Source organism: Strongylocentrotus purpuratus, unplaced genomic scaffold, assembly GCF_000002235.5.
Source record: "Strongylocentrotus purpuratus isolate Spur 01 unplaced genomic scaffold, Spur_5.0 spur5_scaffold_21, whole genome shotgun sequence".
NCBI lineage: Eukaryota > Metazoa > Echinodermata > Echinoidea > Camarodonta > Strongylocentrotidae > Strongylocentrotus > Strongylocentrotus purpuratus.
Genome location: NW_022145607.1, coordinates 41806109 through 41878197, shown reverse-complemented (window position 1 = coordinate 41878197; position 72089 = coordinate 41806109). Strand labels below are relative to the sequence as shown.

At 38.2% G+C, this 72089-nt stretch overlaps 4 protein-coding genes and 1 long non-coding RNA gene across 6 annotated transcripts in view; 2 read left to right on the top strand and 3 right to left on the bottom strand.

Annotated features, from left to right (window-relative positions):
• Positions 1–3073, top strand: part of LOC753076 — a 16430-nt gene extending 13357 nt beyond the window's left edge. The window contains exon 6 of the mRNA XM_001181125.4: positions 1–3073. This exon is cut by the window's left edge and continues 948 nt beyond it. Within this exon, the coding sequence (XP_001181125.3) occupies positions 1–465 (465 nt within the window). The 3' untranslated portion in view covers positions 466–3073.
• Positions 3074–28603: 25530 nt separating this feature from the next.
• On the bottom strand, positions 28604–42230 carry LOC115918929 (28S ribosomal protein S15, mitochondrial-like). Its single transcript, XM_030994846.1, has 6 exons — positions 41875–42230; positions 38348–38423; positions 37797–37845; positions 32493–32577; positions 31010–31068; positions 28604–30218 (listed from the first exon to the last, which is right to left on the bottom strand). Exons 1-6 carry the CDS (start codon positions 42137–42139, stop codon positions 29868–29870), a joined length of 885 nt encoding a protein of 294 aa, XP_030850706.1. The 5' UTR covers positions 42140–42230; the 3' UTR covers positions 28604–29867.
• Positions 42231–42820: 590 nt separating this feature from the next.
• LOC579310 lies at positions 42821–53271 on the bottom strand. Of its 2 annotated transcripts, none has more exons than XM_779432.5 (6): positions 53187–53271; positions 48936–49020; positions 48204–48373; positions 47607–47756; positions 46515–46619; positions 42821–44470 (listed from the first exon to the last, which is right to left on the bottom strand). In XM_779432.5, the coding sequence occupies exons 2-6, from the start codon at positions 49012–49014 to the stop codon at positions 43889–43891; spliced, it is 1086 nt and encodes a 361-aa protein (XP_784525.3). In that variant the 5' UTR covers positions 49015–49020; positions 53187–53271; the 3' UTR covers positions 42821–43888. The 2 variants fall into 2 exon arrangements, with proteins under 2 accessions (XP_784525.3, XP_011679291.1); XM_011680989.2 differs by having other exon boundaries at positions 48936–49023; positions 53133–53201.
• A 60-nt stretch (positions 53272–53331) lies between these two features.
• LOC115928099 lies at positions 53332–56348 on the top strand. The gene is made up of 4 exons (XR_004065875.1): positions 53332–53610; positions 54807–54900; positions 55562–55702; positions 56261–56348. It is a non-coding gene; the product is annotated as an uncharacterized LOC115928099 (long non-coding RNA).
• Positions 56349–60450: 4102 nt separating this feature from the next.
• On the bottom strand, positions 60451–71720 carry LOC105436574. Its single transcript, XM_030994844.1, has 9 exons — positions 71158–71720; positions 70909–71031; positions 67238–67528; positions 66647–66766; positions 65688–65966; positions 62944–64634; positions 62016–62518; positions 61414–61534; positions 60451–60891 (listed from the first exon to the last, which is right to left on the bottom strand). The coding sequence occupies exons 3-9, from the start codon at positions 67512–67514 to the stop codon at positions 60847–60849; spliced, it is 3036 nt and encodes a 1011-aa protein (XP_030850704.1). The 5' UTR covers positions 67515–67528; positions 70909–71031; positions 71158–71720; the 3' UTR covers positions 60451–60846.
• Positions 71721–72089: the final 369 nt, after the last annotated feature.

Sequence of the window (72089 nt, the reverse complement as noted above, 5' to 3'; positions counted from 1 at the left end):
GGCGGCACCAACTACCTTGATCCCCCTGCAAGTGACCTGAAGACATCTGCTATGCAACTGGCATCCAACAATCACAGCATGGCAACACACACTCTAAACCATCCTTCAAGAACACAAGGTCTTTCTGGTGTCAATCATTCCTCTAACACTGCAGAATCTGATGCAACTAATACCCAGAGGGAACCCAGATCTCTACCCTCCAATACAAATTCTCCATCTGGAGGAGGTACCAAAGCCTATTTAGAACCATCAGGGAAATCCCCAAAGAGGACTTTAGGGGATTCCCCAAGTGTGATGTCGGGGAAGTACCCACAAGAGGCAAGGTACCTGATAGACCATGTGGTGTACCTTCCAGTCCACAAGAAGGTGCCCTTCCAGTACTTGGAACAGATCTGTGCAGTTTTAGAGGATGTGGCCAGTATGCTTGCCAAAGAAAAGCAGGTCAAAGTTCAGAGCAAGCTTTAATGGAACAGATATCAAATCAAGAAAGTCTCATTAGGTCAAAGGTCAAAGACCACACAGCCTTGCTATCATAAATTCTAAACATGGTGACGGTATTACTATAGGAAGATGATCCAGTTACATTTTGGTGCTAGTAGGTCAAGATCATAGTCGTCAGTTGACATTTGATTATAGACTATTTGTTTTCATCGTGATATGTCTTGAATGATTTCATCCATTTCCTATACTGAATTTAGGGCAGAGGGATATTTTGTATAGGAGACGTAGTCTTTTTGATAGTAAATTGAATGGGATATATGCATGATCTCTGTTGAATGTACAGTTGATTTTTATGAGCACCTGGTAATGAGTAAGATTGAAGATTAGGAAGTAACAGTTACCGGTAGGTGCCTTAGTTAGAGGATTCCTCGGATCTGAAACTGATGATATTTTGCAATAAGGTAGGTGCATAGTTTATAAGGGGAATTGTATGCAGAGACTAGTCCAGTTACCGTAACCAGTATGCAAATTGATACACCCAAAGTGCCATAAAAATATTTGTTGTTGCGCATTTAATGTTTTATGCAGTAGTGTTGGTTCTTTATTGTTTCTTTAACTTTTTTTTACTGAAATAATGTAGAGTTGTAGAGACAGCGTTAATCTAAGATTCATCATCATTAAGGCTGGCTTGTCTCACTTGTCTAACTTATTTATTTTCTAATTTTTGCTGTTTAAGTATTGTTAATTTGTTATCATAAAGTTCTATTTGTAAATTATACAGTAGTGATGTTCCATTTGATATGGGGACTGTGTAGTGTGAGGCTTCTATAGTTTCAATCTGTTTGCAAAGTTGTGAAAAAAGATAAACAAAGTAGCAGTAGAAATGCTATCTTGCTTAGGGATGGGGTGTAGGGTCTCAAAACTTGATCACATCCTCTCCCCCCAATCCCCCCAGTCCATTCACTATCCACATGGTCAGATAATCATTTAATCATAAATAATAATAATTATTGAATGATTATTATAGACCTTTTGGATGGTAGACAAAATGGACATTACACAAACTAGGAATTGGACTACCGGTAACTGATTAATTATTAGACTAAATGAACAACAGACCAAATTGGTTGTAGACTAATCGGAGATTAGACCAAATGACTTTTAGCATGAATGATCATTAGACCAAATGATAAGTTAGACAAAATGATTATTATATCATGTGGTTGGTAGACAGGCTTGGTGTAGACTATACGAGAATAGACTAATTGGGTAGTAGACGAACTGGTTGTAGACAGCAATTCACCGTATGCTAGAGCGTTAGGGACAAAAATGACTCTCAGCCCCTGTCTTGCAATAAAAAGAGGTTGTGTTTATTTAAATGTCTCTTTAAAAAAAGAGATACATGTATTCAAAATACAGGACTTGATAATGTTTCAAAAGGCTCTATGTTTGATATTTTGGAAATGCATTAGAATTTAGTTGGATTGGAAAAAGGAACTGTTTGAGCGATTAACTTTGTTTTAAAATTCTCCTGTCATGTTTTACTGCCTGTTTAAATACAGATGTCTTCCAGGGTTGAAAAGTATATGTTTGATTTGATTATGTATATAATTTAGTTTGAAAACTCCTCCATTCCAGTTTAATATCAAAATAATAGTTAAAACAGTTGAAATAAAAATCTCTCAGAGTTTTGATTCACAATTACAGGTTTCAATTTAATTTTGTAAGATGGTGACAAAATAAATCGAAACCAGTAATAGTGAATAGAAAATCTCAGGGATTTTATTTCAACTGTTTTAATTATCACATATATATTATATATATTGAATCACTTTATCAGTGATTATTGTCTATGAAGTAACTTTTGTCATTTTATCCGTAGAATTGATAATGGACTAACTTTTAAGTGCTCATGATATGCAGATGCTCAGTTAATGTGTGTGTTTTGTATGTGTGCGTGTGTGTGTGTGTGTTTGTTTGTTTTTGTTTTGTGTTTAGGGGGTATTTTTTTAATATTGTTTTTGTTTTGCTTTTTTCTTCTTTGTTTTTCGTCATTGTTTTAAGCCATTAACACGCTTATGAAAATTGATTGCCCATGTTGTCACTAAAGACCAAGTCCCAGTCCCAAGTATTGAGAGTAATGTATTCATGATTTCTCCTATGCCTGGTGCAGGTGCCCCATAACATTACTAGCAATAATGTTTCCTGTCTTTCTGCTTCCACAAATGTTTGGTTTTACCAAGACTGGATTTATTAGTATTCATGCAATAAAGGCCACACCAGTCGAAATAGAAGAAGAACAAACGTGTGGCATACATAAATACCTTGCTGTGTTAAAAGAGCTAACATATATGGTAGTGAAAGTGGTATTCATAATGATATTGGTGGAGCCCCCTCTGTTGGGCAGTTTTTATAGTGTCTTTCTTGCTGACCCTCTGTTTTCTTTGATACAAGTGATATAAGATTGAAAAGAAATAGTTTAAATTCTTGAACCATTTAAAAAAAATTATACTGCAAACTGTTGATTGGCCGAAATGTTTTTAAAAATCCTAATTGAAAACTTACCTAAAAGTATGGTGGCAAAAGAATCATTAGTAATGAAATTGAAGTCATTTTTCTGTTCAAATTTCAATTTTGCATCTTGCAGTGTAATTTTTTTCACCCCATTTGAGTCTTTTTATCTGAAATTTTGCACATTTTTTCATGAACCCATCTCGCTGCTGCAGATACATTTTTAAATGGGTTTTTGAGTTCTTGAATATAAGAAAACATCAATGTTGTGCAACTTATTAAACCTGAAATTATTTATTTCACGGGATTTAAACTTCAGTATATGTTGTATCTGATATTTATGTGCAATAAATATAATCGGTGTGATCGAGGGGTATTTATACATGATACAACTTACTCCTGATGCCCAGTCTTTATGTCTTCAAAGGTATAGGGTTAGGTTTAGGTTTCAGGTTTGAATCCGGTTATGGGTTAGGGTTAGGGTTAACTATAGTGTTGAATCCAAGGTTGAAGTTTGGAATTTGGTTAGTGCAGAGAAATAGACCATTGAGTAGTTGCCATTGGAGCAGCATGCATTGTAGAACCATTCATTATGATTAATATGTATAATTACTATATTCATATTAATTGGCAATTCAGTCCATCAGTACCTCAGGAGATTTGTTACATTTGTTTATTTCTTGAGCTAAAATTTGTGTTTTTTATCATTTCAAGCCCTCTATATAGCAAACAATGCCTAATCGGTGACCATTGGTCCCGTGATCCTCTTTTTATTGTGTTAATTGAGAGCTGATTTGTCAGTGACCATGCAGGGGGGGGGGGGGTCTAATCCCTCCTGGCCAAATTAGTGCAGTGGGGCTTTAAGTTGCTTTATGTAATTATATTTGTAAAGATATTTCATCAATTTAGCAAGATGAAATATTACAATTTTGTTATGTGTAACTGAATGTTTATTCTAACTTTGCAAGGTCAACACTGGTCTTTACTTTTATTCAATTTTGGTGTGAATCAGTCATACAATCAAATTAATGATTTTTTTTTTTATTCTGTACTTTTTTCATTTTCAACTTTAATAAACCCTAAACACAATCTCAAAGACTTTAACAAAATCAAACTAAAGAAATTTTGATAGCCCTGTGCTTTAACAATTGAAATGTGTGAACATGACGGTTGTTGTTGTTTTTATTTCCATATAATAAAATCAGATGAAAAACATACAAAATAATCATACAGAAAAAAAGAACAAAATACGGTTGGTAGCCTATTTTAATGTACGTTCTGATGAAAAAATAAATATGAAATGTGTGCCACAAGGTTCTTTACTGGGGCCCCTGTTCTTCATGATGATGTATGTCATAATCCAGACATGTTTTCTAGAGGCAATTCAATAGGATTTATTCCCTGATGTTGACCTCTTGAGAGTCTTTGAGGTCATATTCCTGGTTTTCTTACGGGAAGACCCTATAAACCAATTATGAATATCAGTGTACTGTGTTTATGTCTATATATTTCAACATGCACTAAGTTTTAAAGATAAAGACCAGTCATGGTCATGCGATTGCAATGCGAAAGAAATGTTGTGGAATCGATCAGAAAAGGTTGATCATCTAGCATATAAGTATTGGTGTGTACTGCAAAGTTCTGGAATCATCAAAATGATGAAATTTGGCCCAGTCTTGGTAAAGTTACAAGCACTGTACACAGAAAGATGTATATGGGACTAAGCGTCACATGTGTTATATCTATCAGGTCCAAATAGATATAATAATTTACCAAATATATCAATTAGTAGGCGGTCTCTCGGCAAAATTTGTATCACATATTATTCAAAACATATTCTTTCACATGATTGGTAATAAGAGCTTCCATTTCATTTTTTGAAAGGGGGGCATTTCCAAAACTGGTCTTTTATGATAATTGATTTAATATGATCGGTATTAATGCAAAAGTAATACTGCCAAACCTGTCATGACCACTTCTCTATAAAGGCCACCTCTCATTAGTGGTCACCCATATAGCCTTTCTCTGGAAGGAAATTTGTTTTGAAAAACCTGTCGGAATAGACCACCTGACTTCAGTGGCCACTTTTTTGTGTAACCCTTGAACAGTCTTAATAGACGAGTTTGACTGTATGTGGATGTGTATCAGGTCGAGCCATGAGAAGTAGTGTTTATTTTTATTAAGAGTTATTTTTATGTCATTTCATCAAATACGTTTCTCATATCACTATGAACATAACAGACAAAGAAAGCGGACAAAATATACAGTTCACTGCTATTATGTAAAAAGGTGAATATGCATGTGACACCTGTTCTACACATGTTTACAAAATAGCAGTGAAGGGATGTTCCTTTGTCTACCTGAGGAACTGTATATTTTGTCTGCTTTCTTTGTCAGTCATATTCATAGTGTATTGTGCTTTGAAATTGTAGTGAAATGTTTACTTTAAAGAGCAGAAAATCTGTATTAGTAGTCAGTCCAGAATACTCAATTTGTTAATGTATTCAAATTATTGTTAATGCATATGTCTTTGTGTATAGTCCGAATGCAAATTGCATACATTATATGTTATGTAGGGCAAGTCATGATGTTCGTCCTACCCCTAACGACAAACAACAACTATGCAATCCACATTCTGACTGTTGAAATACAATACAATAAATGTATAACAGGTGAATGTACTAGTTCGTTGGTAGTAAAAGTCGTATTACTTTGAATACATTACGAGAATGGCCTTTTTAATAATATATTTTGTTCATGACCACCTGTCATTCCAAAACAACGTATTGAGGCTAAAACGTTATGAATAATTCAACAAACTCGGGAGAATAAGCTTAATTCCATAATAACATGTGCAATGCCAAATGAAATTGTTGTGTTCTGAACTAATTGTTAATTTTTTGTGGCCTCAATTTGTCAAAATTGACAATCAATGACAATCAAAGTTTTGGCACATAAATTCTGCACTTGTCAACTTAATATCATTTTGATGCTACATGTAGATATATTTTTGGAGTCATTATCTGTCAATAGTGTAATTTTATTAACGTTAAATAGTACAACACAACCGCAACTACTTTATAATGATCAACTTCAGGCAATAGGCTATTTTTGTTATGTAATCAAAGTGCCTCAATACAAATTATTTCATTCACCTGAAGAATAATAGTATTTCAATAGTCAGAATGCAAACTGTATATATTAGGTGTTGCTAGGTAGGTCAAGCCATAATATTTGTCCTACCTGGCAACAACTAATGTATGCAGTTCGGATTCTGTCTGATGGGTGTTTGACCCAAACAAATTCCAAAAATTGCGCTGTTTTACTGTTTAATTTTTTTTCTTCTTTTTTACTTGGCCGCCCAAGGGGGGGGGGGGTGGGTTGAACCGCTGAAACCCCCCCCCCCCTAGAACTGCCCCTATGTAGTACCATATGTTTCTCTTTTAAGCAGTATTGTATGTTCTTCTCCTACCTTGGCTTTCAACAGGTGTTCTATAGGGTGCCTATTGATGATCATTATCATCACATTTTGTATTTATTTTTGTTGTTTTTTAATTCGGAAAATATCAATATGCATATTGGCTTTATATGGGTCATCTCATGTTTTTAAAAGATATGTGTATAAGATAGTAGAGTATAATATACATGGTATATTGGGTTCGCTTTTATCTTGGAGAATAAAGATTATTATTATTATGAAACAAAGCGATGTGATGGAATTGTTCTTATTTCCAAATATTTTGAAGTGTTTTTTTGTTAGTGTGTTTTTAATAGATATCTTGCCTTTTGAATAATGAGAATCACCTTTTTTAGGGGGGGGGGTCTTCACCTCCCAGCTCTAGGCCTATCTGCTTCCTAACCTGTCTCTTTCTCTATCGCACACTTTCTACTTATTTCCAACTCTCTCTTTCTTTCTCTCTCTCTCTCTCTTTTTCTTTCTCGCTCTCTCTGTCTGTCTGTCTCTCTCCCCCTTCCCCTCCCTCTCCTCCCCCTCTCCCCCTCTCTCTCTCTCCTTCCCTCCCTCCCCCTCTCTCTCTCTTTCTCTCCCCCTTCCTCTTCCTCCCTCTCTCTCTCTCTCTCTCTCCCCCTCCTTTATTTGACTTTTTGACCCCCAGTTTACCAATAAAAACATTTTGCACGTACCCGGCTGGCGACTGATGTACTCAGATCTGATTCAGTACATTCAGGTCGGGTTCATTTATGGCTTAAAGTACTAATAAAAAACAATATACCACTTGAAAATATAGAATTATTATGATGCTCATTGAGGCACAAGTACGTGATGTTTATGAAGAACAGCATATCAAAATTACTGAACTGTGAATTTGAAGGTTAAAGACCCTCTTTTGACATGATAACAGCACAGGTGTTTCTTGAATGAATTAGTGATCGCTGGAGAGGAGATGAAAAGTGCTGGAATAAAAGATTTATGACGAGAAAACCTAAGCCCCGCTGTAATAGACCTAACTACAAGTTCAACGTAGAAACCACCACATGCCAGTATGACGTAGGTAAGCAAACTTGCTTCCCCACGAAGAATTTTTTCATTTGTGTCATTCAATTAGAAATGTTATCTGGCTTCGTGTTGAACAGAGTTTCTTGGTTCGATGCGCATGTATGCGACACGTTCTTTTTTTTAATTGAAAAATATTAGCATGTTAATCATTTAGTTTGTGGCTAGGGGCACGTAGTGTGAATGATATAGATCGTCGTGATTTATTTCTTGCTCTGAAGCTTAATTTGAACCTATGTAGTAACTCGTCTTATTGTGGCCGCTATCATAGCTACATTGACATTCGGATTTGAACGAGGTCGAGGTGCATGTCTACCAGAGTGAGTAGTAAACTCCGGGGAGAGTGATCTGAGGTAAGTAAGTCATTATTTGAATCACTATCTATCCTATCGATCGTCCGCCTCTCTCTGTATGTATATATATATATACCCCCCCCCCTCTGTATCTCTCTCTCCTCCTCCTCCTCCTCTTCCTCCTCCCCCTCCTCCTTCTCGCCTCCCCCCCCCCCCCCCCGACATTATTGTCTCTGCTGTCATCCGTACAACTCTTGCCCCTTTTTTGTTTTTTGTTCTGTCTGCTTGTTCTGCTCCGTTAAATCACCACATCTACAGACAGTTAGTTATCTGAGTCCCCCCCCCCCCACCGGCCCACCCGGTTCCTTTTCTCTGTCCCCCGCTCCCCGCTCCGCCCCCCCCCCCCCCCCCTCTCTCTCTCTCTCTCTCTCTCTCTCTCTCTCTCTCTCTCTCTCTCTCCTATATCTCCCCTCTCATTCCCTCTCTCTTTCCCCTCCACCATCTCATCTAATATAAGACAGAAATACTCTCGGTTTTCGCACTTTTGGATCACCCCCTCCCCCATCCCCTCTCGATCGCTTCAATATTTAACAACCCCCCCCCCCCCCTCTCCCCCCCCCCCCTTCTCCACCCCCTCTCCCCCTCCCCCTCTCTCTCTCTCTCTCTCTCTCTCTCTCTCTCTCTCTCTCTCCCCCCCCCCCCCCCCCCCCATTTTTCTATTTCTTTCCTAAATTACCTTCTGCCGTCTCGGTCTCATATTATTTCCTCCTTCACTGTCTACCTTAAGTGCGTCCTTCATTTTGCTCTCAACCCTTATAGATTGTTCTTCTCGAAATCAAAATGTTGAAGTAATCCTTCAATTTGAACAAGATTAAAATCTGCTCGCATCATCTCTTGGAGAAAGAATTGTGTACAAAGTCATCATTAAGCATTTTCTAAAAATAAGGAAAAGGAAATTAAATTACACTCGTGAAACTTGGAAAGAACCCCGAACAAGACTTTTAGCCTAAAGGTTATTGGATTCGGGTTATTTCGCTAGACCTTCCCATCATTAAAAAGTCTTAATGAAGCTTAGCAAACGAAATATCGTTTGTCTCTCTCCCATCCATGCGACTATTCATTTCAGAGCTAATCCAAAATTGATAATTCAGAGCCACGAGTCCATTAACGCCCCCTCAAATCTTCATTTTTTTTTATACATTTCATAAGATTGATAGCTCTGAAAAAATACGTTTTGCTACTCGTAGATATTCAGCCTGAATTATTGTATCAAGAAAAATCGGCACGAAATCCGGAGGCAATTGTATAAAATTTAGATCTAGATTTAATAAAAATAATAATAATAATAATAATAATAATAATAATAATAATAAAAACGGTCCTTTTAAAGCGCTCACCACCGAAGTCTCTAAGCGCTATATACAGGTATATCCCTTGAATTATTTTGTGGATATATTTGTTAGGGTTTTTTTCACTCAGAACTCGAATTCTCACACCGTTTTCGAGTATAGTAAATCCCTTTAAAATCCATTCCTCATCTTTCTGCATGAATGCGCCAAATGACACGCAGCCGGAAAGTATTAGTCGCCATGTTGAACACGAGGCGTTGATCGTTTACTACCGTAGCACTGCGTCAGTGATTAGGGACTTTTAGATTCTGCACGACGAGAACACGTGGACTACCCTTTCAAGGCAATGTGATGTCCTTTTAAGGCACTGGCGGTGACGTCACATTGCCTTAAAAGGGCGATCCACGTTCTCGTCGTGCAGAATCTAAAAGTCCCTATTGATGCTGTCTTTGACCATGGTTCTTTGACGCATTATTTGGGCGTGGTGATTCATGCTGTCTTTGACCATGGTTCTTTGACGTATCATTTGGGCGTGGTGATTCATGCTGTCTTTGACCATGGTTCTTTGACGCATTATTTGGGCGTGGTGATTCATGCTGTCTTTGACCATGGTTCTTTGACGTATCATTTGGGCGTGACTGAATACAAAGTGAGTGTAAAATGAACAATGCAAACTTTGAATTATATGTATAAAGTAGGAACATAATAATCATCATGACTGTGAGAGCGAGAAACACATATCCAATAAGACAGAGTTAACATCCTTGTGGCTCTCAACAGACGATATGAAACAGTTTCAAGCTAGAGGAAGGTCTTATCTGCATTCAAACTAAAATCAGGTGCGGGGCGTTTCACAAAACTTGTCATCAGTGACAAATGACAGTTTGTGTTATAAGCTACTGAAATACCTGCTTCTGATTGGTTAACAGCAGATTTATCACTGATTTTTGTCATTTGTCATTGAAAAAAGGCTTTGTGAAACGCCCCCTTGTCATTGTAAAAGGCAAATGAGAAGCTACACATTGATAAACCTTTTTATTGGAGGGCTGATATAGGACCTTTATTAAATACAGGGGCGGATCTAGGATATTGTATGTGGGTAACATTACAATTTTTTTGGCTGGCAAGCAAGCAAGCAGAAAAATGTAAATAGGCTAACTAACATAATTAAATAAAACATTAACAAAATCATGTGACAAACGAAAACTACCTGAAAAGGTGACTTATTTAATAACTGCATAACATTTTGTTTTAGTTTAATAGACGAAACGATAACCCCTCCCCCCTCCCTCCCCCCCCCCCCCCCCTCCCCGTAATAAACAAAGTCTCAGCCTGGACGAAAGGTCAAAAGAGCAATATCGAAATGACATTAGCTAATCTTTTTCAATAAACGATATACGGCCAAACAGTATGAATAGAAACAGCTTCACGAATACATTTTTGATAAGGGAAGACAGTGTGTCGGGTCTAAATCACAGAAAGGGAAACAAAATGATTTGATGGCGAAATTTCTCCACCCAAAGCCACCTGCTCATGCAGTCGTATAATTGAAAGGTTCATTATACTTGGCTGATGGATATGGGATTATCTGAACGAGGGGGTGGGGCAACGTAAAATTAAAGAAACTGTGACATCATTCTGTGACCAAAAAAAAAAGTTATATGAAGGGTTGATTAATTTCTTGGAACCCTTTTTTACTGAGAAATAATAAATCCCCTGACAAGGAAAAAACAAAGCCCTCAAACAAAGAATAGGTAATATATTTTGGACCTTTTACTCATAAATTCAGTTCTTTTTTTTGTTTTAAGAATACAACTTTGGTCAGTAAAATACAACTTTTGGGATTTTAAAAAAAATTACAGTTTTTGAACTCCAGGGGTTGGCAGGTTTGCCGTCATGTCTGATTTGTTACTCTTCGTAAATTGAAACTGAAAACGATCCCTTTTACTTTAATTTCAAATCACGGTTAAACAAAGTCAATTTATTCCATAAGGCAAGCTCAGGCTTCACATTACGTTCTTATATTTCATTTTCTTGCAATATAATATAGGCTAATAATATGATCAGCTCTATATTTATAAATGTTAATGTGAAATACATATCTCCCACGTACACTGTTGGTATACTTTAGAGGAAAAAATAGATACACGAACTTGTAACTGAGCTAAACTGAACATTTATGTATGTACATTCATTAACATTATTTTACAGGTAAGGCATAACATCTATAAGTAATAAGTCAATGCATATAAATTGACTTATTATACGATAGTATCAATAATAAGTTAGTTCATAAAATGTGGCAACTATACAGTATGTATATGATTTTAATGAAAACTAGAATTCGTGAAAATATAGGGTATAGGAATGACGTAAGAAGCAAAAAAGGAAGAGTTCTGATAGAGAGAAGAGAGAGAGGGGGGATGGAGAGAGATAGAGAAAGAGCGAGAGAGAGAGAGAGAGCGAGAGAGAGAGAGAGAGAGAGAAAGAGAGAGGGTATATAGGAGAAAAAGATACTTATGAAAAGAATTACAGAATTATATTTTACAAAACAAATTTATTTTTTTAAATAGTAAAGTCTAATTGTGTCATTTCCATCCAGATGTTCCCAAGATGACCATATTCCCATGTAATTACATTTTTGTCAAGTGCTTTCAATATCCCTCACGGAAAGCGTACATGTACCAATGAGAAAAGAATCTGTGAAGTATTTAGGTATTGAGTTGGCTAGCGCAATTTCATATTTATCTTTAGTAGAATCAGTTGCAAAAAAAACTAATTCTCCTCTGAAATTTGTGTACAGATATCGAAGTTGTATGGATTTAAAAGCAAGACGTATACTCTGTTTTGCTCTTATTCAAATTTGTTGATTTGACTATGCTAACCCTGCATGGTAAAGTAACATAAACAAGTCAGATCAAAAGAAGTTGAAGATTATACAGAACAAAATAGTGAGATTTATCAACTGTTCTGGTCCAAGAACTCATGTTGGCTACATCGAACTTTCTAAAGCTGGTTTTCTTGAAGTCGACCAAAGATCAAAACAATTCGTATTGCATCACGTGCATAAAATAAATCATACTATAGGTCGAATCATTATATTCGATCCAACTTCGATCTTGTTACTGACTAACATGGTTAAAATACAAGAAATAGCCAATTCAACTTTAACTTACCAGAAAGAGTAGGTAGTATTGGAAATTCGTTTTATTACAATGCCATAAACACTGGAATTCCCTTCCCAATGGTATAAAGGATATAGAAAACTATTGGCTCATTTTAAAAGGAATACCTAATACTTGAGAGTCAGAGAAGAGAAGTGAATGAAATGTTATATGATTAAAATCTGTATTCTTCTGCCAGTTCATACTTTTTAATTTTGTACTATACTTATGTTTTTGTACGTTATAGATATTCTACAAATCCATCATTATTTTCCTCCTCTTCTACCTTCTCGTCCTCCTCCTCCTCCATCTCCTCCTCCTCGTCCTCCTCGTCGTCCTCGTCGTCCTCCTCCTCCTCCTCCTCCTCCTCCTCTTCCTCCTCCTCCTCCTCCTCTTCCTCCTCCTCCTCCTCCTCCTCCTCCTTCTCCTCCTCCTCCTCTTTTTCTTCTTGTACTTATTTTCATTTCTATCATCAGTTTACTGTTGTTATTATTATTATTATCTTTAATAATTCCCCCATCTGTCTGTAATTATTACTATTTTAACTTATATTATTGTGTACATGTCTTTAGGGGACCCCACTGGAAATAAGCTCTCGAGCTGTCGTGGGTTATCCTGTTCAAGCTGACTTTATCTGATCTGTTATTATTGTAGATTGTTGTATGTTGGAATCTTGTCGAATAAAAATCAATCATCAGTCAATCGATTGATTGTTGTGGTTTAACGATTATCTATCACTGGGTAGGGTGGGTTTATTCACTAGGGGGGCCTGGGGACATCATTCACTAGGGGGAGGGGCATGGGGGCATCATTCACTAGGGGGGTGGGGCCTGGGGGCATCATTCACTAAGGGGAGGGGGCCTGGGGGCATCATTCACTAGGGGGAGGGGGCCTGGGGGCATCATTCACTAGGGGGAGGGGGCCTGGGGGCATCATTCACTAGGGGGAAGGGGCCTGGGGGCATCATTCACTAGGGGGAGGGGGCCTGGGGCATCATTCACTAGAGGGAAGGAGCCTGGGGGCATCATTCACTAGGGGGAGGGGGCCTGGGGGCATCATTCACTGGGGGAGGGAGGCCTGGGGGCATTATTCACTAGGGGGAGGGGGCCTGGAGGCATCATTCACTAGGAGGGGGCCTGGGGCATCATTCACTAGGGGGAACGGGGCCTGGGGCTACATTCACTAGGGTGAGGGGCCTGGGACATCATTTAATAGGGGAGGGGGCCTGGGGCATCATTCACTAGGGGAGGGGGCCTTGAGGCATCATTCACTAGGGGAGGGGCCTGGGGCATCATTCACTAGGGGGAGGGGCCTTGAGGCATCATTAACTAGGGGAGGGGCCTGGGGCATGATTCACTAGGGGGAGGGGGCCTGGTGGCATCATTCATTATGGGAGGGGCTGGGGGCATCATTCACTAGGGGGAGGGGGCCTTGAGGCATCATTCACTAGGGGAGGGGCCTGGGGACATCATTCACTAGGAGGAAGGGGCCTTGGGCCATCATTCATTAGGGGAGGGGCTTGGGGACATCATTCACTAGGGGGAGGGGCATCATTCACTAGGGGGCCTTGGGGCATCATTCACTAGGGGAAGGGGCCTGGGGGCATCATTCACTAGGGGGGCCTGGTGACATCATTCACTAGGGGGAAGGGGCCTGGGAGCATCATTCACTAGGGGGCCTTGGGGCATCATTCACGAGGGGGGAGGGGCCTTGGGGCATCATTCATACTGAATGGGGTTTTGTGTTCCTTAAATTCTGGTTTATTGTGAATAAAAACATACTGAATAAAAAGTCCGGAGACTCATACAATTCAATTTACAAATTATAAATACATACAAAGGTATAAGAAATCAATACTTTTAGCAATCTTCATATTAATTACTGATTCTAATTAACTAAACAACTAAAAAACGAATAATCGTTATACATTCTGTAACTATTCAGTTATAACATTTAAATAGTTAAATATTTTCTCACCAATTTCTAAATGTCATATTCAGTTTTGTTCATACACTTTTAAATTGATCAGTAATCTTTTTTTAAACCTAGTTAACATTATAGAAACATATTTCTATATGGAAATGATCACAAGAAATATGATAATAATGGTACCAGTGCAGGCTATATTAGGGGAAAAGATACAGGAAGAGGTCCAATCAATTTCCCCTCTCTCTCTCTCTCTCTCTCTCTCTCTCTCTCTCTCTCTCTCGCTCTCTCTTTCTCTCTCTTTCTCTGGGACTCCTTCACTACATTTGTAGGGCGTTTCACAAAGCTTTTTTCAATGACAAATAAAAAAAAAAACAGTGACAAATCTGTTGATAACCAATCAAAAGCAAGGATTTCAGTAGCTTATAACAAAAACTGTCATTTGTCACTGATGACATGTTTTGTGAAACACCCCCTAGAATAGGTACCATACAATTTGATCACTAAAAACCTGTATTTGGTTGATGCCATGCACGCTAAATCTTCATATCTTGAGTATACGTGCTCGCTACGAAATGAAGGGCGAGTAAATATGATTTCCCGCGGGAACTCGGCTTTGATCCAACACGTAAGGTCTCCTTTCTGACGTCACAACGTTGATGTACACAGACGATTTGTGAATTACGTAATTATTAACCTCGGTTGAGAAATACTACGCCATCAATAGCATTTGTTATTTGAATGGGTTTTAAGGCAATTCAGTCATAATTGAATAGTTGTGCCTTAAATGCATTTGTATGGTAAGCAAATGAGATTAAATGGGGCGCGGGAGAAATGTCGAGGGAGGGGGGGGGTGGCAATGTGTCCCTCCCATTCAAGAATGATTTAGAATTAGAAAAGAGAAAGGGAGATAACAAGAAATTGGGACAAGAGGCAATTAACGTGAACATAATTTGACTAGATTGTCTTCCGCTCTATAATAATAATAATAATAGTAATGTCAACTTATAAAGCGCACATATCCATTCAAAAGATTGCTCAGAGCGCTCTGTACAAAATCAACATAATTACATAATATTACAACGGAAACAAATGGTGCTTAAGTTTCTTCTTGAATATGTAAATTGATGATGGTGTCTTATTTGTAATGGTAAAGTGTTCCATAATTTGGGTGCAATGTTAGCAAAAGCCCTGTCTCCCCATCTATTATTGTTTTTTAGTGTACACAACTGGAGTTGTGAATTTGATTTGATTTGATTTGATTTTAATTATTGGTTTCTGCATCTTTTATCTTTTTTTATCATACATTTTCATGAACATAATATGGTTTGATACAATATTTTAAGTGTATATAATTTTATACAGATAATAAACGAATTTAAACAAATATATTGAATGCATAATTAACATACATTAGATGCAGGAGGGTTACAGAAATAGGCAAATTAGCTTGACGTGCCCGCAGCCCTCAACTTAGATACAGCAACAATAACAAATACAAATAGAAAAGACTGACTTGCAGAGAAGAAAAGGAAAGGGGAGAGAAGGAGCGTTGGTAATAATACAATAAATCTCGTACATAATCTGCTGATTGAATGCAGGTTCATTCATGAATGGCTAAACGATGCTAATTGAATTTAAGTTCCGTTGTGGGAGTGCGGTTTCAAAAGCAATGAGTAACCGCTTCTACATGATTTTTTTTTTTTTTTTTTTTTACTCATAACTAATGAAGAGGTTAAAATATATCTGAAATACTGTCTGATCTACTGCGGAGAGTGACGAGCCGAGCTGCTATTATCTGAACTCGAAGCAGACGGGCTATTTGATTTTTACACAAATCCAAACGATAAGTAATACAAGATGGAACAATCTGCTCAGTGGCTTTCTGATTCAGATATTTTTCTGATCCTCCAATGATATTATGAATAAGGACTGATGCTGAACTAACACCATTTGAAATCTGACACTTCATGGTCATTCCAGCATCAAACAAATCTCCAAGATTACGAGCCTAATTAACACATTATTTTTATTTCTGAATTGCAAATGATGATCTTTTCGTGCGGAAAATGTACTTAACTGCCTGGCAGATCCAATCAACATTTAATCAGTTTTATCTTCATCAACTTCAGAAAGTTATCATTCATCCACTGCCTAATTGACCTAAGCCATGATTAGGAAGGACTGCCCTCATAAGATGGACTGATACATTTGTATTCATCCACTTAAAAAGTCCAGTCCGCCCCCCCCCCCAGCCTACGCCATTAATAGTGGGTGGACACACGTTACGTACGTCACTTTGGATAACCCCGCCACAATACGTATTAAAGCTCTTAATTCCGCTACGAAATTAGTCTTTTTATGACATACGATGCACTCTCGTAAAATTAAACAAGAAGACTTTTGTACGTTTATGCATTCTTAATAATAATAATAATAAATAAGATTTGTATGGCGCCAAACTCACTTGACAAATCAAATGCTCAAGGCGCAGCTTGTGCAAAAGATGAAATACATGATAAATAGACAAAAGTATAATAGGAAACGTACGGACATGAAAGGTAATGATAATCTAAATATATAAATGAAGAATACGCCTTTTCATGTTTCTATTCCTGTTACCACAACTCTGTACAATATAATCATAAGAAAACTGATGTTGTTCAAGTAGTATGAACGGTGCAACCGGACGTTAAATAATAATTGGTTGTCTGATTAATTTATCCTGTGTTCCCCTCATCTCTCTCTCTCTCTCTCTCTCTCTCTCTCTCTCTATTTCTATTTCTATATCTGTGTCTATGTGGTCTGTCGTTTTGTATTTGTTCCTCAGTCTGTCCGTCTCTCTCTCTCTCTCTCTCTCTCTCTACTTCAATCATTTTGTACTATACTAATTATATATTCGATGAAGCCTTAAAATACTTCACCAAAGATGCTCATTAGGATCTTCGGCTTTGGATAATTAAATGAGGCAAAAATGTTTTATATTCTCTTGAGAAAATAGTTATGCTCATTTCATGAATGAATTAGATCGGTTGCACGTGTGATGAAAGTGTTTTATAATGTTCTAGCTTCTCTCCCCTGTCCCATCTCATTCCCTCCCTCCACAGACTCAAGAGATTTTCATTTAAACTTCAAAGAATAACTGGATATTGCGAAAAATTAGGGCGATGGAGAAACGTCTCATCTCTAGTGACGCAGGAAAATAATGGATGTTGTTGGCAGAGTGCCTGCTGTCTTCCCGCCCGGTGCAGTGTCTTCTCATCACGCCGGATTGTATAAAAGACGCGCGCATCACTTGTTCGTTCCTTTTCACCACAACAAAGTCATAATGCGAACTTCATCCAAGCTCGCGAACAGCGTCTTGTATACGTAGTCAGTGATTAAGGATAATTATCCACACTTTAAATCTACTGCTGAAATAGATTTGTTGACAGCACATGTACAACGTCTGCTTGTGTGTTTGCCTGTTGTTTCTCTACGCGAGTAAGTCATTACACTCTGATTTTGTTTTCCGTTTTCAAGTGTATAGGAGAATAGTTTGCCATAATGTCGGAGATGGCTAAATATTTGAAGAAGCGACGGATAAGTCTCCATGATATCATCTTTAAGAATCGTAAAGGGAGTCAGGAGGAAACAAAGAAGGAACCACCAAATGAAAGGGTGGTCGTACAAGTTGTGACAGAGCGAGGCGCCGTGGGAAATGCACCGCTGGAGAAGTCACAGTATAAGTGCCCTTCGCCAAAATCGGAGCGACGTTATATCCAGGTGTGCAACTCTGCTCCTGACAATGAGCCCGTAGTTGACCGTGTCAATCTGGATGTAGGTACGGTGGTTGGAGATAGAATGCAGGGTATTGGAATGCCAGATCTTGGACGAATGAAGAAATCACGACGAATTGATTCCGGCAGCGGTGAGAACAGCTCAGGTTCTGATACAAGCGAGAGATATAAATGCAAATCTGAATCGGACTCATCAGATGAGAATTATATCATGAATAGGTATTTTAAAAGCATGACGCTGTCAGATGATGAAAAGCAACCCCCGAGCACAAGGCTCGGTCTTCCAACCATCGAGACAGGGAGCTCGCGATCGTTGTCAGCAATTCCCTGGTCAGAGATGAAGAAAGACGCACCATTGTCGAGGTCGTGCTACGAGATCTGCTCGAACAGAACTCCGGGGACGTCGTGTGGTAGTTCATGCTCGACTTCGTTTATGCGCCCGAAGCAGGGTAAATCACTGGTGACGTACTGGCCTAATACAGGTAGTGAGAGTGATATAATTGACATAATTCCGCTCAGTTCCTCCACCGTAGCGAGAACGAAAACTAATATGAACCGGCCATCGAAACGAGAGACGCTCTCTCCGTTAAATCTCGTTCAATTGGAATCGACTCAACACAGTGCTTCAATGAAGGCGGTGAAAAGGGAGCCAAGCTCGCTTCATGTTTCTCCGAACCGCTCCCCGTACATGTCTTGTGATCCGACACTGTCTCCGTCATCAGTGATGTCGGCAGAGACCCTACCGCCCGCCTTCTCGCCCTTCGCCGCGTGTCCCGTTGTCAACCAGCGCTCGCTACGTCCCAGTTACGACCTGAACTTACACCCCCTCCGCCCGTCCTCCTCCAACCCGACCATCAACCAGGCCTTCGACTTCCACCAGCACACCTTCCCATCTCGCCTTCTTAGTCCGGTTCAGTTGAGCCCGTTATCGAGCTCCAACCCGAACCTCTACATAAACTCCCCGCCTGATGGTAATCACTCTTCAAGTTCGGTTTCACCGTCGTCCGCGTCTGGTTACTCACCATCGACATCGCCAGGGAGACTGAGCCCCTTACCGATCCCGATCCCACCATCGTCACCACGCCCTGCATGGCGATGTAGACGTTCACCTCGGGTAAAACAGGCGGGGGCCGAATTCCAACAGAACTTTGATCATTTCTGATCGGCCTATTAGTGATAGACACGATCGTATAACTCATGTTCATCTTAATGTTTTGTTTTTTTTAACTGTGGGGCAATTACGTTTTTAAAGCAGGCAAAAAAAAAGCCATGAAGGTGCCAATCAAAATAATATTGATGATAATAATAACTACATGGCCCGTAGGAGCAGCAGAAAATACCGTATACCCTCGATAAATAAGACCCAATTACTTATATTTCAAGAGCACATGCATGTACTAAGTGTTTGAGGACAAATTCGAAAATTGAATGACAACCACAACCCTCCTTTAAAGGTACTATGTCCCATTTGCAGGCTCAAAAAATGAAATTGTTAAATTCCAACGGCATTTGAAAGATAATATTAATTTAGAACTTCCCTAAAAAAGGTTGAGCTTGAAAATGTCTTCAAGTGGGAAAATAACGACTATTAGTTGTCAAATCGACTTCGGAGCTATAGAGTCAATAAGTAATAGTCTTGATTTTCAGACCATTGTACCGCATGGTCATACGTTTTATGCTGCGCAAAGATTCAATCAGTTTAATTTTGGCCATCACACGAAGTGGGTTATTGATGTAGACAAATGCTCATGTACTCTTTACGGCTCATTTTATGTATGTTATTACCGAAGAAGAAAAAAAAAGCCAGTCAGTCACTCAATAGTGTCTAATAGTGAAGTCTAGCAATTAAACGGGTTTCCTTGCATAATTTTAATATTAGGACACTGCTAACGTTTAAATTTCACAGATAGGACATACATGACATGTATTTATAATTCCTGTAAAGTTCTACAGAATTTGAGGTTGGCTGCAAAAGGGACATAGTACCTTTAAGAGGAAGGAATGGACTGTTTAATTTCTGACATTTTTTTATTTGTTTACGGGAGTGGTGTAATTATTATTGTGATTTTTAATACGGAGGATTATTATTAAAATGAAGGCATAAACAACATGGGCAAATAAAGGTCATTTTTAAAGAAATTATACACAATTGTAAAATCCTACGTAGACGAATACTGGATACGTGCTCATGAAAGTTATTTAATCCGTATTCCTTATGCACTGTCTTGTAGAACACAGTTGAAAATATTCTTCTCAACAGGGCAAACAAAATGTATTTATAAAATAATCACCTTCGTGACTTTGGGAGTGATTATTCTAAAACGAACAAAGTGGATTTTATCTAGGGACCTGTTTCACAATGCCCTTTTTCAATGTCAAATGACAAAAATCAGTGACAAATCTGCTGATAACCAATCAGAAGCAAAGATTTTACTAGCTTATAACAAAAACTGTCATTGTTCACTCATGTCAAGTTTTGTGAAATGGGGTCCTGGATTTAAAGTGACTCGGTAACATTGTTGAAGGTTGATGAAGAAAAAAAATTGTATACAAATAGGTTACTTATTATATTCCTTCTACTGTACTAACCCTCTGACATGCGAAAAATTCTGAACAATTCTCAAACCACAAAGATATCTATGGTTTTCTTTGCAGGCGTCACTGTGCAACACCCTCTAACATTGATCAACAGTTAATTATCCCAACTGTTTTTGAATTTTCCCAACCGTTTTTTCCATGAAAAAAAGACATCAAACACTTAATTTGTCTGGAATGGTATGTAGAGTAATGTAGAGTAATTAAATTGTAATATTATAGTTGGGAGAATTAAGGAATCGATCAGATTAGTTTTTCCCAATTTGTATCGTTAATAATGGCCCGTTTTCACTCAAACTTTCAGATTATCTTTAATTTAATTTAATTTCAGATTATCTTTAATTTAATTGACTATCTAGCATTGAAGTCACTACCTTAGCACCACTATCTCTCACCTGAACAATTTTACTAAGTCCCTTTAAAGATCTGTGGATATTTGGGGGTCATTGTTTTGTATCATGTGCTTATTACGAACTGTTATATCGGCATGAAATTATACCACATTATACCACAGGCATGCATCATGATGAAACGACAGGCAGCAGTAATAAAGTGAACAATTAAAGGGATAGTTGAGTTTTGTTTTCAGACCGCAAATGCCTTCAAAGTGCATGCTTATTGCTCTTATTTTTACCTATGATATTTCTAGTGCCCTTTTGGGACCTAAAATTGCTATAAAGGTAATTTTAAAATGTGTAAAAATTTAGCCAATACGATCATACCGATTCAGCTCCACTTTCAAAAAAATGTGGTGACCGTTAATTAATTAATTGATTAATAATAGCAATACATGGGCCAGCTGATTGGGCTTAATAGAACCAACACGACGAAGCCAACAAAAAATCCCACATCGGCATTGCCTGAAATACAACGTAAAACGTATTTCGTTTTTTCAACGGCTTTTTCAAATTATCGAATATTTGTGGTGGTACACAAAATAGAAATCGTTATATTTATAGATATTTCAGCCGTCTCTGAACTGATTTTGATCAAACAAAGATGATTTTGTCATTTAAATGTTATGTTCTTTCAAATTTGACACTCAGTTTTTCATTATCTCACAAAAAAAATACTGCAACAGAACTCAACTATCCCTTAAGCGTAAGCACACAAACTCGTTATGCAGAAAACCCGAGTTAAATGTTTGTGTGTGTAAATTGTCCGACTATTTATTGTTACTGTGAATTGCATTCAAAATTTATATTATAACTCTCCAAATTGCGTTTGCATTTTCATGTATACTTTGCGTTGCCATTTTGGAACGTAACCAAACCATACTTCCGTGTTTAGTCCATACCGAGTAAAAAAAATAAATATATATATATATATACACCTATATTGAATTTTGTATATATGAGGGCACTGTGGTACAGCGACTCGTTCTCGAGACTCTTTAATCAAACTGTTAAGTGTTCAAATCCCTTCCCGAGGCGGTGACGGAATTCACAGAAATGGAGCTTGCCATAACGCGTCATTTCGAATGCGTTATTATCTATGTAATTATATTATCTGTATACGTTATAATGAAACCATGAAATGATTAGCGCATAAAATTATGATTGTCAGTACTAAAATGCAGTGATTGGTCTTTCTACTTCTCATTCACTTAAAGCCCCTCTAAAAGTCGGCATAAAGAGGTTCAATCAACATACTGTTAAAAGGGTAGATCATTTCTTCTACTAGCACAACTCTTACAGGAAAAGAGGGATTTTTTCCTACAATCATACACAAGTCATGAGTAAAAAGTGAAAAGCATTGACTAATGTTTACTTCTTGGTATCATTTTGAACGATCACACAATAAACTTTCGTGCATAATGCCATTAACCTGAAAAAAATGTTGTTCTACCGTACCTTTGACATATACGCTCTAGAGTCTAAGAGTCTAGATTATCACAACTCGTTATAACTCGTGTTTGAAATGCATAGGCATTATTTATGAGGCCCATTTGCCATTAGAGAGAGAGAGGGGGAGAGAGAGAGATGGAGAGAGAGAGAGAGAGAGAGAGAGAGAGAGAAAGAGAGAGGGGGCGAGAGAGAAGTTATAATGTAAGTGCAAAAGCCGTGCGTGGTATGAAGCTTACTTTCACGATCCAGACTGAAGACGCACTTGATCAAACTAATTTGCAATTTGATTACCTTTTAATTCTGATTATGTTGGAAAACTAAATCCCCGTGCAAATTAGTAGGGGATCCGATTTGTGATTTTCTTATCAGCCCCTCGATAAAAGATCCTCTTCTCGCAAATGAGCATATTAATATTTCAAAAAAAAAGCCTAGAAATGAAACTGTTATGGAAGAGGGGATTATAACAGGAATATGAATAATTCTGTTGCCATGGTTACATGGGTTCAGCATCATGATCCAGGGGATGAGGAAAGCAAGGTATTATCTATAAATTATTCTTTTTTTCTTTGAAGCGATTTTTCGTCAAACAAAATTTTGCGGATATAGACGTTATAAGTGATGCTGAGAGGCAAAAGGACATGAAGGAACAGAGAAAACTTGGGTGCAAATTTCGCGTTTCAAGAAACCAACACGATGTGGTCTGATTATCATGTGTAGAATTTTTGCGCTAAATGCGTGCGTTTAACACTTAAATTACAAGAAACGTCTAGCTTTGAGGCAAGAATATCCTCATACGAGATACAATGACAAAGATGCGGGAAAACATGGTCAGGTATCTGCCCCCCCCCCCCCGGAATGATAGAGAGAGAGAGAGAGAGAGAGAGAGAGAGAGAGGAGGAAGAAAGAAAGAGATAAACAAGATCGAGGGATGGGGAGAGATAACGAGAGGAAAAGGGGGGAGAGAGAGATCGGGGAGAAATTTATAGAAGGCTATATAGGGGAAAGGCAAAGTAAAAAGAATGTAATGCAATCATAATGCGACAGGCATTTTACCGGCTCTGCACACGAGGCGTTATTTTCAGTCTGACGTAGGACTGCGCAAGTGACTCGCGCGGTCTTTGACGCATCACCCTTTTTTCTCTTTTTTTTTAAATAGTAATTTTGTTTTATTCCTCCAAGTTTTATACAAACAAGAACACAAGACGATTGAATAAAATAGATAAACATTTTAAATTGTTAATACATTAATTGTTTATACGTGAACAAGATTAAACAATTAAACTCACGTGAGAGTAACATTATTAAAACACACACACGCACACACCCACACACAACAACAACAACAAGCCGGCTGAGCAGTGCAATTGTTGCTTTTATTTATATAATATATAACCAATACAGACCTTCACCGGCTTTATGAGCAGAGGTATACAAATCACGCAAATCGAAGATAATGACGCCTTCTATACAACTGGCATTGCAGACGTGCTAAATCTGTGTACGTCACCGGCTTACCGTGAGCCTGCCTGAGGCCTATATAATATATTCACCCTCTTCTACAGTTTTATAGAAATACACCGAATGCCTTTAATTATCTATCAACAATCTGAGATTCATATTTGTCATATCTCCTGCAATGTGTGCGTTATTTGTGTGTATCTTGAAACTAACATGTAAGAGAAAATCATTCCAAATAATAGAATAATTCTACGTGCCAATAATGATGCTTTTGTGATTATGTAAGTTTGATTTGTATTATTGTATCTTTGAATGTAAAACCATAAATCCTCTGATGAGGCAAAGAAAAACGAAGAAAAAAAAGGGAATAATTCTACGTAATAGAAGTCACTCTTCTCTGTGCCAAGTAAGATTTAAGTGAAAACAAATGGCAAACCGTCGCTGTGAAATTATTTTAAGCAAAATAATAGGACCCATTTAACAATAAAAAGCTTACGTTTCATTACTGTGCTATTTACGCATTCATATCGATATGCATTGATGTCTGCGTATGAATAAATAGAAATTTATATTATATAAATAGGAATATTCATTGTTATCAGATTATTGGCGTCTACCGATTACATAATTACATTGACATTTACGAAAAAGTGATAAAATATTCTTCCCGGAAACGGTATAGAATGGTTACGTAACTCGCAGAAATTAAAGGCATCGTTGAACAATGTTAAATCTGAAATGACAGCCCTACGTGTTATCAGTGTCAGTGATATGGTTTAATATTGAAGCCCTACAAAAAAATTGCGCTTCAAAATGATCAAGAACGGTGCTTCAAAAAAGCAAAAATCTTTGAGTGACCGGTTTTTACCATACTCGTTTCCCCCAATAGACTGTACTTCTGTTATGAAAACCGTTTGGCAAACGGTTTTCAAAATTTGTAATTCCAATCATAAATATCTTGATAATCAGACAGGCGATCGGCTTGTAAAAGTCATGGAGTTCCTGACTGACCTATAGATTTACAATTTCATTGCAGTATGAGCTAAATCCAGGGTTCTGTTTCAGAATCTGAGACAAAGTTACCGGATCCCTTTAAAAACATACGTAATCATAAAATCATACGTTTTGATCAAAAGGACAGCCATTGAACGATCGAGATGAATTGTCTATTCTCGCCCACATCTCTTGACGTTTCCATGACTATAATGAATCCTATGTGTGTCAGAACTGAGGAGTATGAAACAGGGGCGGCGTCACAGGGGGTAGGGGGGCGGCCGCCCTTCCTATCATTTTGAAAAAAAGGGAAGAGGAAGGGAAGGAGAAAGAGGACAAGGAAAGAAAAAGAAGGAGAAGAAACGAAAAGAAGGAGATGAAAAAAAGGAAGGGGGCGAGAAGGAGGAAGGCCAGGAGAAAGAGAACTATAAAATGTAAATTATTACGTAAGGGAGGGCGGGGGAGAGAGGGGAAAAAAATAAAGATTGAGAAAATAGAGAAAAAGAGAGAAAAAGCAAGCCAAATCGGGTGATCAGATTATTACATTCACATTGACGGAAGTTCAAACATTGGTTTACGATGAAAAACTTCCACCAACTGAAAAAAAAAATCAAATTAATCACTTGTATCTCCTAAACCTTATGGCTGATTGTTCAATGGAAACGACAAATTCATCTATAACAACCCTTCTGAAAAATATGGTGACCCCCCCCCCCCCCCCCCCCCCCGCGTTCTTGTTCATGTTAGTTGAACTTATGACTGTTTTCTTTCTAATATGGCACAAAGTATGCACCAAATCGAGCCATTAATGCATTATTTTAAAAAAAAAATCTTCAACTCCCTGCGTGGCGCGCCCATTCGCTCCCCCCAAAAAATAACCTGGCGCCGCGCCCCTGGTATGAAACAAATTCTCCTCTGCATGGAAACGACGGGATTTAAATTGTTCTCAAAGAGAAGGCAGAGTTCTCGTTCAGATGAAATTATTTAGTGAGCTTTTTCATCATTTATTATCAGTTGAAAGAACATCCTATTGGGGAGATGTGAGATGTGAGTTGGTCTAGCGGCACGTTCACTTGGGCAGCTCTCTGTCTTCGCCTACAAACTGAATCAGGCGACCCGACCAGACGTAAATAATCATATCTGATTAATTTAAGTCTGTAAAAAAAACAATCGGGGTCCGGCTGAGTCAGTTTGTAGGAGAGCTGACCATACCACGGGCAGTACTGCTAGACCAACTAGGCATTTCTGTTAAAGGCCTTAGTTTCTGAGAGACATATAACCAGTAATGGAGTCATGTCATGTGAAAAAACAATCTCTCCAACTTCATAGGCGTCGTTTTGCCTTAATAAAGAAGAAATAAGAGAGAGAGAGAGAGAGAGAGAGAGAGAGAGAGAGAGAGAGAGAGAGAGAGAGAGAGTGTGTACGAACTGAATCCTTCAATATTATTGTTACTTTTTGTTGTCCGAAAACTCGGATTATAATTACTTGAATGGCCTCAAGGAAAGTGCGGATATTTTTAGCATTGTTTATAAAGGTGATTCCCTAATGCATTCGTTATTTCTCCGAACATATCATTATTTGATCTGCATTATCTAAATAAAGAAAAGTGTGTTTGTTTTTATAAAGAGTTTATGTCTATATATATATATATATATATATCCCGCCAAAGTATTTTGTGTTATTTACACTTATGATTAGTCGGCTCTTAGTGTTGTTTTCAAATCGTCATGTAAACATAACAAGGTATGCTATATTTGTTTATCCGATGATTGTTTATGTTTTGGAGCTCATTACGGTAAAAAATCAAGGTTTATTGTTTATTTATGTTATATATATACATATATATATGTTTTTGCTCTTTATAATTAAAAACGTATATTTTATATCCACCATGAAAACATGGGCTTAATGAGCTTATTCTTGTTGATGGCTAATTCAGTGGCAAGTCAGGGGAAGAGAAAGAAAGAGAGAGAGAAGGAGAGAAAGAGATTGAGAGAAAGAGTGAGAAACGAGGCTGGGAAACTCTAAATAAAGAAAATTGTGTTTGGTTTTAGAAAGATTTTATGTCCATATATCTATATATATCCGGCGAAAGTATTTTGTGATATTTACACTTATGATAAGTCGGCTGTAAGTGTTGTTTTCAAATCGTCATGTAAACATAACAAGATATGTTATATTTGTTTATCCGATGATTGTTTATGTTTTGAACTCATTATGGTTAAAAATAAACAATGTTTATTGTTTATTAATGTCATATATATATATATATATATATATATATATATATATATGACATCAATTATATACATATTATACATTTTTTAAATACAAAAACGTATGTTATATATCCACCATGAAAACAAGGGCTTAATGAGCTTATTTTTGTTAATTTAGTGGCAAGTCAGGGGGAGAGATAGAGAGGAACAGAGACACACACACAGAGATGTAGAGACAGAGCTGGGGGAAATGTCAGGTGGTAGTTAAAATATTACAAAAATAGGGATAAATAAGATGTTGTCTCTCAAACCTATTTTCGAATCCCTCCACCCACGATCACAATTAAATCAACCATTATCGCAATCTATCATGCAGCAGATAATCATCATGATACCCCTGTCATCAAGACTTTTCTACCCGATAATCTCATTTTATCTTCTCTATCTCAATCTATTTTTCTACCTCCTTTCTTTTCTCCCCATGTATCTCTCTCTCCCCCTCTCTCTCTCTCTACCTCCCTTCCTCTCTCCAACTATTTCTCTCTTTATCTCTACCTTCCTCGTTTCATTTTTCTACTTCCCTCATCTTCCTTTTCCGGTATCTCCTCTCTTCTTTTTACCTCCCATCTCTCTCTCTCTCTCCCATTTCTCCCTCTACCTTCTTCCCATCCCTAACTATTTTTCTCTCGCTCTCTCCTCTCACATCCTCTCACCCAAGTGTATATCTCCTCTACACTCTCTCCTTTCTCCCTCCCCACTCACATCCCCCCCCCCTCTCTCTCTCTCTCTCTCTCTCTCTCTCTCTCTCTTCTTTCTCCCCCTCTCTCTCTCTCTCTCTCTCTCTCTCCCACTTCTCCCTCTACCTTCTTCCCATCCCTAACTATTTTTCTCTCGCTCTCTCCTCTCACATCCTCTCACCCAAGTGTATATCTCCTCTACACACACACTCTCTCTCTCTACCTCCCTTCCTCTCTCCAACTATTTCTCTCTTTATCTATACCTTCCTCCTTTCGTTTTTCAACTTCCCCTCATCTTCCTTTCCTGGTATCTCCTCTCCTTTCTTTTTTTTTTACCTCCCATCTCTCTCTCTCTCTCTTTCTCTCTCTCCCCCACTTCTCCCTCTACCTTCTTCCCATCCCTTACTATTTCTCTCTGTGTCTCTCCCTCCCACCCTTTAACCCCCGGAGTGTATATCTCCTCTACACTCTCTCTCTCTCTCTTCTTTCTCCCTTCCCTCTCACATCCTCCCTCTCTCCCTTTCTCTCTTCATCTCTCTCTCTCTCTCTTTCTCTCTCTACTCTCTCTCTTCTTTCTCCCTCCCCTCTCAAATCCTCCCTCTCTCTCTCTTTCTCTCTTCATCTCTCTCTCTCTCTCTCTCTCTCTCTCTCTCTCTCTCAGTCTGTCTCCACAGAATTGATTGATTGATCTGGTATTCAGTAATCTTCTAGGGATAATGATAGAAAATGTAGAAGTTGATCTCAGGATATGAGAAGAGACAACAATCTATCAATCAAATGTATTAAACAAATGTATTTTGTCTTTAATACTTCTATATATGGAGTATCATCTAATGCATCTTTGCTCAACATTATTGATAATAACTATATTATCCAAGAACAGACAAACAAATCTAGAGCAAGGAAGGAATCCTGTTGAGTCTGTGAGTCCTACAAAGAAGTGGATTGCATATACAAGAGAAACTGGATTAAATTATTTCTGGTTTTTTTATGAAGCAGTAGATGGGCTGATATTGGAGAGGATGCAAAATACCTTTCAACAGATGTGGTGATATTCTAAATGACTGAAAAACACAAATAACCTACTCAAGTTGAGAGACTGCATGTCATGCATGCAATGAAGATAACAAATTTGATTTCCTCTCGTTTTATTTTGCATATTAATCAGCTTTTTTTACATAATTAACTAAAACCATCAGTCAGTTAGATGGTTTCACACTACAGTGTATTTTATTTCCATAGATGATCTGGAAATATAATTGATCGTCTCTATGCATAAGCACCTTCTTGAGATTTTAGGAAATCCAGACTTTTAGATTCTGGGCATCCACATAACCCAGATTGCTGCAAATGTTCAATTTAACCTGAGCAGTTCATCTTGTAAAATTCAGTGTTAAGTTTACTTTCTTTCTGTAATCAAAGCAACAATATCGTGTTATCATTATAACTCTAGATAACACCATACCTCCATTTCCTTTGCTGAGAGCAAAAAGAGCGTTGGCCTATATAGTTTATGTAGATTTAACGCCCTTTTGGCTTTCAACAGAGGATTTCTGTAATGACTCGCAAAGAGTGTGCAAAGTATTAGGAAAAAACAAATGCAAACAAGATGCATGCTTCAAGCAAATGTCTAAGCTGAATGTCAAAAGTCCAAGCCATACTTCCTTTCTCTTTGTTTTGCTCAGTGATACTACAAAGTCCCAAATACATTTGAGATACATTTTGTGGTACTTCAGACTAAAAACTAGGATTAATGATACGTTCTCCTTGTGTTTTACATTTTTCCAGACCTGACAATTTGTTAACAGCTTCACCTAATGGCACCAGTTGAATTTTATTGGGGGCTTGAAATCAATCGCCTATAAAAGGCCAATGAAAACAATGATGACAATTAGTGATAAGTTACACTCATCACTCCCAGATCAATCTATCTCAATCTATCAGTGATTATGTAATAGTTCAAAGTTTATTCATCTCATCCCTCTCCTTCACACACAGTCCTTTCCCTAAAGTCCAGCTATCAAGATGGCTCCTCTTCCAGGCTACACAGCCGTCTCCTCCCTGCTCTTTGTCAGCAGACTCTGCTCCTCCTCAGTCAGCTCCTTCCCGAGCTCCTCCTTCAAATGAGCGATCTCCAGGAGCTGCTCCTGCCTCCACCTGGTCTCAAACTCCTTGAGAGCCAGCGACCGCTTGGCATAGGCCTCCTGGACTGTGGCCTTCTTCTCCATGGAGCGTCTAGTCTTCCTCCTGTAGAACTCCGGTGGAGGGCTCCACGTCAGGTTCAGCTCCACCAGGAGCCGCTCAAAGCGCTCGTAGTTCCGCTTCCGCAGGTACTTGAGCATCTTCCGGCGACGGTCTATCGCATTCAGCATCCGCACTTTGTTGACCGAATCCTAGGAAAGAGATGAATTTAGATCATTCCATTAAAAACATGAGTGCAAAGACTAACGATTACAGAAAAACAAACTCAATGGCCATTTCAATCCCCTACTACCTGTATATTGGTAAAGTACTGATACATACTATGTTTACATTTTGTACCATTGTCATTGTGTTCGTAGATTTCAAAAGAAGACTCAAAAGGCTAATAAAATTGTCTAAGGTTGATGTCTTGGAAAGTCTTTGCAATTGGTTACATAGCACCTATTTTGTAATCAAACAAACCAAATTTCATGTCTTGTATGCTCTGTGAAGTATGAAGATGAAAATCATGATATGACTGTATTATAGTGCCATATATATATATATATACATCTTAAAAGTTCTTTTTGTGATAAGATTTAATTTCACATATTTGCACCAACTACCGGTACAACCAAGTGTTTAAAACTGTCAAGAAGTAATGTGGGCATGAATATATTATTTTCAGTGATACTGAGTCGATTCAGTATAATTCTGATCATTTCCATACCTATCAATATACTATTGTGCTACATGTACATAATGAGCCTATCCATATCAACTATTGACAGTTTCCTTCATGTTTCACTAAAATCCAAGCTGAAATCTTATCTTTTTTTAACAATACCTGTACTTGGCACTATGACACTCATCTAAACTCTCTCATTCTTTCTATTTTTCTTGTGCGCATCGGAATAGAATTGTCTAGATAGATGGCGCAATACAAATGCCTATTATTATTATTATTATTAAAACTCAACTTTATCAGTGAAGAATATTTTACCTTTTTGTTGTTTTCCACATGTGGTGCAAGGGCCCTGATGTGTTCTGTGATGGTGGCAACTGTCAAAATAACACAATATAAGATACTGCTTGTAAGTATCGGCCTGCATAGACTACACCAACAGGGTGTACAAACCCTCAAGAAAGATTACTGAGAGTCCTTTTGAGGACTCCTCAATCCTCCCTCTTTCTCACACATGGTGCACCCGCAAGCCTACTGTATATTATAAGATACTGTAAGAATTCTCGCTTCCGCAACTACATTATTTGGCCATAGAGGGCAAAAACGGCTATGGGCATATCTGGCAACGGCACTTCCAGTTCCCATACAAGTTCAATGGGTCAAGAAATGGAAAGTCTGATAGAAATAATAGTTTGGGAACCAATAAACTATGAGTAACATATTATGATGGTGCCTACATGGATCTCATCAAATCATCAGGGGAGTTTATGAAACCTGAAGAATAGTTAAGTAAATTTTGTAGCAGATAGGGTTGGGATTAAGACTAAGTATGTTTCGGGTCATGCAGATTGAGGGTTAGGTGGGGTTTTAGAATCACAATAGTCTTCAGTTATTAAGTGTGAACAATAGTCTATGCTTGCATGATACACTACCTCAACTCTTAAATCTGAATTTTTCAAGACATGAAAGTTTTGTAAATTATTATGACAACTATTTACATGGCAATTCACAGTACAAAATGTGTAAATCATAATTCACACAATAGGCGGTGTCACACAGAGCCCAAAAATCCGGATTTTAGTTATCCGGATTTAAATTATCCTCTTAATTGCTGTCTGACATCAATTATCCCTTAAAAATCCCTTCAAAAAACCTCATATGAAGCAAGATAATTCTCTCTTGAAAGGATTTTTCAAGGGTTTTTTAAAGGGATTTTTCTGTCTGACACCAATGTAGAAATAATCCCTTTAAAGGTCAGTGTAAGTTTAACGTGATTGGCTGACATAGGGTTTTTAACGCGCTATCATAATCGGCGCACAGTTATATAAGGGCGCATTTAATGATTGAACGTGTGATGTCACAATGCTATCTACCTAAACGGCACATGCGCAATGGCCCATCAAAAATCTGGATTTTAGTTATCCGGATTATTCGTAGTCCGTCTGTCACCAGTCTGTCACCGACTCAAATGAAAAAACTAGATTTCTAAAATCTGGTTTATTCAAGATGGGTCTGGATTTTTCTGTGTGACACCGCCTGATATACAAATTGAACCCTGTCAATAACAACACTCATGAATATTCATAGATGGCTCTGAAATAAAATCATCATTCACACAATTTACAACTTGGAACGTATCAATAACACCACTCATGAATATTCATGGTACTCAAATTAACATAATTCACACAATGTAAAACTTGAACCCTATCAATTACACCGCTCATGAATATTCATAGATGGCTCTGAAATCAAATCAACTTGAAGATGCCACAGCTAGTTAGTATAAGTTATAACCTACTTTTGACAGCAAGGTCATCTTTCTCATCTGGTTTGTCTCGGACAGAGTCCTGTGAGAGCTTCCTCCTCATATTATGTAAATCATTCTGTAACAATAAACAAAAAAGCATCACAAATATTGGAAAGAAATAAAGTGCAAATATGCAATACCTCTAAATTAGAGCCCCCTCTGCACTAGTTTGGCCAGGAGGGATTAGACCACCCTGCATGGTCACTGACAGGTGGTTATCTCATCAAATCAGCTTTCAATTATCATAAGAAAAAGGGGACCACAGGGGACCCAACAGGAACCGATTAGGCATTGTTTGCTATATAGAGGGCGCAAGTAGCAATAAGTAGTGCAGTGGGGATTAAGATCCTCCATTCTGTCTTCGTCTTAAAGTGGACCAGTCACCATACAGATTATTATCCTTTGTCAGGGCTTCCATGTCACTATACCATATTCAAAATATAAGCTTCAAATGATATTTCTATAGAATGACATTGTGAGTAGACTACTTGTACATGCTTGCATATAATAGGGCCGCCACAGAGCCCAAGTCAGACATGTCTGGGTTCTCTTTGTTGGGTTTTCTGTTATTTATTTTTTTCTGTCATATCTTTATCCATTACCAACAAATATGTCACAATTTCTTTTTTAAGGTTGATTTTATACATTCTAGCTGTTCACAAATTATCCTGTCAGGCGATTGGTACAATAATATAATAATTAAAATATAAGAATATAAATATATATATATATATATATATATATATATATATATATATATATATATATATAATGTAAAAATAAATGGTTCTGCGTCGGTGCATAAAATGAATAGGACACAAGGTAGATAAATAAAAACACCGGAGAAGTGAATATTCCACTGACGTTTCGGGCATAGCCCTTTATCGAAGTGATTCAAGCATAAACAACAATATACAAAATCAAAAATATATATAGGCGACGCTTGGTAGTCAAGATGCAAAGGCGCGTGAGAGTACGCGAAAGAAGAGAAAAAGAGATAGAGAAACGTCACAAAGCTCAAAAGTTGGACCATTGTGACGTGAGAAAATAGGAGAAAATTAGAAATATAGGGAGCGTTAGAAGAGCGTATCTCCAGGGGAGATACGCGGAAAGCAAAAGAAAAGGAAAAGAAGAGGCGCACAGAAAGAAAAATAAGCAATTGAAAAAGCATTATGACGTAATAAAGATATTAAAGTTCAACAAAGTTCAGTGTGAGTTAGGGAAAGATCTGAAAGTGGCGTTCATCCCGTCCGGGTGGAGAGTGCCAAGTTTGAAGATTATCCTCTCCTCCATCAGCTTCCTTTCTTTCTCATCTCGGCAAGATTTCAGCACACATACTTGAAGGTCATCAGCATTATGATCTCCGATGTTGAAGTGGTGAGCTACAGGTAGTCCGGCTGTCTTCAGGCGTATGGAACGCAGATGTTCCGTGATTCTATCGGCTAGGCGTCTCTTTGTCTCCCCGATGTACACCATGGAACAGCGGGTACATGTCAATCCGTAAATGACATTAGTGGTGGTACATGTGAATTCTCCTCTGATATGCCAAGTTCCTCTGGGGCCCACCACATCATGGGATGAGACATGGGCGCAGGTCTTGCAACGAGGACGCTTACACCGAGTGGTACCAGGATTAGTGATGCTGTGGGGTATCTGACTGGGAAGTCTTGAGCAGACAAGTTCGTTTTTGATGTTCTTACCCCTCCGGTACGCCGTGATGAATGGGTTGGCCCCAAATACACTAAGAGTCGTCTCGTCAGCCCGGAGGATGTTGATGTTTTCACGTACGGCCTTAGCAATTCACTGAGATGTATGGTTGTACGTGAGTACAAGAGGGGTGCGGGAATTAGAATCCTTACGTCTCTTAGTCAGAGCGTCATGTTGTGTGATTCGGCTAGCCTTCATCATTCCCCCTTCGACGATCTTGTCGGGATAGCCTCTGTCAGAGAAGAAAGTTCTCATCTCCTTCGCTCTTGACTTGAAATTAGTGTCGTCGCTGCAAATTCGTCTTAATCTCAGAAATTGTGAAAAGGGGATGGCCTTCTTACATGATGGGGGATGACAAGAGTCGAACCTGAGATATGAATGCGAGTCCGTAGGTTTGCTTTCCGCGTATCTCCCCTGGAGATACGCTCTTCTAACGCTCCCTATATTTCTAATTTTCTCCTATTTTCTCACGTCACAATGGTCCAACTTTTGAGCTTTGTGACGTTTCTCTATCTCTTTTTCTCTTCTTTCGCGTACTCTCACGCGCCTTTGCATCTTGACTACCAAGCGTCGCCTATATATTTTTGATTTTGTATATTGTTGTTTGTGCTTGAATCACTTCGATAAAGGGCTATGCCCGAAACGTCAGTGGAATATTCACTTCTCCGGTGTTTTTATTTATCTACCTTGTGTCCTATATATATATATAAACTACCGGTATGGTCCTTTGAGTAAAAATTAAGCTTTGTTGAAGGAAAAAAAGTGGTTAATCACTTAAAGGTAGTACAAAGTTTTGGGAAATTTTGAAAAATTGGATGGATAGTGAATCTTTACAATTTTGATATATGTGGATGCCCCTGTGGATGTATTATAAACACTAAAAAAATTAACCCCTAAAACACTTCTGTTTTCAAGAAAAATTGAATATAAAAATTTACCGGTGCTCCCGGTAAATTTTGATAAATTTCAAATAGCGCCTACGGCCGTACAATGGTAGCTGCGCCACCATAAAAATCTCAGAATATGTAGTTGTGATATAATTTCCAAACGGGAATATCTAATCGGTCGATTTTAGTCAAGAAACATTGTTTCATAGCTAAATTGATATCTTGACCTTGAGAGGGAGCTATACAACATAAAGAGTTTATTATTTATAATTTCATAACTTTAGACTCGATTTCAACCGGGACAACGATCAATGAATATTGTAGGAACGCATATGCTTCCAATATGTTAATTTGAACCAAATTCATGACACCATACCAAAACTTTGTAATACCTTTAAATAAGAACACTGCAGCCAAATAAATACCATTCTATGTGTATGTGAATGGCAAGAATGGTGAACGAACTATCAAAGTAGCTGCATGCAAAACAAGTTCCTCAGCATACACACTTATCTATGTGGTTACTCTGTTATAAGATACATATAACATGCAGTGGCCTATGCTAATGTGATTTTATGTTTGGCAGCGGTATACCACATCCAAGTAAAGGAGGATTTAGTAGGCATGTAGTCTTAACCACATATCTATGTCTCACACATAATGATATGACAACAAGTACACCACAGAGTACAGACAATGCACATGCATCTCTCTTTCTTCTTCTGCTCATTAACAATAGGTATGTCTTCATCAGCTCGAGATTGCCGAATATCCCGCTATTTCTGATTTGGGCTGGTGAAGATGCACCAGACAAATAGCGGGATATTGTGCAAGCTAGCCCAAGATATCTTGGGATGATCATCTCGACCAATATCCCGCGAATTGCAACTGCGGGCTGATGAAGATGCAAATTAGCTGGATAATTTGCGATTGGGATAGTTAAAATAGGTGGTAATTTGGCAATCTCGAGCTGATGAAAACAGGCCTCATGTCACATACAATCAGTGATGATGGTGTTCTGTTCTTGTATAACACTTTAAAGACACTCAGTAGTTAGCTCTCATGGGGAATTCAACACTGTTCGGGTGTTTACCCAATAATAGGTGTTGTCATTCACCAGAGTTAGCCTTGAGTTTTATGACCATTCGACCTTATGTACGGTAATGCTTTGCTTTTCCCTCACCCGATCCAAAGCGGGATCCAAAGCTAGACCCTCGGAGAGATAGGGGGTAATTCTTGACTGGCCAACAGGTTTGCTTTGTGCAGATTTGTACTCCCATTAATGGTTTTCCCACCAAGTCTGGTGTCAGCGAATTATGGCCTTCTGCACATGGAAACTGAAGCGTGACTCCCTTTAAACATCGCTACGCCCTTCCAAAAGAGGTAATGGCTATCACTACATGGCTATCACTACATGGCTATGGCCCCACTACCCTGGCAAGGTGGAGAAGTACTCTACCGGTACCAGAGCTGCCGACCTTGTGCAACTAAAAAAAAGGAATTTTAAAAAAAATTACAACCACGCGCGACACACTTCCAATGCAGAAATGTCCATTCCTCATACTGCTATTTTCATATTAGAACCTGTAGTTTATTTACAAGTACCGGTAGGTAGTTTGTTTTTTTAGTTTTTTGGGGGGAGGGGGATTATCGGCGATGATTCTTTTTTAGAATGATTTTCTCTTGAAGTATGTTTAAGCCTTATTTTTCTACTGAAGTAGTGATCAACATTTTAGGGCATTTGGTTGACGTGCAAAATGTTTTTGTTTTTTTTAAATAGAAAAATATATATATATATTTTATGAAGACAAAACGTACAACCGTAATTTTGAGAAAAAACCTAATAATTCAGGAAAAAACGACTAAACGTAATGGTTGGCAGCTCTGCGGTACCCATTTTTTTCACCTAGGTCACGTGGGGCAAGGGCAGCTTAATGTCTCGCTTAAGGACATTAATAATGTGGCAGGGATTTGAACCCTAAACCTCTACCGTCTGGTGACTTATCCACTAGACCACACCACCTCTTCATCTGTCTTGTACAATAATCTAACGTGGATTTGTCATGGTATACAGGTTCATTCACTTGATCCTCATTCAAAGGGTTAAAGGCATTGTTTAACAATGTTTCCTGTTTTACAAATCTGAGATGCATGGCCCTACGTAATACCAGTGTCTGTGTTATGGTGTAAATTGAAGCCCTAAACAAAAATTGCGCTTCAAAAATGATCTTGAAGTGCTTCAAAAAAGTACAGACCTTTGAGTGACCGGTTTTACCATACCTCATTTTTCTCAATTTAAGGTAATGTTATAAAAAACAGTTGGGAAAACAGTTTTACAATACATGTATGTTGCTTGCATGTAGTAAGCAAATAACTACAGTTGGTGAAGGCTAACAGAATTACAATCACAAATATCTTGATAAGCAGACAGGCTTGTAAAAGTCATGGAATTCCTGACTGACCTAAAGGTTTATAATTATGATTGCAGCATGAGCTAAATCCAGGATTTTGTTGAGAATCTGAGACAAAGATACCCAATCTCTTTAAGGGTTCAAGTCCCAGCCCAGCAGCAACATCCTTGGGCAAGATATTAATCAACATTTGACACAAATTTAGCCGCCAGCTATGACCAGGGTAATAATGTTGGAGCGCCAGGAGCATCACGGCACAATACACATGTGTGCTATAGTATAACACTCACCCCTGTTCCAAAGTCCAAGCTGAAAAGCTTCTTGACATTTTCATTGGCTCTGCAAAGTACAAAATATATATAATATTCAAATCAAACCTTTACAAGTAGTGATGAATTATTTCAAAGTATTATGTTACACATACACCTGTACATATACACCTGAGGCTGATAAAGTCCAGGATTAAACAAATAATTGAAAAAAGAAAAACAAAAAAATTGCACGTCACGATTCCCTGCACAGAATTAATTAAACAGCATACATGTACATATAAAGATACTGAGGGTGAAAGTACATTTCTAATTTCATTCAGCTGAAGATGGGTTACTTAAATATTTCAGGTGAGAATATATATGCAAATTGAACGTGGCCATGAAAGATATGCTATGTTTTTGCCATTATTATTATTATTATTATCATCATTATTATTGCAAGTGTGCCTTTAAATTATGTTTTACAGACTTTTATCAGTCAGATATGATTATTTACATCTCAGGACCTTTAATGTTCTAATAGTGTACATGTAACTTAGTGTAAGTGACAGTTGATATATAATACTCACGTTTCTAATTCCTTGACTTTTTCAAAACCCAATCTGGGCTGGGCAGGATCCAATCCACCGAATCGATCCACTGGCTCTACATATGGTTACATCACAAACAAGACAGAAAAATATGAAGGTACATGTACATGTAGTCTAGAATAAATGTCTAGCTGAATATATATTAGTGGAAAATAGACAGTTAATCAAAGTAGGCTTCTTGGTAGTGCAGAACTGTATTTGATGCTCATACCAAACATGAGGGTATTGAGAAAGAAAATACTATGGATGAATTTTACCAGACATAGGTACTGACAAGGGTATAAAACATTATATTCCACATACCGGTACTAAAAATCTTGCTCTACCATTGGTCAAAAGTAAATCATGTGATGAAAGATAGTTTGCCCATCATTGCTGGGAGAAGCAAAAAGTTTGTTAGGCTCCTATCTACAAAGCGCAATGCACTTTCACTGAAGATAGAAGTCCTATCTACATAGGGCAACGCACTTTCACTGAAGATAGAAGTCCTGTCTACACAGGGCAACGCACTTTTACTGAAGTTCAACGCAGCAGGCGATCACGGCGCGGCCACCGCGATGATGCCGCGTGAATTACAAATTTAATTTTTATAAATGATAGTCTAGGCGCAGGCCTACATTTCGTTTGCTAGCTGTTTGTTACTGTTGTTTACTGTGTTAGTGTTCATAATTGTTGCTCTAAAATGGCGGAACAAGTAAGATTTGAGCTCCCAAGTGATGCTGAATTAGACAGTTTTCTGCAGGACAGCGAAAGCAAAAATACAAAGCGACAACTTAAATTCAGCCTGAAAGTATTCCAGGATCATTGTGATGCTGCAAGAGACATAAATGTTGACAAACTGTCCGACATGGACTTGAAAGCACTAGACCAACTGTTGGGGAGATTTTATGCTGGTGTGAAATTGTGAAATGGAGTCATACAGTAAGAAATCTCCACAGGCTTTAAGGTATGGTCTGCAGCGACATTTTTTTGAATTTGCGAGACATAGACATTATTAAGGATACCAACTTTGAGAAGTCTGGTTGAGTTTTCAAAACAGTTGTTCAGAAACTCAAGGAGGAGGGGAAAGCCGGCATAAAACATCATATTCCTGTCAGTGAAACAGACATGAACAAGTTACAACTAGACTAGATGTCTAGGCTAGATCTAGATCTAGTCCTTGTGTTTATGTGTTTAGAATGTTGACTTTTACACTGTTTCGTTTAGTGTTTCATCATCATTAATTACAGTTTTCTTGGAGTTCACAAAGTTTCACTTGGACTTTTCTGACTTGGACAAGTTTTTACTTGGAGTTGGAGTTGGAGTCCACTTTCATTTTAGACCAGCTGTGCCAAGTGCTAGTATGGAATTTTCATGGAGTTAGCCTATTTGGAATAGCATTGTTGGTAAGTAGATCAACCCCCCCCCCTCCATCATGCTCATTGCTATCTTAAAATTAAATTAAATCGGGTAGTAGATCTAGTAGGCCTAGGCCTAGTCTAGTGCTAGCAGTAGAACTTAGAAGTCTAGAACTACATGTAGGCCTACACATTTAGACTGTCTTTCTCGTAGACCCTACCAGTGAAATGTTTCCGATGTGGAATATAAAGCAAAAAATGACCTTTTGGTTTCAGGCGATGGCAAACTATCACTTCCTCAGAAATCTGGATGTAGTTTTGCATACTTTCAACCTGCTATAAAACTATCTACAAATGTAAGTCCTCCAAAAGTTACCAAACCTTTCTACTCGCATGCTGCAAGGCTAGTTCACTCAGCTTGGATCAAGACTCAAGAGTGAACATTTACCTGACAACAACCCTTGTACTTTTAGATAAATTTAGAAAACTTTCAAACATTGGTAAATTTGGCTTGTATAAGCCTTAACCCCACCCGCCCCCCCCCCCAAAAAAGAAGACCATGGAATCTTACACCCAGTGTTGGAGGGGGGGGGGGGGGGAGGAATAAACTCTGCCCCTTTTAGAGGAATCAAAATCAAGACAAAAGTGATCTACATGTATAGAGGACGAGAAACACAAATGAAATATGTCATAAGATAAGTGCGGGCTGATCAAACTTTCAGGAATAGACCATTTTCATAATGTACTGGTAATCAAATCACTTCAATAATTAGACCGAAAGCTTCAGTCTCTATAATCGTCGGTTGTTCCACTGAGACTACGTCTGGCTCCACTAGACCTCCGGTTATAGAGACTGAATGACCGCCTATGCCATCGTATGTTGAAGATATCACGGCTAGATTTTAGCCGTTAGGCCCCTCCCACAAACATGACAAACTTGCCACAGCCGTATTGTTATGCCCCCAAAATCCCCCAAAATGTCATTTTACCTCGTGCATATCCAATTTTAAATTAGGCCTAGGCTATAATACATTGGTTCCACTTACTAACTTGATTGAAATAATCCGTTTAATGGTCCCTTTTAAGGAAATTATGGGTCAAAATTGACATCAATGTTGAAAATCTTGCAAGCCGTGTTAAACTCTCGCTACATCGTCTTCTTCTTCTCTTCTTCTTGATTTGTTTTTGTTTGGCAATCAGTCACAGTTGACTATTTTTGCCACACACTATTTTATGAATTATTTATATACATGTATATACATATGTACAATTTCATGTCATAAATGACTATTTTTAGGATTCTTTCTCTTTCCATCCTCTTTCCTTCCTCTTTTTTTCTTTTTAGACTCTATAACTTTTTTTAGAGAGAAAATTCAATAAATTAATAATTTTGGAAAGAGACGACGGCCTAGCAAGTTGTGAATGAAAAACGCCTATAAACTAAAACTAAACGTACGTACTTGTGTTTACGCGCACGTGCGCGTTCAAATATCACCTCACGTATGCACCTCATCCCTTCTAAGTTCTAGTCTATGCCGAAGGCAAAATGATTATGAAGGAAAAACTGTGATAACGCCATTACGAACGTGTAGATGGCGCACAGTTTTTCCTTCATAATCATTTTGCCTTCGGCGTAGACTAGAAGGGATGAGATTGACGGCAGCGAGAGTTTAACACGGCTTGCAAGATTTTCAACATGGATGTCGATTTTGACCCATAATTTCCTTAAAAGGGACCATTAAACGGATTATTTCAATCAAGTTAGTAAGTGGAACCGATGTATTATAGCCTAGGCCTAATTTAAAATTGGATATGCACGAGGTAAAATGACATTTTGAGGGGTTTTGGGGGCTAATACGGCCGTGGCAAGTTTGTCATGTTTGTGGGAGGGGCCTAACGGCTAAAATCTAGCCGTGATATCTTCAACATACGATGGCATAGGCGGTCATTCAGTCTCTATAACCGGAGGTCTAGTGGAGCCAGATGTAGTCTCAGTGGAACAACCAACGATTATAGAGACTGAAGCTTTCGGTCTATACAATAATAGATCTATGCACTTTCTCACAGGATTCAGGGCAAACTGCAGCACAATACAATTGCATACCGTACCGACGGTGGGGGCGGGAAACCTAGAGATTAGTTCTTGACAAACCCTACTTATGACCTTACCTTTTTTCCTCTTGTTGTACTTCATATGAGCTCTGGATGCCAGACCCCTTGAAAAGTGCATCGGGCTTCTAGGCAACATCGAAGTACTGCTCGGGGCCCGGTCCCCGACCTGGTGTCCGCTTCTCCCGCTGGCAGCCGAGTTTGACATGGCGAGGGATGAGACAGCTCGAACTTGATTGATTCTACATATTGTGTCAAATCTTTTAGTATTTCTAAAGCTTATTATTGTCCTCCTAAGGTGTGCCGTAATATCTGCAACAGCCATGGTTCTTGAAACATTTATTTTGAGTAAAAAATTAGTTCATCGACTCGGCTCAGCATTCGGCATGTCCCATGTAGGCTGCCATTTTTGACTGTAATTAATTCAGCTGAAGAGGGCGTACAGTATACTCTTTTCTTTCTCCCTTGTATGTCGATTCACGAATTTTGTGTTTTATTTTAATATGATATTCATCAGTGAGTCTACCAACAATGTTACAAAAATCATCATTATAACTATAATCAGCACTAACTATCCTTCAAACATTATCATCAATCATCACTGCTCGTCACCTTTTTTTTTATCATCACCTTTAATTTATTCATCACCATCATCATCATCATAGTCATCTTTATATGTATCATTGCAATACTGGTGGACATCTTTATCATTATGGCAGCATTTTCACGTAACAGTTGCAAGTAGGTCTACAAGTTCGCCGACAACCTATTGAAACGAGTGTATTGAATATATATAACGGTGAACTTGTTTTCATCGATCACTACCTTCATCACCATCATCATTATCATCATCAGTTATAATCATCATGATCATATGGTATGGAGGGCGGGCTGGGCTATATGCTACGCCCATATACCCCCCCCCCCCCCCCACCCCGACCCCTTCCCCTTGGCTGTTGAAATCTTTAAGTATACATTACATACTTGCACATGAAAAGTGTAAAGCTTCAAGTTCTATTCACTATTCTTTTAATTCAATGGAATCAGCATAATAATCATTCAGATCTTAAAAAAAGGAAATATAAGTAAATCAATCACTTATAAATAATTAATACAAAAATAATTACAATCTATGTTGATAAAAATATTGCATTTGGAATGTACAAAATCTGATACAAAAGGCATTCAATTAATACTGCATAATCATCAAAAACTCTATAATACTGATAAAAACTACATGAATACACAATGAATACATTTCTTCTACATCATACAAACATTCTTAGAATAAATACAACAAGAACTTTGAAATGCATATGTATGAGAAGAGAACATTGCAAAGAAAATGTAAAGCTCACTCTGCATGGCTATCAATTCTCATGAACAGTACCAATGAATAGGAATAGATTGTCTCTAGTCTCCCTTCAGCACAACTTTGCATTGAACATCTATAAAAGAAAAACAAAAATCCAGAGCTACAATTAGGCTAGTTGATAATGAACAAATTAAAGACTAACAGGCCAAGCTTAGCAATGACACATTGCAGCTACAAGAAAAACTGGCCTTCAAAAGCACAAGATATATATAGAGAAGTAACATACCGGTACAATATAAATAACAGATAATTGAATAAGCTGTCCTACATTAACTTCTCCTTAAATATAATTACAAAATTCTACGACCAACTCCATTATACAATAACATCTAAATTAATCATTCATGTTTGCAAAGGAATGAAAAATAACATCTTTTACATTAGTCATTTAGGATATCTGAAATACATTTTGCGTAGTGCATAAAGTAGCAGAGATAAAGCACCTGTGAACTGAATACTGCAAGAAAATGCTACCAAACATTCTGAAAAGTTATCCCTAAAATATCAAGCAATTTTTTTTCACATTTGAAGATATTTCATTACAAAATTTATATAGAGATTCACAACATTTAGCGTTTCATTTCATGATTTATTTCATTCAGGAAAGACTTAGAAATGATAGGCATGTCTTAGGTAAGTTAGGTAATCAGCAGAATATCAATTAAACTGTATAAAAATATTCAATTAACTTCGATTAGTTCAGCAAAGTTTTCTCTCTATAGAGCAGTCTATTTCTTTCTTTGGAGGATTGCAGTAATGAGCCCACAAGTAGTCGTGAAGATCCAAATGATAGATGACATCGGCGATCCGTTTCAAGATAGCGTTCATACTCGTATCGCTATGCCACGAATCGTAATAGTTACGATACAGCAGCAGCGAGAGAGCCGACATGTCATAGCGATGCGTGTGGGCCTTCGTACTGTTCACATTGGGCTCGATGTCACCCCACGTCGAGCCATGAGGCCCAATGCAGCGCCAGTTGGATGCGCAGTCAAGGAGCGGCGTCCATATCTTGGTCTCCGGCACCGAGCCGTTGAGCGCAAGCCACATGTGTTCTGACGCGATGAAAGCGTTGGGGTGGGCCTTGGTGAACCGGGCGGGGCTGGTACGGAGGATACCGTAGAGGTCAGGGTGCGTGACCTCTACACTGAGGTTCTGAGGGTTGGTTATGGCGATGATGCCCTCATGCTTGAGGATGTAGGGGATGATGAAGTTGATAGGAGCACGGAAACGAACTTGAGGGCTTGCATAGAAGAATCCACCATACTCCATCAGAACCTCCTGAGAAAAAATGGATTAAAAAAGGAGTGATATTCAACATTCTTCAGTTCTTCAGTAAAAGTATATACATAGTCCATATTGTAACGGACCAGCCCGCTACAGGTAGTTATCTTGCAGAAAACGTAGAGGGCAGTAAGCTTTTGGGGCGTAAGGGCTCAGAGCGCGGTTACGGACGCACCATGCGTAAAGCAGCTCTCAGAGCGTCTCAGATGCTATAAATTGCGGTATCGAGCACAGATGTCGGCACTTCGACGCTGGCTCTCGTCTTGGTCAGATATCGAACTCTCCGCTCCGCTTGAACTGAGCTGAAACTGGGAGAAAGGATTGGAAGCGATAAATAGAGTTCTTCCAGAGATTATTTCAGGTAATCGGTGTTGGTGTTAATGATAACGTGTTTGAGATGACTTATGTTTCTTTGTTAATAAAAGTATGGAAACCACATACAGTTAAACAATCCGTCGTTTCATAACGTGTAATAAGTTGAGTCCCCATAGACTGATGTAATATAAACCCTCTCATAGAGAATACACGTCCAGCTATCCAAAACACCTCTCATCTCCACACTCATATATATTGGGAAAACGGAGCCACGTCCGGGCCTCGAATTACAAGCCAAATAGAAACCGCTCGCTTTATTCAGGATGGCAAACTCTTCGTCAGATGACGGTGATAGAGGCAAGGTACAGGCCAGCCCTCCAGCATCCAGGACCCGTTCTAAGATGGAGGGCCGTAACAATATTCTACTAATTCACTTTAAGAAAAAAAACACATGTCTGACAAAGAAAACCTTAGAACTTGGTCTAAATAGGATTGATTTAAAGGTATAGACCAGTTCTGGTCATGCGATTGCAGTGTGAAAGAAAAGTTGTGGAATTGATCAAAAAAGGTTGATCATCTAGCATATAATGATTGGTGTGTACTGCAAGGTTCTGGAATCATCTACGCGATATCTATCCAGGCCGGAAAGATATGATAATTTACCAAATATATCAATTAGTAGGCGGTTTCCAGGCAAAATTTGTATCATCACGTATTAGTCAAGCATATCCTATCACATTATTGGTAATAAGAGCTTCCATTTCATTTTTTGAGAGGGGGGCGTTTCCAAAACTGGTCTTTACCTTTAAGACCAAGTTTATATCCTGCAGCAGGTTTAATTATCAGTGCCTTATGGGTGGGCCCCTGTGTCAACCAGTGTAATACCCCCACTTCCACATAACTGATGTGTTTAGGACAGAATGGAGAAACAGAACATGAGGATACAAAATGAGGGAACAAAGAAAAAGCACAATCATCAAGCTACTGTAAAGCAATTTTGACGAATGAGATTTGAGGGAATTTAGGGAAAAAAATGTACACTTCATACATTTGTAGCAATGTGTTGCAATCAATTACGCAGATGTAAATGTAAGCTCACGCACGCACGCACAAATAAGCATCTGCAAGGGTTGGTTGGCTATTTGATTTAGAATCTGTCATTGTATTTAGGATCTTAACGATAGAATGATGCTTCATACACCTCACTAAAGAACTGAACAATGAACATTTTCAAACCAAGAACAGTGCATTATTTGTACCACACATGTACATTTACGACATTTTGAATGCTACAGCCCAAACAGGATTTATTGTTGTTGTAATGGTCTGATTTGCCATCTACACTGTATGTTAATACCAAAATGGTTTAAAGATGTACCAAAATCCAAAGCATGCTAAAGAGGATAAGGATCACAATATAATACCAGGGGGTGTTTCACAAAGATCCTAAGTCGAACTTGACTCTTAGTTAGACTTAAACATTATGGAGAGCCATTTGTAACCTAAAATAAAATATATTCAAGAGCAAAAATTCAATTCTTTAGAATTTTCATAAATTCTACATCAAGAACATGAAATCTCTTTGATAGTAAAAAAAAATATGAATGATTTGAATCAATATTTTATGCCTTTTGAAAGAACTGTTACAAAATATTTTCAAAGATGCTAACAGCCTTCCATAATTTTAGAGTCCAACTAAGGATCTTTGTGAACAATTATATCTCACCCTGAGAGCAAATATCTTCCAGGCCTTGTTATCAATCTTAGCAGCATGCTTGGGGTAGTTGGTGAAATTGAACCGCCTCACCTCCACGTTGCACATCTGCTCCATCTGGTGAGGAAGGTCAATCAAAAGGTCATTAGGTCAATCAAAAGGTCATGAGGTCAACCAAAAGGTTATGAGGTTTATCAAAGGTCATGAGGTCAACCAAAAGGTTATGAGGTTTATCAAAGGTCATGAGGTCAACCAAAAGGTTATTAGGTCAATCAAAAGGTCATGAGGTTTATCAAAGTCATGAGGTCAATCAAAAGGTCATGAGGGTAATCAGAGGTCAATCAAAAGGTCACGAGACAAATCAAAAGGTCAATTTATTTACAGAGATGACGAAGACAAGGGGAGGGGAGAGAAAAATAACCTTTGATAATGAATGACTGATTAAAATTAATGAGGATGGTTTAAACCCTCTTGAAACAATTTAACCTATCATTGAACAAATTTCTAAAGAGCTATATCTTAAGGTACAGTTGAGGTTAGATCATGAAACTGTCTACAAGTTATTAGAACAAAATTATTAAGTAGTACATAAGAACAATTGAATAATGATTATTGTGAAATATTGGAATCATAAAAGTGATAACAAATGAGTCAGTCTTGGTGAAAATCACAAACATTGACAAGCAATGAAGTGCAGCTAGGGGCTTATCCAGGAACCCGTTTCACAAAGCCATTTTTTCAATGACAAATGACAAAACTCAGTGACAAATCTGCTGATAACCAATCAGAAGCAAGGATTTCAGTAACTTATAACTAAAACTGTAATTTGTCACTGATGACAAGTTTTGTGAAACACCCCCCAGGACCCTCATACAGAGGGGGCACAAGTCCTAAAAACCTCTGACATACAAAAGTCTCACATTTGCAGGTGCCTGTTATTGGATAAAATCTCAGACAAGTGACAAAAATGGTATCACAATGTGCAAGTACTCTTTTAGACTAAGCTAAAGAGGGGAGTACAAGTACAAGGAGTACCCCCCCCCCCCCCTCCCCTCCTTCTCATAAATCTACACTCAATGAAGTACATTGGAGATGATATCTCACCTGCTTGACTATCTTGGGATGGACTCCTAAGTTGTAGACAATAATTTTCTTGACTGGCATGTGAGCTTGAACAGAGGCGATCAAGCCTAGACCTACATAGGCCTTCTTCTGACTGAAGCCAGTTACCACAACAATGTGCTTATCAACCTCCTGAGGAAGAGTAAAGGAAAAGAAAATACATGGAGTGTATTTTTGTGCATCTCATTTTACTTTGAAGCCGGGTTGAAGCCCTTACGCCTGCAGCAAACTACAGGATCCAAATGCAATCTGACTTTCAAAAATATATAAAAATGATAGGATCACATAATATGGAACTTTTGGTGAATCTAAACTTTGCTAGCTACAGTGAAGGCCGAAATCGGCGGCAAATCCTAGACCATCGCACGACTGAGTGAATTTAACCGCCCATCAGGAAGCTTGCTTGCAATATTTCAAAATGGTAATTTCATGATTCTCTTGACTATTCAGAACCTTGATCATCATGCTTTACACATTTGAATGTTCATATCAAATCATTCTGAAAATTCTTCCACAGTCCGAAAGTACAAGGAACTTTGGAAATATGTAATAGAGTGCACTCTGCCGTACTGTACGTACCTGCCATGCTGGCATCTCTACACTAATGTCGATAGGTTCCCTGCTAATGCTGGCTTCGTTGGTGATGGGGTAGTTGTAATGGATGACTCTGTTGGGATCCCTGGTCACTTGCTGTAGGAGAAGACGCTCACGTCGCGTCAGTTCACCAGGCACCTCCTCATCCACAGCAGCTGTAAACATCACACAGATATCACATCAAACTAAGTCAATAAATGCATTAGGTATCTGTAGTTTTTGATCTATCAAAATAGTACTAAACTACCATACAGACAGGCTTTACAGCTAAAGTACAAGAATGAAAGAGTGTAAAAAAAAACAATTTACTGTTGCCAATTTAAGGTTGGAAAGCTGATTAATTTAGACCCTCAGAAAACTCTGAACTACTATGGTCACTTAAAAATTGTCCTAAGTTTTACTTTGCCTCTCTACGAGTGGTTGTTAATATACATGTACATATACATTGTAGTTCGGTCACACTGCTAAACCAACTCCAAAAGGAGTCAACCGACCAATTCTTGGCTATTAGGGGTAATGTATTACTTTGTTGGATCTGTTGTTCGTCTGGTGTTCATGTTAGCACACAATCTCCTCCCTCAACAAATAGCAGTAACCATGGAAGAATCCTTTATTGATGAACAGGCTTAGACCTACAACATTTTGTATTAAAGTAAAGTGAAGTAAAGTAAAGTAAAGTAAAGTAAGTAAAGTAAGTAAATTCCTAGATAAACTTACCATGGTAGTTATACAGCAGCGTGATTCCCAAAACTGTGAGCAGGACCAGCAGCAAAACACATTTGGCTTTTACCCTCATTATGTCCTGCAAAGATTAAAACATTCCTAAAATGAGATACAAATCCATTCCATACATTTTGTTATTGTTGATGAAATAACAAATAGACATGACAAATATCACAATGTAATGCACAATGTAGGCTGACGATTTGGATTAGTGTATTAAAACATTCTCAGACAATCATTTGAATATTTTTCATTGGTGTAGGATTCCCATACAACCTACAACATATATTCCTACAACCTCATATCCCTAGTTGAGCCTTGAGGCAGTAAAAAAAAAGTGCCAAATTTGTCAAGAATGACGACGGCAGGCAAAGTAGTTTGATGTTTATGTTTATGTTGCAAGATCTTGGTGGGATCAAACTTCTGAAATGAGAAGGATTACTACAGACCATCTTCTTTAAATCTCATGCAGGATACCCCTCTGTTCCAGTGCAAGACCATCTGCTTCACTCTTTTACTTGTTTATTACCATAAAAATAAGATCGCATTTAAAAATAAGACTTTCTGAAATTAGTTTGAACAACGATTCCTTCAAATGTTAATTTCTTTCAAAAAGTACATTTACAGACTGGAATTTTTACCGCAATCCATATATACCCTATACAGTAGTTTACATTCAAGATCCTGACGTATTCAAGGCTCATGTGCAATATTATTTTTTATACAACACCTACGTGGATCCTTGTCATTTGATTGGAGGATTGTTGGTCACATGATATTCAATAGATGGTATATTGCACGGTCGTGCATTTTTGGTTATATGCGCCGTGCATTTTTGGTTATATGCAGACTGCGTACCTCTCAGTCGTGCGCGCGCGTATCCCTGCGTGTATCTGACGCGAAGGCAATCTCAATGTAATCGAGAAGGCTTGACTCCAACTTTAATTTATCTTTAATATAAGGAGTAAAGCATAATTTGTTGATTAACGTTCTATTAGATCTTCTTCGATGTTGTATAAAACAAATAATGAATGTTTTTCATTCGTTCAATAGTGCAAATATTTTCATTCGTTGAAAGATTAACGTTAATTCTATTCAACTCGGCTGACGCCTCGTTGAATAGAATGTTAATCTTTCAACTCATGAAAATATTCGCACTATTGAACTCATAACCATTCATTATTTGTATACAATAGTATTGTAATACTATTTCATGCGCACGCCCAGTCTGACTCCACCAGGAGTGTCAGGAAATCTTTTTTCTAGAGAAGATGTCAAAAATAAATTCATACTCATAGTACCAATTGATAGTATATTAACATTACTTTGGCTATCACTATTTATGCATTCATCTTATCTTATTCTTAATTCTTCTTACCTTTGAAAGATTGATTTTTGATAAATCAGCCAAAATCAAGAACTTTTTTTTTTAATAACTTTTTCTTCAGCTGTATGAAGGGGTGACCAAAGTTTATGGACATTTTACAAAATGTGATATTTGATCTACGATTTCTCACTTTCTACACAAATTTATTTATTTCAATTATTACCAAATGGACGGCAAAGTTCTTTTTACTACACATTGGTTCAGCTAGAAATTTATCGTCAAAGGATTAATTTCAGAGATATCGCGACCCAAAAATTTGATGTCCGATCATGCGTGCGCGCTGCATCTAAAAAAGTCATAAAAACAACGAGACCTAACTTCACGCACAGGGGTTTACAGTTGATCGAGTTATCAAAAAATGTGATCCATCAAAAATAAGGTAATTTGCAAGGCAAGATATTATACAATCAGTTGATACTATTTTTTACTTACAATTTTGAGGAAATCTGCTTTCAATAAAGATTTTCAGACCCTTCCCATAGGAAAGTGAAAAGTATGCCGCAGACCTGCCGCAGACCTGCCGCAGATCTGCAGCAGACCTGCCGCAGACTTTTAGTCTGCGGCAAAGAGTATGCCGAAGTATGCGGCAGAAAGAAATTTTGCTGCAGACTTGCCGCATACCAGTATGCCACAGGAATAGTCTGCGGCAGATCTGCGGCAGGATGAAATTTTGCTGCAGACTTGCCGCATACTAGCATGCCACAGGAACAGTCTGCGGCAGATCTGCAGCAGGATGAAATTTTGCTGCAGACTTGCCGCATACTAGTATGCCACAGGAACAGTCTGCGGCAGATCTGCGGCAGGATGAAACTTTGCTCCAGACTTGCCGCATACTAGTATGCCACAGGAACAGTCTGCGGCAGATCTGCGGCAGGATGAAATTTTGCTGCAGACTTGCCGCATACTAGTATGCCACAGGAACAGTCTGCGGCAGATCTGCGGCAGGATGAAACTTTGCTCCAGACTTGCCGCATACTAGTATGCCACAGGAACAGTCTGCGGCAGATTTGCGGCAGGGCGAAACTTTGCTCCAGACTTGCCGCATACCAGTATGCCACAGGAACAGTCTGCGGCAGGTCTGCCACAGGAAATCCCATTAAAGTCTAATAGGGCCAACTGAAACCAATCATCTCATGCATATTCATTATTACTTTACACGTGTGACAGAAAAATACATTTATCATGATTTGTTAAGCAAATTAAGACAATGCACATCATTTTTGTGATTTCTATTTTCCTTTTGCCATTATTGTCCAATAGATTATTTTGTCTGATCATGTTACAATTACATTCACGTTTAAGCAATAGATATATTGATTACTAACCAAGAAACTATGATTACTAACCAAGAAACAATATACATATTTAGTATATATATGTGTACGAGCCTGTGTCACTTTAAATGTTACTCTTGAATACACTTCATATGATCAATGTGATGAAGTTAATACAATTGAGAATAGAATATACCTAATTGGTAATATATATATATATATTGGTATTACCTAATTGGTAATATCGATATTGCCAATATCGATTATGAAGTATCAATCAGTTTATCACTGGTTCTTGAAATGAAAGAGTATGCGGCAGGTCTGCAGCAGGTCTATATGAGATATGAATATTCATGACGAAGAGTCTGCGGCAGGTCTGCAGCAAGTCTGCGGCAGACCTGCCGCAGACTCTTCATCATACTGAAAGAGTATGCGGCAAGTCTGCAGCAAGTCTGCGGCAGACCTGCCGCAGACTCTTCATCATACTGAAAGAGTATGCGGCAAGTCTGCGGCAGACCTGCCGCAGACTCTTCATCATACTGAAAGAGTATGCGGCAGGTCTGCAGTAAGTCTGCGGCAGACCTGCCGCAGACTCTTCATCATACTGAAAGATTATGCGGCAGGTCTGCAGCAAGTCTGCGGCAGACCTGCCGCAGACTCTTCATCATACTGAAAGAGTATGCGGCAAGTCTGCGGCAAGTCTGCCGCAAAACTAATTTGCATGTGAAAAAGATGACTGTCTGCGGCAGGTCTGCTGCAGATCTGCGGCAAGTCTGCCGCAGGAGTATGCGGCAGGCTCATTTCTTTCCTATGGGTTGTCAGTAAGTTGATAATTTTTCAGAACGGACGCAAATGATTGCAAAATTTGCTGATCTTTTGTCAATATTTTTACAATTTTTCACCTACCGGTACCGGTAATTCCAAAGAAAATTTCATCTCAGCACTGGAGTCTTGGTAATTTTATGTTCCTCTTTCCATTAGTGATATCAGATTTTCGAAATCTTATTGACTTTTTGAGATAGCGAACTTTGGTCACACCACGTACCATACAGCACATCAGGTCTGACGTTAAATTTGAGATTGCGTTAAATTGCCAACAATAGTCAATAGATTTAGGTCTAAACCTAACATTATTTTGGCAATAAATTTTCCAACTGCAGTTATTTGGAGCCTAAAATTCTTGCTTTCATTTGATAGTTTGGTTTGGGTTACTAAGGTATGCTTATAGTAGACCTAGTCTATAAGTTGTCCATTTGTATGCACAACTACTCATTTACTTGATGATCCTCCAATTGCAAAGATTAGTGAGGAAAGTTATCTTTTTCAGCTTTTTTCCACTATTAAGCATTGCCCCACATATTCAACATCATGTTGGCATCACAAAAACAAATGGGCAAAACAAATTGTTTCCTCATTCTGATATAGACTCTAGGCCTAACTTCGTTTGTTATATTAAAACAAGGCCCCCAAATGTTTCTATTAAATCAATTTTTAAAACAACTACTGAAGTAAAACCAAAGTTCCTAGCTTTATTGAGTTGTTTGCATCTAGCAAGTTACTCTAATAATTTAGCTAAGCACTCACCGAAAATGGATTCCACAATGGATGGACACGTCAAAGCTAAATCAGAAATGTCAACACAAAATTACCGCACGGCCAGGCCATGCGATCGAGGACAGACCAGGGACCGACGGACTCGACGGGGCCTGCACGCACTGCTCTACCCAAAGACGTTTAAATATAATTACTAGACGGAAAGCAGCACGCGCGGAAACCATTACACGAATGGGATTAGGCTCCGCCTCTTTTGGATCATTTGAAGACAAAATAAGCACCCGAGGCGTCTTTTTGATTGGATATGAGCCTCATGAATATGTATTTTATCGATAGTATCGTTTAAGAAACCGGATAATATATTTGACCTCATTGCGTCACTTTAATTATGCAGATTTATGCACGACGCTACTACACTCGCACAAACTGAGAAGATTTAGTTCATTGAGAATGGGTAAGTAATTGATTGAAATATGAGTAGATTAAGTGAATTTAGTCATCAATTTTGAAAAAGCTACAATATTCCTCGTGATCTACGGTAATTTCGTTTCATTTTGAGACAGTTCTCAACAGATTGTTTGGGAAAACACTAGGAAAATATTGCTCTTGAAATTGCACTTTGATTTTTATCGTCATGAAGTAGTTTGACTGCGGTTTGCCGTCATTTCACCCTAGTACTCCAGTTAGGGCCCCGGGGTTTCGGCAGGCCCACCCCGGGAAATTTCGGTACTCATTTGCATCAAGATCAAACTTTCAAATCAGGTTTTATTTCAGATTTGATCGTCATCATGAATCTAATTCACCAATCATCGATTGAATTTATATATAGATTTAACGTTACACCTTAAAATAATCTATGAAGCATGATTTTTTGATAATCCAAGTGGATTAATTCTTGTTAAAATCTTTAGTAGATGTGGACCCTGATTGCTTACTTATCATTAGTGCCATATCCGTTCGCTCATAGTAGTTGCACCATCGGTACGCGGTGCGTGTCAACTTTATTTAGGGTCTAGGCCTAGAATAGGCCTAGACTCTAGACCAAAATTATCTGTGACCATTGATAATCAAACAACTCCAAATCCTATTTCATTGAGATGTAAACCTGGAACTTATTAATAAAATTTTTTTTTTTTAAAACAACACTAGATCTAGATCTAGGATTTGTTAATTTAAGTGGGTCCAGTGTGCTTGTCAAGTTGTCATTAGTTAGACTGAGAGGTCTGTAATATACTAGAGTCGAGACGAATCTAGACCCCTATTAATTTTTAGAGATTTTTTTTCTTCTCCAAATTGTGCAGTTCATGTTGATAAATCTTTTTGTTTTTGTGTAAGAGAAGAACCCTAGTCCACAATTATGTTTACTTATGTAGTCCACCTCTTCTTCTTGTTTTAATACTTGAAACTACTTGAAACTGCTTTATATTCATAGGGCTAGGCCTAAAGCACTTTTTGAGGCACAAGTTAAATCTTCCATTTAGTTTTACTTTGTTCTGTGGTCCATCAAATAGGAATGTTGATTTCCAGGCCAACCATGACATCAAAAATAGCTGTAGGGTCTAATTTTATTGCTAGATCTATTTTATTTTGTTAAGGAGAAAGGGACGCCTTGATTGTCATATTGATTTGTTTTTCTTCTTGTTCCAACAGATTGAAACTGAAGAAGAGCTGGAAGGAGTTAGCTGATGAGTAGACATTACAACATTTTTTATAGTTGCAAGATGACGCAGAAAGTCCCATCCAGGTAAAAAAAATCAGGATATTTAGCACACAAACATAAAACGACCACCTATTAATTCACTGAACACGAAATGTAACTAAGTTTATGTTGCAAGCGTATACAGGGGCAGGGGTGGGTCCAGGAATTTCTTGCCGGGAAGGGGGGGGGGGCACACGGTGGGAAAGAGAAAATAGGGTCTATATATATATATTTTTAAGTCCCAAAAAAAAATCGCCTCAAAAAACGACTCAGCCAGCCGCTGAATAAGTGGGGGGGGGGGGGGGGGGGGGGGGGGGGGGGGGGGGAATAAGAGGACACTTTTGGGGGGGGGGGTTACAAAAAATTTTAATTTGACATTTTGCTCCGTTGGGGGAGGGGGGGGGGTAAGGTCACCTTTTCAGGTAAGCCATTGGCATATTTTTTAATAGTTTTTTTTAAATAGTTTTTTTTTTTCGGGGGGGGGGGGCGTAATGCACATTCAAAGCACTACATGATCATACATGTAGGGTATACACAGGACCCCTCATTACTTTTTTGGAAGTGCTTTCACTTCTTGAGCAATGAAGATCAAGAAGAACACAAAATAAGATCAATGAAAGTCTGTTTATAGGATGTATTATGGTTGATATGTAGCCATTAATATCAATTTGTAATTGAAGTACCTACATTGTTTTCTCTCATGTAGGATGATGCTTCGCTACAGTGGATGATGAAGCCATGCTGGTTTACAAACTCAGGAGAGGAACAAAGAACAGATATTGACGGGATCATATCTAGAGATGCAGGCCTACTACACTTCATACGAGCAAGTGTGCTAATATACAATGTAGGTACCCCCAATAAACTATTGTAGAACACATATCATGCAGAAAGTTATAGATCTGACAAAGATATTTTTCATTGTCCGTTGACTTGTAAAAGAATACTTGACTGAATATCATAATTGCGATTTAGATTAAAAATAAAATGTCAATATAGATGAAATATAAGTCTACATTACGTGTGTTTCAGTAGCATTATTTCCAGCAGAGCACATTCTCTGGTCCAACTTGTTTGGTGAATTTATGTCCCATACTTAACCGAGTATTATTCAATTATGAGCATGAGTTTACAGTACAAGTAAATTGTACATGTATTACTTATTTCATACCTTGCCTGATCCAAGCTCCAGCAGGCCTATTGTCTTAATGGGATCATCTGAAATAATATAAGATGTGGTCAGTATCTAGTCTTGTAGGAAATATAGTTTAGGTTTGCCTACTAGAATCCCAAGTGAAATTCGGTCCTTCCTCATTTTGTCAGAGCAGGTATCAGGGTGTATGTTATTAGTTATTGTTGATTTTCTTATAACACTTGTATCCTATTTCATTTTTCTATTCAACAGACTTGGGTTATCATTACAGCCCTTTCTTCTGAAAACTAGGCTACAACTTTATTGATGGATGCAGAAAACATCTACATGGGACTACGTCTTAAAGATACCACCCTCATATAATGAAAGAGGACAGTAGAGATGGGTTTAAACTTGAATATTTACATGCTATTTATTTATTATTTGTATTATTTGTTTGTAGAATACCACATTTAAAAAAAGCTAATGAATTTATCATCTTGTCAACTTTCAAATAATTAAAGATAACTAATCATCAAGGAATAAACATTAACATTTTAACAATGTCAACTACCATTTTATAGCCGGATGAAACTTAGGGCTGGGCAGAAAGAAATTGCCTTGAAATTTGAGTGATAAAGATCTATCAGTCTATATCAAAGATTGAATTAATCAATGATATTTTAATTATAATTATACATGTTGAAATTCATTTACCTCAGTCTATGGACTTTTTCAAGTATTGTGTGTAAGAAGGTTTGAAAGACAACCCTCTTAATGCACTAAATATGGAAACTGCTAATCATCATTTTGCCTTTTGTATCCAAACTGCTAATTTTAATAGAATCATGTTTTGATACTTCCTAGCTTAAGAAAACAGGGGGGGGGGGGCTTGTTATGCTCTTCCTGGTGCTGTTTCTACATGGACCATGTAACAGGTTGCAAAAGTGTAAACAATATTATATTTGTTATATGTTATATTAAAAGGATTTAGAAAATGAAAACGTTTTGAATTATAGAATTACTGTTGCTAGAAGTAATGGCAGTATTGATGTGTAAGGGAAGGGGGTAGTTTTCCAAGTGAAGTTAACGGTATACTAATGTCAAATTAATTTTAAAAAAAAGTGAAAAATATTCTTAAAAATAAAATTATAAAGGACATGGGCCTCCTAACTAACTAACCCTGGTACTGTACCACTTCTGGGTTTGTTTTCTTTTCTTTTCTTTTTTTTTTTGGGGGGGGGGGCAACCCAATTCAAAATTTCCAGTGTTAAATTCCGTTGTCTTTAAACAAAAATTACGTCAAGATGTTAAAAAACAATGTTTCACTTTCCGTTTTCAAGTTAGAAAATTTGAATAAAATGATTAACATATTTTCCGATCTCTCTGGTCTATGCATTAAAAATGTTCAAAGCTCCTGCAAAGGCTGCAAAAAGGAAAAGTGAAGATAATCCAAGTAAAATGTGGACAGTAATGGAGTGAATATGGAATGGTTGATCGTAGTTGATAACGAGTAAATATAAATGAGTGGTAATAACAACTACGACTGAAAGTGAGACAGAAAGGAACTGCAACAGGTTGTTCAGTCAAGACAACAAACCGTTAGTTGCAGAAAATAATTTACGAAAGACAGAGAAAGAGAGAGAAAGGGAATCATTAAGGTACGATGAGAGTGGGTGGAGAAAAACCATCAACTTTGCCACATAATTTGTTTGTCTATAATAAGGAAACTTTATACATTAGCATATTTAAAATGTATAATCATAGCCAGAGAATGAGTTGTTATATGGCTTATAGCATGTTTGATTTAATAAAACAAAAACAAAAACAGACCCAATTATTGATAGACTAAAAAGGGAATAATCAGTATTTCTTATTCAATGCCAGTTAAGGCCACTCCCCCATACTAAAAAACAACAACAACACAACAACGAGAGGAACTTTAGGTCCACTTCCCGATGCATCCTGGGTACACCAGCTGTTATACTGGTGATCGATAATACAAGTTCGGGCGCGTATTTCACCTAACGGTGATCGTATCAGAATAATCCACGCTGATTCGCTGAATCACTTGCGTTGCTAGCGCGCAGCGTGATGAATAAATTACCCATAATTCCGTACAGTAAATTATTTGACCTCTCTAATTACGCTGATACGCGTATTGTCTTTTACCATGTGGTGAACATCATTCCAGTACACTTTTCGCGGGGAGCATCCTACAGAATGCATAATTCATAAGGCTCATGAATTATGCAAGGGGGCTTATTTTGGCTTCTAATGGATCCGGACAAAATGGTGGAGCTTGGGGGGCCTGGCTCTACCTCGCACGCTGGTAGACCTCAGATACGTATGCGAGCCGCACGACACGGCCAGATCCATGGCGCCGCACCGAAGCCGCCAAGATACCACTGTTCTGATCTAGCCGGTGGTATGGGGTGGTATGGTGGTCAATGCAAGGCGCCATATCCAGAGTCTGGTGTAGCCATCTTCCAATCCTACGGAAAAGGAGTTTATATCCTAAAGCCAATTTTTTTAATTCGCAAATTCTGAATTTGTTATATCATTCTTTTGAGAGTAATATTACCTCTATCAAGGATTGTAAACCCTCAATAACTTATCTCAAAATAGGCCTATGTATACCAGCAAGATGAGTTTATCAAACTATGTCCAAACTTACATGTCAAAAGACTCTGTGGTAGTGTGGTTTTCTCTATGATCGAAGACCTCATTTTTGTGCAAAACAAGGCTGAATAAAACACAAAATTCAAAAGAAAAAGAAAAATGGCTGTAATGTTGCTATTATTGAATATTTCCCATCATACGTTAGGAAACTTGTCAATTATGATTTTTTTTTCTTTAGCATTTTTGGCCCTTTGACAAGTTTTGATACTTTCACCGTGCAAATTCCCTGCAACGCCCTTTAATACAATTTTCTGTATACAGCTCAGACACTACAGTATGAGTCAAAAAAAAGTTTACACCTAGAAAATTGCTTTTTATTTTTAAGATCATCTATGAACATTATTATACAATATACTTCTTATGACAGAGTGTTTTATCCCAAATCATTTGGTATCATTTTTGTGTGTTTGAACTTTCAGACTCAATTGCCACGTATAGATCACTCAAACAGCAGTTCACGTTGCATCTTAGTGCGTGTGGTAGAAATTTCATGAGAATAAACTTGGAGAAAGTTCAAATTTAAGTTGGCTAGCCCCCCCCCCCCCCCCCCACACACACACACACACACACACACACAAAACGTCTTTTCATTTAGCATGACCAGATAGAGTTGCAAGGAAAGGAACTGCATCTAATTAAGTGCGGGTAGATATTGTATGAAAATTGAAGAGAGATTTCGTAAAGTTTAAACTGATTACTGCTTATACAGTGTGTCCAAGAAAAAAACGAAACCGAGCATTATCTATGTTTTATCATAACCTAGGCCTAATCGCAATTTTAATTAATAAATAACACATATTTGTAAAGCTCAGATCCTCCTCTTTCATTAGACACAACCCATAATGATGCATAATGTCACAAATTAGTGATTAAAACAAATTTGAAGAAAGGGTACCAAAAAGTCATTTGGCGAACGGTATCTGAATTTCAAAGAGAAAATCACATTCCTAGAAAGCTCATGTTCATGACACCTAGCTCAATCAGGAACAATTTGGCCAAGAATAGCAAAGTTCTGTTTGGTTAAAGTAATGCTTGCATTTCCATAATTTTATTAAACGAATTCGTTTTCACTGACTGCTTGCCGTAGCAACAAAGAGTTGACAAAAGACTTTTTGTGATTCAAATGATTTATTTCTCATGCAAAACATAATACAATGAACTTAGGTATAAATTATTACAAAAAATATACAAATGAAACGACAGATATAACAGTAATACCACGAGTACAGAGGAACAGAAGCAGAGCTCGTTGAAGTATTAGTTCCTCAAAATTAATGCTGTTTTACAATATATCTTGAACAAAGTATACTTAGAAAATCAATAAATTTAAAAATATGTAGCAAAGAAATTGTGAATTTGGGGGAGAAAACAAATAAAAAAAATAAAAAAAGAGGAAACAATGGATGAAAATAGTAAAAGGCAAAAATTAAAGAAAGGTTACAAACCGAGATTCATGTATATACAGCAGTGCCAACAATGAAGCTGACCGGCGATGGCACATACATTCAATCATATGTATTTACAAATTAATTTCAGCCTTTTTTAAATGTGTATAGACTGGTACTTTGTTTAAGGGATGGATCTATGTTTAATATATCAAAATACACAAGACCGGTGTACATAATTGTTTTTCGTTGACGATCAGCCATGTATGAAGTCTTTCGTCTTCTGGTGCATGGTTTCTTATAAGATGTACATTTGAATACATTAGGGTTAGGGACTTAGGGTTGACAAGTCCTGCATCCACAAATAATCGTATATAACTCCGAGTAGTTATTGTAGAGTAAAACACAATAGTGAAGAAGCTACCTACATGTAATGACACCTTTGATTCCTTCAGGAACGAGTCATTTGGCACATTGATAATTTTGCAAATAACATCTTTTCATGTACCGTTAAAATGGGCACAAAGTGGGAGCATTATGTACATAAGAGATAGGAGATTGCAAACTTGCGATTGATTCGGATCGATCGCAACTCTTTATAAGACGGGGCCCAGATAATAATGTATATTTGTACAGTGCTTGGAGACATAATAGATAGTATACGAAGCACTAGAAAACACAAAGAATTAAATATCAGGTAGCCTGGCCCGTCTGCATACAGAGCCGATTCAGGGACATAAAGTAATGTTCAGCGATCCCGCTGATAATGTGTTTACAGATTGCATTCGATCTTCAAATGGTGGAAGCTTGTAGGGCATGTGGAATTATCCAGGAATCCTATGGTCATTAAAGAACAGAGAGTAAGAAATAAGAGAGATTACACTATAAAGAATCATGCTATTGAGCATACATGACATTTATGACTGATCAATTGTGTAGTGATATATATTAGATACGGATGTTTGTTTGAGACTCACTGACATCTTATTACCTTTAAAGGCTTTGTAGGTTTCTTGACCTTTTCTGCTCTTTTGAGTAAGGCATTTTATTAAATGATTTACAAGAAGGAAAAAAAGGTCATCTTGAACAACTAAAATCTTCCAATACAATTGCTTTAGGCCAAGCACCAATACATATGTACGTGTACATCCAACGGATGCCCTTAATTTATTTCTCCATGCAATTGCAGAATTTTTGTTGTAGCTTTGCATTTTACAAGTGTGTTTGGCCGTAATAAAACAACAGTTACACTTTTATCATCGAACTTTTTTAAAGCAGTCTCATTGTTCCGGCAGTATGTTTTTTTTATTAAAAAACAATTAATACGGCGGTAAATATACACAAACAAACCAGACTTACATCATTTACTTGAACAGTGATTCTCCTTGCGGTTCTTCTGTTCAGTGCGCCTTTGCCTGCTAGTCCGTCCAAGAACTTGCACGCGTCACCGTTGCGTTTTACTGGTCTACATTTCAAGAATCTGAGAAGTAAAACAAGATAAATGGTGGACAAATCATGATAGTATTTATAGATTGATATAATTTGAGGGTAAGTTGTTTAGTTAGAAATATTGATCTCCTTCCAAAAAATTTCAGGCACGTGATATATGCAAGAATTCAAATCTGCTCTCAAACACGTTTACTTAAAGAGAAAGTTACTTGAAATAATAATTCTTTTGGTGATGCAACTTTTGCTTCGAAGACAACTGCCCCGATCTTTATTTTTCAAAGATAATTTTATAATTATGGTTTATAGGGCTACTTTTTTTTAAGGTAAGGTTTAAGGTGGGGATAAGGTTAGTGTTTAGTCCAGGATTGATGTTAGGAAATCGGTTAGTGTTTGATAGACGGTGTCCAACAACCCATTTATAAATTCATTAGTTGAATGAATTCTTTCACTGCAATACATAAAGTCGTGCCCATGGGCAAAAGCTATCCTGGAAGTTTCTCTGTGGAATTTACCTGACCAACTTGATCCGGGCTGCCTGTTGACATGACTTGATGATGTCAATGAGCCCGGTCTCAGACATATGCAAGAACCACACGCTCAATGTCTCAAGGTGACCCGCAACAAGAACTCGTCCGAACTCCTGACCTGCTTCTGTCGAGACACTCCCAAGATCCGATGCAGCAAAGATTGTCAAGGTCTTGAGCGTAGCGCCCATCATCCCAACCGCTTCGATGATGGCGGACATATCTTCTTCTGCGGCGTCATCGTCGAGACGCATGCGTACCTCGGCTTCCTCCACCGCCGGCATACATCGGGATAATGTGCGCAACACCTTTGGTTCGACCCAGGAGACAGATAATTTCTTGATTGATGAAAACTGTGGGAGGCGTTCCTGGGGCGATCCTTCAACAGAAGCGATGTCACGTACGTCTAAACTGGACAGCCTTTCACAGCCTGCAAGACTGTCCAGAAGCCTTGGGGTGAGACAGCTCTTTGTGATTTCAGCTGTTGTGAACTGTGAAAGTACCATAGGAATTTCATTTAATCCATTGAAACCTATCACTTATGCCGATTATCAAGGTAAAAAAGATGTTAAAACATATCGCTAGCATTACATTCATACTTCCAATAAATTACATTTAAAGAGCTTGAACGGTTAAATCGCTGTATTGTGATTTGGGGGGCATATTAATAAGAAAAGGAGAACTTTCATTTCCATTTGTGTCAAGACCAATCAAGAAATTATGAAGAAAAGTAAACCCACATCGAAACTTTTTAATCTGGTGGACCCAAGTACTTTACAATATTGGAATAATATAGTTTGTGTACGTATTATGCCTCTGCATGATTACTCTCTTTCTAAATCTTAAAAATGGATCGATACAAAGTTGGATTCGAGCCACAATAAGGTTGAACGACAGTAAAAGGAGATTATCTTACCTGCATCTTCGTGTCCGTGGGAAGTGATCGGATACCTCTGATCATACTGGCAGTAGTGTTCTCCAAAGACAGTCGACCTCCCCGGAAGCAGTTACTGATGGCATGGGCGACTTTCCCGGTGAGGTACACGGCATCTGCTTCACTGACACAATGGAGTATCACACGGCACTTGTCAGAATGTGTGTAACCCTGATCCTGTACTGCACATCTCCAGTCCAGACGGTTGATATGGCTGAAGATTTCCTGACATATCTGGAAGTTCTTGCTCCCAGCCAAGAGACGGATCATGTTTTCGAACACGATAGTTTTTTGGGGAGAACTCGCTGTGTTGAGGAGAGTCTGAAGGTCCATTCGTTCCTCGAATGAAGAATCTGTCAAGTTCCTCCTGACACTGTGGAATGATGAAAGTGGTTTCATGATTTTCTTCGGCAATGTAGCAAAACGATTTGTTGCAGGAGTGGGGTGCTGAAGGTATACACTTGCGCAGTACTCTTGTTCCCATATGTGGAAAAATTCCACAGATGTCCTTGACAGAGCTTCATGGTCGACATGCTTCACGGGGGTGGATATCTTTGACAGGATTCCAAGCATCAAACCCTTTTCGTACGCATCTGGGCAGTCTTTGAAATCTCGTTCTTCAAACACAAACTTCCCGCTCTCCTGCAACAATCCTGACAAAGCGACTTGACCAAGTGCGTGCAAGATATTATCGAGGTGATGACCTTCACTCGATATTATCATACCCTTAGCCTTTGCGTGATGTAACAAGAATATGTTGAGATTTCGGAAGAGGCTGCTTCTTGTGTTGGCTTCTGACAATGCCTTGACCTCGTGCAAGTGGCAGATCATGGTGCAGAAAAAGGGGACAGCTATCAGTTCACCAAGAAAGTAGTTTGCCCTTAAGAACCTTTTAAGATGGTCTTCTTCTTCTGGTGTGGACCTCGCCTCAAAGTACCTATGGATGAATTGATGAGCAAGTTGTGGTGTGAAACCTTTGCCTTCTATCTTGACATAAACTCTGGATAGATTTCCTTGCAGAAAATCATCCTCCAGGAATGGGCGACTGGTCACCAAAACCTGACAATTCTTCAGGCGCTTGTGCTGTAGGGTTTGGACGAGGCTGTTCTTAGACTTCGTTTCTCTGATGCTCTTGGTGTATTCATCATATCCATCGCAGAGCAGGGCACATTCTTTCTCGTGAAGTCCGATGATTTCCTCGAGTTTTTCTGCGGTAACACCAGGGATGATGCCTAGCAGTTGAGATATGATAGCCTCTCCTAACCCCATATCATCATCAACTTTCCTCAGCTGCAAGGCGAAGAGTGCAGGTATGTCCTTCATTGGAGAACCCTCCACTTCATAGGCCCAGTCATAGGCTAGCTTTGCTATGGCGCACGTCTTCCCGTATCCACCTGGCGCCAACAGCAGTAACCGCTTCCATGGTTCCCCCTCTACTTTGAGGCTCATTATTTGGTTCACAGTCCCTCTGAACGGTTCGGTCCGCATCTCACCCGTCGACCTGTCGTACTGCAGAAGATGCAATTCGGTGTACAGTCGGTCAAATTTGATGTAGTCATTTGGATCCCATGGACGCCGTTGGACTTGGCAAAGGACTGTCTTGTAATGGTTTCTCACTATGTCTATGCAGTATTGGAAGTTCATGGTAGGCGTGATCTGGACGTATAGAATATCTGAAAAATAATTACGATATAATTAAAGAAGTTGTTCTTAGCTTGATGAGGCGTCTTGTTCAATTTAACTTCATTAAAACGCAAAACAACATATCAATTATGCTCATGAATCTTGAAGAGTTTTGCTAAGGATAGAAGAAATGTCTTTTTTATCAGTTGCAGCAAAGTTGTGATGGAGAAAGCTACCTACTTCTATGAAGACTGTTGACAGCTTAAGAAGCTTGTCCCAGTTATTGTGTTTATAGAGACAATGACTTGTACTGACACATCCAGTCTTTGTTTGAAGTGATGATGTTTTTTTGTTTTTTTAATGTGAAGCAATGTGTGCACACGTTGTGACTTTAAAGGTACTATGTCCCATTTGCAGGCCAAATAATGAAAAGGTTACAATTCCAACGGCATTTGAAAGATAATAATAATTTAGAACTTCCCTCAAAACAAAAGGGCTTGAAAATGTCTTTTTGTAGGAAAATAACGACTGTTAGTTGTCGAATCAAATTTAGCGATCGCGGTCGTTTAATCAAATAGTCTGATTTTTAGACCCTTGTAACGAATGGTCATACGATTGTTCTGCGCAAAGATTCAATCGGTTTAATTTTGTTCATTACACGAAGTGGGTTATTGATGTAGACAAAATTAATGCTGATGTACCCTTTACAGCTCATTTTATGTATTTTATTACCAAAGAAGAACAGAAGTAAGTCAATCACTCAATAGTGTCTGACAGTGAAGTCTAGCAATTAAACGGGTTTCCTTGCATAATTTTAATACTAGGACACTGCTAACATTTAAATTACACAGATAAGACATACGTGACATATTCATATTTCTGCTGTTGGCTGCAAATACACTGCCTTTAAGGAAAAGTGCAATCAAAACACCTATTGGGTGGGAATAGAATTGCTCTCATTTTGTCTCTATGTTCTGAGACATCCTGAACACTAAATATATAGAATTAGGAATGGTACATCAGTTAATCCTATCCCTTTTTTCTGAAAATAACGTAAACGAAGCCCCCATGAATAACCTTGAAAAGTGAACCACTATACATACTCGGCTTTGTCCCAAAGTGCAAGTCGGCGAGATAGCAAAGACCAGCCTTGAGGAGCGCTTTCCTCATCACACCATGCTGATCATTGGGTGAAACCTTCTGACGCCAGTCGAAGAGCATATCTTTCGTTCCCTTGCTGGTTTTGTGACCGCTCATGCGATTTGTCTCTTGGAAATCCATGAGTTTTTTGTTGCTGAAACCAAGGGCTCGACCTAATGAATCCGCGTGTTCGTCATGTTCAATCCCATCGGCCAAAGATATCAGAAAAGCATCGCTGAGACCTGTATGAAACCATTGAGCTTCGTTAAATGAACTACAAGAATCTGCATCTGAAGTCTAGCTCAGGCGGCACTGAGGCAAGGTCGGCATGCATCACTCGGGGATAAAATAGTTTTAAGATCTATATACCTACACACCTCGAAAGTTTTTACTTACCGACACATTTCTATCAACTAATCTTGAATTTGATATATTCTAATAGACATATTTAATGCAGGAATTAACCAACATATTTGTAACCGATTCACCTTCCTTGGATAATAGTTACTCAGCCACAATTCTCGTCTATTCCTAATTGTACAAAGCGCCGAGCTAGCGCGGATCTCAAAAATATCTTTAAAATAAGTTTCAATAAGTTTCGAATAATGATTACGGATGGATGCTTCCTGCAACGCAGAATGTATTAATGAATTAATGCATTAACGAAAATATACAAACAAGAAAACATCAATGGGATTTGTGACTAGCAAACGTGGGGGCGTTGGGGCATCATTATGCTGCCTGAGTGTTCATAAATACATTACAAGGAACGCTACGCCTTACGGTTACGCAGAGAAACGTCTTTACAGCCAACGTGCTGTTATATTGCTATTCAAGAGGCTGTTGTCTACACGAATAAGGCAACGATTTACTTTACATTATCATCGCAATATAGGGTAACGTTATTTGGTCAGAGTTGTACCTTTTGATGAGGCAAGGACCGGTGCTGGTGTGAGGCAAGGACCGGTGCTGGTGTGACGCAAGGACCGGTGCTGGTGTGACGCAAGGCCCGGTGCTGGTGTGACGCAAGTCGAAAACTCACCTAATGCAAACGAAAGAAAGTAAAACTACCTTTAAAGATGTGTCTTTGGTATAGTCAACATCGACCAGATATTCATACAATTGAGATTGCGACCATGACAATCGTAGTGGATGCGTTCTGTAGTGGTAGAGCTGGCTTGGTTCTAGTAATTGGAGATCGAAATTGTTGGATAGAAGGTACATGGAAGGGGGTGCCTCTCTTAATTTCTAGGACTTATTTTAAAGTCCAAAGAATTTATTCTAAAGCCAAGGGGGACTTGGATCAGTGACAGTTGAGAGAGAGGGCCATCTTTATCATTTTTTCTTCTTTCTCTTTCTTCCACTCCCATTCGGTCATGGATAAACCACTGGCCCGATGCAATAGCAACTAATCATGTTCGTTTCGGATTGGGTTTCATTCATACAAAAAAAAAATACATACCGAAGCACAAAAGAACGAAATTGAAGGAAAAACAACAAACTAAAATCATACCACTTAATAATCGAATACTGAGCTGCATTAGTCCCGCTTCGGCAAGCTTCTTTCCCAACAGGATCCTTAACGCCTCTCCTTGAAGGAACTGTTCTCTCTTCCACTGTTTGAGAATGGTATAGGCTGGCCTTGGGTTCTCGCGATGGATTCGGTCCAAATCAACATCGCCCAATCCTAACGTCTTCCCGAGTGGCCTGGTGTCTGACAACCCCATGTTATTTGCAAGGGCGCTAAGCTCTTCATCTAGAAGTGGATTGAATTGCCCCGGAGAAGCCATGATGGGACTTGACACTAATGACACGGTGAAGGGGAAATTCGAGAGAAATACGACATTGTATTAGGTCATACATTTTTGACGTGCCATATGATCACTTTATATAGACATAATGTACGCAAGGCACGTATAAAACGTGTGACCCATATTTATGCATAATTATTAAAAAAAACGTTGGATTTAAATAATGAAACTACTCTTCTTCATCGCTTTTACGTTAATAACTGCGTATAAAACGTATAGTAGTTTAGTAGATTCCCTATTAAAAGTTATAACGTGTGTGGTCTTGAATTATATTTTCTCTCAAGGAATAAGTAATTATCCTGTATAATAATTAATTATTCTTAAATCTGCTGTCATGGATGACTGAGCAGGAGCCTGATCAAAAAGTGTTGTCAAATTCCCCTTGTACCACGTTTGGGTTGAAGCTATGAATGTGGGTCAAAAGCCCTTTCGGAATGTTATTTCAGTCTGAAACAATTACTGACATATTCGCATTGATTTGGTTAAACATTATTTTGAATAGAAAAAGTTACATTGTCAACTCATACTCAGGGACATGATCATTTAAAACCCAAATGTATGATACTCTCTTTTTCTAAAATCTCATGATATTACAATCTCGACTTCCCTCGCATCCCTTGTTTAAAGTGAACCTTGATATTTAGTCATTAAAAATGGTCAAAGTTTAGTTGGAACGCTTTTTTTCATCTTTTTTCACGAAAGCCTATCTTATCAACATGTGCCCTTATATAGTAGCAATCACTTATCTTTGAGGAAGTACTAGTAAACCTCTGAGCTTCCATCTGCTGTTCAACACAAATTTAGCTTCAAAAGAGAGCGATTCGCATAACTAACTCAAATCATATATCACACACGGAACCTTCATTTCATCGTTTAAAAGCAATAAAAATAAATATATTCTCATAATCAACTACCATCCCTATTTCACAACACTTACAGTAAACTCAAACATTCACACATATCCCACCCGTTTTTCAACAAATTATCATTTTATCACATTTTTCACGTATAGGCCCTACAATATCTTCTTCGTTATTCAGTTTTTATATTTGAAAAAATGCAGAAATAAAATAAAGTAAAATCAAATACCGGATGCACCTCGCGCATCTTTTGAATTAGAATATGTCATGAGGCAAGAAGTTAGCAAGCTGTAAAGATAATACAAAGTTTTGGTATGGGGTCATGAATTTGGTTCAAATGAAGATATTGGTCGCATATGCGATCCTACAATATTCAGTGATCGTTGTCGCGGTTGAAATCGAGTCTAAAGTTATGAAATTGTAAATAATAAACTCTTTATGTTGTATAGCTCCCTCCCAAGGTCAAGATATTAATTAAGCTACATAACAATGTTTCTTGACTAAAATCTACCGATTAGCTATTCCCGTTTGGAAATTATATATCACAACTATATTCTGAGATTGTCATGGTCGCAGCTACCATTGTACGGCCGTAGGCGCTATTTGAAATTTATCAAAATTTACCGGGAGCACCGGTAAATTTGTTTATTCAATTTTTCTCGAAAGCAGAAGTAGATAAGGGGCTAAATTTTCTAGTGCTTATAATACACCCAAAGGGGCATCCAAATATATCAAAATTGTAAAGAATCACTATCCACCCAATTTTCAAAATTTCCCAAAACTTTGTACTTAATCAACTGGATTTAAACAAAGTCCTGTGAAAGCTTACATATAGTTATTGGATCATTTGACAGGTACTCTTTACCACAAATAAATGTCAAGTTCGCATTAGCATTAATCCAAGACTAGTAAAAACAAAATACGTTGAAAAGGGCGACTGATTTCATATAGGTGTCTTGTAAATTGGACCGAACATCGGCATATTTTCACGCAAGGTCGTGTAACCCGACAACGTGGCACGAAGCGATTGCCAAATTAAACGAAACAAGTCAGACTACCTTTATATTAGACATCCACATCGAACGGCCCTTTTTGCGCGATGTTCAGTCGATTGTATATTTTGACAACTATTGTATTGAAATCAGGACAATTGAAATTTGTTAAATACTGCTGTTCCTCGTAAACATGTTTGTGCTGACAGCACGATGGGGGTAGTTCAGAGTAAAAAAGGGAATTCCCCTGACGTAATCATATTTCGAAAAGTTTGAATTTGCTGAATGCCACTGAAACTATAATGACAATAGTTATGATAATAACAAAGGAGTCGTACATGTATGTAGCGTCTATGAGTGGTAAATTTCCACTTCTGGCGCGCCATTATCATTACCTCGACTTTTAGCACGGTTGCCATAGCAGTTCTTCAAGTAGGCCTATTTCAAGGAATTAATTCCTGCCAGGTATACCTATTTACCGCACTTGTATGATTTGGTTGAGCGTTGCCAATGTAGACTAATGTCTGGTCAAGGACATTCTTGCTGCGACATATCATATTTGGTAGTGCACATAATTAAATACACAAATCTATAAGACTAAAATTATACATTATTTATATAACGCGCAGGTTAAATTTTGAACGCATTTTAAATAATTTATTTAACGATATTCGGTAATCCTCGTAAAACAAACCCCAGCTTTTTTAAGTTAAAAGAAATAGCATTGCAATGATTAAATACAGTAATAAATGTTTATCTGCAATTTTGTTTGTAATCGTTGAAAACTAAAGTAATGTTCATGAAAATCAAGAAGGCATATTATTTGGCAAATTTAAAATGCGTTATTACGCTAAACCACGAATCCCGGCCACGTATAATGTGCTCGTAAAAAAGAAATTTCACCACAGTGTTCATTGTAGAATTACAAGTTCAGCGTTTCTTATCCTGAATGTCCTAGCCATTCATTAGTCATTAAGCAATGGCGTATATACAGGGGATGCGTAGGAACGTGCCCCCCCCCCCCCCCCCCATCGAATGACGAGAAGGACAGAAATTACCACAGACACGAGGCGAAAGGAGGGAAAAACCAATGTCAAAATAAGGTGATAGGACTCACTACACACGCTTCTTTCGCTATTACTCGCATCTTCCTTTTATTTCCAAGCCCCCCTCCCTTTCCACGCAAGTGCCCCTAAATGGCTGACCCCAATGATCATAAACAACTACCCTAAACTAAAAATACTAAACTAAAATAACCTAGTTATTATATTATGGAGTACCGAAGTGCTAATGTCATTATTCGCTCGTTGTCCAGGTTACTGGTTCTAAACAACAGAGCCTGCGCGTAAGGTTCACCGCGAAATCATTCAAGCAACGGGCTGGAGCAGAGCAAATTCAATGTTCTGGTTTGGATTATCACCACACTATTGTTAAGTACAAAATTAGTAACCTTGAGAACTTGGCCAGTGCGACGTCACGCTTCGGTACTCTTTACTTTTTTTCAAAGAAGTAAATACTTACAGGTTTTAACTCCAGATCTCGAATTCACATGTCCATCAAACAGGCTGAAATCGGTGTTTCATTGATGTTACTTTGGCATTCCAAACAGTCTCATCAACAAACGTTTACGAAGAAACAGACCACCTGTTTGCCGAAGAATCGGTTTTGAAGAAAAAATAAAATTAGCTGATGATTGGTACTAAGAAATAAGGCGCGGGTAGGCTACTTATATAACTTCAGGATGACCTATTGGTAGGATAAAAACCTTACCAAGTGGCGCCCTGGACTGGTTTTAAACCCAGGACATTTAAAACAAAACAAAAATCTCTGTTCCGAAGCACCAACGTTCTTCCGAAGTCAAAAGAGTTGTCGGTGGCTGTGTAGTAGGGCGCTTTAGTAACGAGACGGAAGGCAAAGAGGACGGGAAAATTCACTCAACTGAGATCAAATAATGTATGCAGTTCGGATTCTGTCTATTGAAATACTATTATTCTTATCAGGTGAATGAAATAATTTGTATTGAAGCACTTCACAAAGACTGACATTTTCACGACTTTTCCTAGACTTGTAGCCAATCATAATTGCATACTTGCAATCATAGGCCCCTCTAATGATTATTGAGTTATCCTGACCACGCCCACCTTACACCAACCTCATCGACCCTTTAAGGCAACATAAACATTGGGAGCTAGTACGCCACTGGCCCGGTTGAAATTATCTAGGCTGTATACAAAGAGCATTATTTTGTCAAGGCTTTCGCAATCATCTCGCAAAAATCCCCTCGCCTTCTCCTTTTCTTCTGAACAAATGACTATATTTAGCTTACTAACGTGCCTCGTCATTGACGTCACGTTCCGCACACATCCCCATTGTCATCTGAAGATCGAGAAGTCGATAAAGAAAAAAAAACACGAAATTTCTCATGACTCATCATTCTCAGTGCTTGCGAAACATCTTTTTTAGAATCATCATCATTGTTTAAATCATTTAATATGTATATATTCAAAACGATTGCTTTTCAAACACTGCATTAAAATCATGATTCTGAAGTATGCATAAATTCCCATACGAATCACCCAAATATCTCAGCCAGTCATTACAAACAAGTTGTTTAAAATCCATTTGGAATAATACCGACAACTCTCATATTTTTGCGTAACACGTGTCTTTCTCAATCTGAATAACAACACGATAGCAAGACC

Coding starts and splice junctions, on each gene's coding strand:
- LOC115918929 (XM_030994846.1), bottom strand. CDS start 42,139: ATGGCTGTTGCAGATATTACGGCACACCTTAGGAGGACAATAATAAGC. Junction 31,069..32,492: donor AGATGACCTTGCTGTCAAAA/GTAGGTTATAAC, acceptor TTATTTTGACAG/TTGCCACCATCACAGAACAC. Junction 30,219..31,009: donor ATGTGGAAAACAACAAAAAG/GTAAAATATTCT, acceptor TCTCTTTCCTAG/GATTCGGTCAACAAAGTGCG.
- LOC579310 (XM_779432.5), bottom strand. CDS start 49,014: ATGAGGGTAAAAGCCAAATGTGTTTTGCTGCTGGTCCTGCTCACAGTT. Junction 47,757..48,203: donor TAGAGATGCCAGCATGGCAG/GTACGTACAGTA, acceptor ACTCTTCCTCAG/GAGGTTGATAAGCACATTGT. Junction 44,471..46,514: donor GGAAGATATTTGCTCTCAGG/GTGAGATATAAT, acceptor ATTTTTTCTCAG/GAGGTTCTGATGGAGTATGG.
- LOC105436574 (XM_030994844.1), bottom strand. CDS start 67,514: ATGGCTTCTCCGGGGCAATTCAATCCACTTCTAGATGAAGAGCTTAGC. Junction 66,767..67,237: donor CAGTATTCGATTATTAAGTG/GTATGATTTTAG, acceptor CGTTTGCATTAG/GTGAGTTTTCGACTTGCGTC. Junction 64,635..65,687: donor GCACTTTGGGACAAAGCCGA/GTATGTATAGTG, acceptor ATTATTTTTCAG/ATATTCTATACGTCCAGATC.